The sequence below is a fragment of the Gouania willdenowi genome, chromosome 13, assembly GCF_900634775.1.
Source record: "Gouania willdenowi chromosome 13, fGouWil2.1, whole genome shotgun sequence".
Lineage (NCBI taxonomy): Eukaryota > Metazoa > Chordata > Actinopteri > Blenniiformes > Gobiesocidae > Gouania > Gouania willdenowi.
The window spans coordinates 41,736,423-41,808,511 of NC_041056.1; the positions used below are offsets into that span (position 1 = coordinate 41,736,423).

Here is a 72,089-nt window from a genome sequence, read left to right on the forward strand (position 1 = left end):
CTTTTGAATTATTTCAATTATTTTATATATATATATATATATATATATATATATATATATATATATATATATATATATATATATACACACACACATACATACATATTTAATTATTATTGTTTATATTTTTTTTTTTTTTAAATTTGTTTTTTTTTTTTTTTTTTTTTTTTTTTTTTTAAGTTTTGTTAACATACATATATATATAGATATACATACACATAGAGTACATATATATACACACACACACATACACATTTTACCTTTTAAATACCTGGAATTCTAAATGTCGCCGACATCATAACAAGAGGAAGCTCAACTGAGGAACTGAGGGAAGAATCAACTTGGCAAAGAGGTCCAGATTTTCTAAAATTGCCAGTGAAAGTGTGGCCCATAAAATCACCTGGGGAAGTTGCTTCTCATGCTGGTGGAAATGTTGACAAACTCCAAAGAAAGTCCTTTACAGCTGTTGGTACCAGGAGCCAGGCCCAGAAGGATGCACGGCAGACACCTCAGCAAGATGATGTAAAGCCAGAGGGTAAACCTACTTGGTCCGCTCCAGTTGGCTGGGTTGGGCGACTCATTGAGATGGAAAGGTTCAGCAGCTTGCAAAGGCTTGTTAATGTTGTTGCTTGGACCAGACGGGCTGCTCAAGCATGGCGGAAAAAGGGAGGAAGAAGTAGAGATGAAGATAACATTCCTACCTTACCTACCTTAACAGCTACTGAATGTCATGATGCCTTCAGAGATCTTCTTCTTGCAGCCCAAGAGGGTCAAACGTTTCCAGACACAGCACTCCAGAGGTTGGTTGTGTACCGAGACAGCGATGGACTCCTGATGTGTGGGGGACGCTTCCAATACTTTGCTGAAGAAAAAGCAACCGTTCCAATCCTCCCGTTTAAGCATTGGATCTCCACTCTGCTCGCCAGAGAAGCCCACAAAGCTAACCATGAGGGGATTGCTGGAACTCTCCTAAGAATGAGGAGCAAAGCGTGGGTAATCAAAGGCAGGAGACATGCTAAGCAAGTCGTGGACAGCTGCGTGATCTGCAGGAAGACTAAGGCAAAGACATGTCAACAGGTGATGAGCGACCTTCCTCCCGAAAGAGTGAACCCTGCCAATCCCTTTGAATACTCCACTGTCGACCTGTTTGGGCCATACATGGTAAAGGACGAAGTGAAGAAGAGAGTTAAACTCAAAGTGTGGGGAACTGTGTTCTGCTGCATGGCTTCAAGAGCAATACACACAGACATTGTCAGTGATCAATCTTCTGAAGGATTCCTTCTCGCCTATCAGCGATTCACAGCCCTGAGAGGACATCCGAAGAAGGTATGGTCTGACCCAGGTTCAAACTTTGTGGGAGCCAAACCAGCGCTGGCAGAGCTGTACAAGTACCTCAACAGTTTGGACATGACACAACTGGAAAACAATGCATCAAAACATGGAACAGAGTGGTCTTGGAAGATCCACCCAGCAGACTCACCCCACCGAAATGGCGCAGCTGAAGCAGCAGTCCGTCTGGTGAAGAGGGCCCTTAACAATCTGGCAGGTGATGGAGTTTATACCTGGAGTGAATTCCAGACAATCTTATTCACAGCATCCAACCTCGTGAACGAGAGACCAATAGATGCTAAAGTCCAAAGCAGAGAAGATTGCATTTGCTATGTCAGCCCAAACAGTCTCCTGCTTGGACGAGCCAACCCCAAAGGGGACTTTGCAAACTTCGACTTCAAAGGCTACCCCCACAAAAGACTGCAATGCATACAAGCAGAAGTCAATAAATTCTGGAAAAAGTGGTGCCAACTTGCAGGGCCAAATCTATTCATCAGGAGTAAGTGGCACACAAAAGAGCGAAATGTCGCTGTCGATGACATAGTTTGGGTGGCTGACCAAAATGCTCTTAGAAACCAATACAGACTTGGAAGGGTGGTCGAAGTCAATCAAGATGGAAAAGGAAATGTCAGAGATGCCAGCATAAGGGTGGTTCCAAGTTATCCGGTCCCAATAATCCCTGCGAAACATCAAACAGCAAAAATTCCAACTACCGTCCTACAAAGAGATGTGAGACGCCTTATTGTTCTGCTGCCGGTCGAGGAACAAACTGCTCAGACCCCAGAGATGGTGTGACCTCCTTCCCCAGGAGCTCAAGTGGGAGGTGGTTTGCCACAAATGAAGAGACAAACAAAGGCATCCAATACTCCGGGAGAAAACACCTTTCCCAACAATTTCAACCTTTCCTCCTTTCCAACCTGTTCTGTCCACTCCACTTTAGGTCAGATGTAGGGGTAGTTCTGCATCTAAACACTAGGGGAGCACCAGCATGAGGGTTGGCTCTAAGCTCCTCATGCTACAACCTGGGTGGTAATCAGTCACACCTTTGTTAGACACACAGACAATGCAGTGGAGGAGCTCAGGGATGTTGTTGGTGAGTGGCTTCAAGTTTATTGAATTTATATGGTTTATTTTTAAAGTTAAGCTACTAAAAGCAAGTATTTAAGTTGGATTATGTGTCATGTTAAAGAACACAGGCTGAGTGCTTGTTTGGATGTTATTTTGACCCAACTTTAAGTTAAATCTACATACTTAGTGTTTGGCCTTACCATGTGTTTACCAGAGGGGTCTTAGTCAAAGCACATTAGGTTTACAGTTGATTCAATTGATATAAATATATTCTGATTTCATAGTGTAATTTATGTTAAAACATCTCTAAAATATTAAGAGTAATAAATATTGGTTAAGAGTTTTAGATAAGTTTATATATAAAATAAAATGAATAAATAAGTTTATGGGTAAAATACATTGTTAAAAAGTTAGACTTTGATTAAAATGGTTAAAATAGGAATATCAATGTATGATTTAATTTTACAATTAAAACTAGTTACATATCTTAGGTTGAAACCATTAAATATTAAGTAGCAGAAAATTCATTTATTTAAAAGATACATTATTTAAAATATAAGGTCAGATTGTTCATTCATTGGAAAACATTTGAATAGAACTCATTCTTCCTTTCTCTCCTTTTCACCCCTTTTTTTTTTCTCAAGGTTTTCAACCTGCTGCTGCTGCTACAAACCTAAAACAAAACTGAATAAATGGTTAAAAGCTGAGTTGGCCTCACGTCTTACTTGTGCTCCATCCATGTCCTTTCAAGTTGGGCAAGCATTGTAAAAAATAGACTTGACAGTAGTAGTAGTAGTAGTAGTAGTAATAGTAATAGTAGTAGTAGTAGTAGTAGTAGTAGTAATAGTAATAGTTATAATAGTAGTAGTAGTAGTAGTAGTAGTAGTAGTAGTAATAGTAATAGTTATAGTAGTAGTAGTAATAGTAATAGTAATAGTTATAGTAGTAGTAGTAGTAGTAATAGTTATAGTAGTAGTAGTTGTAGTAGTAGAAGTAGTAGTAGTAGTAGTAGTAGTAATAGTAATAGTTATAGTAGTAGTAGTTGTAGTAGTAGTAGTAGTAGTAGTAATAGTAGTAGTAGTAGTAGTAGTAGTAGTAGTAATAATAGTAGTAGTAGTAATAGTAATAGTAGTAATATTAATAGTAATAGTAATAGTAGTAGTAGTAGTAGTAGTAGTAGTAGTAGTAGTAATAATAATAGTAGTAATAGTAATAGTAGTAATATTAATAGTAATAGTAATAGTAGCTCCAGGAGGAATGTGTTAAAATTTGAGCTGACAATTTTCAAGATTTGGTCAGTTTCCTATTAACACAAAATGGAGAGAATCTTGATACAAAATAACACAATAAAAAATAAAACATGCATCTCATTGATTTTTTTGATCAAGAGGCCAAATCAGAAGTTTGTGAAAAATTCCAAACATTTTTTACTTTTTTTCCCCCATAATGTCTTCACTCTGTAGGGATCGCCGACACGCCAATTTTTGTATTTTCACAGTGAGCTGGTTTAGGGCCGAGAGTTTAACAAATTATTCAAATTTGACACAAATCAAAGTTTGTATGTTCAAATGGGAGCATTTTCAAAAAAATTTAATTTTCAAAAGGTTTTGGCCAAAATACAAGTCATCAAAAATCCATCTATTACATTTGATGTCCCACTTTTCTAAATGATCACCCTAGGAGGAGTGCTTTGAGAGTTGTTTGTCCCACATTAAATTCTCTTCACTCTGTAGGGGGCGCTAACGCGCCAATGCCCATTTTTCCACATTGAGCTGGTTTAGGGCCGAGAGTTTAACAACTGAATCACATTTGATGTAAATCCAACTTCGTATGTGCAAATGGGAGCATTTAAAAAAAAAAAAAAAAAATTAGGCCAAGATATACGGCTCCACCATGCAAACACCGTAAGTTATCAAAAATCCATGGCTTTTTTTTTTTGTTTTTTTTTTTTTTTTGTCTGCACATGCTGTTGAAGGTTAACACTACAAGAAGTGCAATCTTTTAACAGCAATGCATATTTTATTATTGCAATTAAATAAATGAATTTATTTCATTGCATAATTGTGACCATCACCAGCCCTCCCTAGGGAAGGGTAAACACTTTATTAAAGGGAGGATGTAAAAGAGAGAGGGCAGTGTTACACCAGGGTGAGGGGGGTGGGGGGGGGGGGAGTTAACAGGGAGGAGGGATACAAGATAGGAAAACGAATGGGTGGGGAATAGTCAATAAGTTTCAAGTGATGCGATATGAAATTGTGGTTGTGTATATTGTGCTTATTGTTGTGTTATCAAGCCAGTCTGGTGACCAGTGTGCGGCTTAGGAATAATGGTGGTGGCTGTGAGCAGAGGAGGGAGTGAGTGGAAATTCCATAAAACAGGTATTTGGGAACAACGTGTCTATGGTTGAGCCCAGTATGAGTGTTATCCCACAGCCCGAGGCCAGTGCGTCCATGACAAATGTAATTCCAAGAACCGCTACTGCAAAACCCATGAGCCGCCCCCGGGCCCGAAGAAGCAGTCAGGCCAGCAGAAAGAGAGGGAAATCTAGGGGCCCCCGGCGACCACCCCACGGCCAAGCAGCCCCCTGAACGCCCCCAAGATCCCAGGCCGAGAGGCAGCCATTGCCCCCCCATACACACCCGAGAAGGCCCCAAGGAGCCAAGGAGCCACCTCAAAAATCCATGGCTAACTTAAACACATACTCATTTGGCCATAATTGACAGCTCTACTTAAGCTCCCACTATATGAATACATACTGTACTTCCGACAGGCACTGTACTAGTGCATTTTGATGTATAGATTATGAAAATAGGGCTATTCAATCAAAATCCAGATTAAATATAGTTTACAACTGTATCGAATGGCGGCCATCATGTAAAATTGTGGCCATTTTGTTTATTCAGGTGGAAAGCGTATTTTTTGAAAAGAGTAGGTCCTGCAGCATAGATATGCCAAATTTGGTGCTTGTATCACCAAGTGAAAGATTGTTCCAGCTATCTGCTGCACTAGCAGGGTGAAGCACATTCAGGCTTGTCATTGGCTTTAAAAAAAAAATATTACAACCAATCAGAGAGCTGGATTTGGTTCTAATCCCTCCTACTTCATTTGCATTAGATTCACTAGTACTACAAGTGAATCTTTTGGCTTTACTAGTACCAGTAGTGCAGTGGTTCTCTACTTTTTCACAATCTGTGATAACCACATTTATTTATTCATCTGAATTAAATCCACTGTTATGCAGGAAGTTTATTATTATTATAGTCATCTTAAAGATGGAAATCCATGTTTTAATCACAAATAAAATGATTCAAAGTGACCAAAAATGGCGGAAAAGGTGGTGAAATGGGATTTTGAAAACCACAGAAATTGGTTAAAAGTTGCAAAAATATGGTGAAAAGAGGTTAAAAGTGACAATAATGGGTCAACATATGTGACGTTAGATAGAAAAGTGGTGGAAAGGGTTTATAAGTGCTGGAAAAAATGTGCAGAAAAGGCATTGAAATGTGATGGAGAAGTGACAGAAATGGTAGTAATGTAGCAAAAAAGTATTAAAAGTAAATTTTTGTCAATTTTGTGAACTTTTCAAAATGTTGAACTATAGATCAGTGGTTCTAAACTCTCCACAGTCCCGTACCCCTTCAGATATTTAACCTGAACCCATGTACCCCCTACTCCTGCACAATTAAAAAACATAATAATGTTATGTCACATACAACGTAACCATAGAGGGAAATTTGTCCATGAATTATCCTGTTGAGGAATAATAATAATAATAATAATAATAATAATAATAATAATAAAAGTTTTTAAGTACACAAGAAAAAAATCTTAATCAGAATTATCACAGATTAATCCATGAGATTCATATTAAGTCTATGTGAGAGCAGGCCCATGTAATGAATATACTCACCACTAGAGGGCATTTATATTCTACTTTACAATGTTGTCACACTGTTTTTAACTTTTATTCATGTACCCCCTTTGACAATTTGTGTACCCCACTTTGGCTTCAGAGGTTTCCTGTACATTCGCAGCATCATCTCCAAAAGAGATCAAATCTTTTTTCTTCTCCTGGATTCCAACGTGGACTTTGTTTGACAGAATCCTGGCTCCATAGTAATATTCCAACAAATATGATTGACATTGCAGGTTAGCAATGTTTTAGAAAAGACAGAAATTCTGGGAAGGGAGGAGGTGTGTTCATTTACATTAAAGACTAATTTAAATGCATTTTAATTGAACTGGACACTTCCCTTGAATGTCTCGCACTGAACTTAATTCTGTCTCCAACAATGAATTTCAATGTTGTTGTACTCTATAACCTACTTTCTCATACCACTGCCTTATATGATAAATTTTGCCCAATAGTTATGTTGTGGTATGGTGACTTTAATATTAATTTGCCCAACAATAGCGCTAAGCAAAAATTAAAAACACTGATGGCAAAATGTAACTACCATCAAATGGTTAAAGGACCTACTAGGATCACCAGGCAGACACAGACTCTAATTGACTTGTTATTTACTAATAAACCAGAACGTATCACAAGGACTTATAATTTAATAACTGGACTTTCTGACCATAACATGACCCTGACAGTTAGAAAATTGACTAAAAATAGGCTAAATTACTTTGGCAAATCTGATAATAGTGATAATGTAAAACTGGTCATTCCCAAAGCCTTGCAGTTTGAAAGAGAATTAAATCATTTGGATTGAATGCAGATGATGACTCTAGAGAATGTATTGAGATGCCTGTAATTTTATGACTAAATCTATTATGGATTTGATGGCAAAATATATGCAGCAAAAAAAAAAAAAGACAAAATGATAATACCATACCATGGTTTAATATTGAATTAAGAAAACTGATGAAATGTTGAGGTCTAGCTCTGAAGAAATCCTTAAACACAAATCTCATGACTGACTATCTAATATACAAAAGTTTAAGAAATAAAGTGGTTAAAGAACTGATTAGAGATACTGATTCCCTCTGGAAACATTTAAACAATCTGACTAAAGTTAACACAATGAAATTAAAGAAATCACTATTAAAGGCAAAACTATTATTAACAACGCCACCATTGCCAATATATTGATCAGAAGTAGACCTCTTCCAAATTTCACAAAATGATGAGAAAACAGTCAAATCCTACAATACTGTAGTTTAAATCAGACACAATCTTTGGAATATAATTTAGCCAGTTGTTGGATTACTTCCTGTTTGATTTTATTCACAGTTTGAACACAGCGAACTCTGAATGATTGATCACGCTGCAGACGCCGGTAATAAAAATTGAACTTTATATCAGGAATAAGTTGATAATTGTGAAAGGTGGGAATGTTGCCTGTGAGTTTACATTTTCACTTCCTGTTCTCACATCTTCTGAAGGTGTTGGCACACATCTGCATGTGACTGTGGGATCAGTCTAACCCCTAATTTCCACTAACTGGATCTAATTTCACTGAACTGCTGCGTATCTGCTGAGTCATGGCAACGGAGCTGATAGGTTTACATTAAAGTCAATGGCTGTGTTGTAAATGTCTCACTCCGTACTATCCACCACAAACTCAATGAGTATATACTGTCTACTATATACTATATGTTACCGGCGCCAGCCCTAGGGGATAGCTGGGCGGTAGCAAGTGGCAACACAGCTAGCGTTAGACTGTGTAGCCTAATGGTAAGTGGCTGTGGAGAGACGCAGAGCACACGTTAGTCTGACCAAAGCCTGTTTAATTCTGAAAATCATTCACATAAGACATAATCAATGACATAAAACATAATCAAATGATAAAAGACAATAAAATAAAATACAATAAAGAAAAACATTACATCCATTTAATAAAATATATAAAAAGACAAAATAAAATATAATAAAAAAACATAACGTCTCTTAAATAAAATATATAAAAAGACAATAAAAAATATAATAAAGTGCATAATAAAATATGACTTCCAACATAAAACAATAAACATTCATTCTTCACTATTTCAAATATAATGTTACACAATAAGTGTATTAATTATACTAATTTACAAACTTTCACTCTCATACTGCTCTCTAACACACACACACACACACACACACACACACACACACACACACACACACACACACACACACACACACACACACACACACACACACACACACACACACACACACACACACACACACACACACACACACACACACACACACACACACACACACACACACACACACTAAAGGAAAAGTGCCTCTGAATGGCAGCAAACCCATACAAAAATACATAGAAATAGTTTTCTACTCGGCTCTAAACACATAAACTGTATAAAAGTCTCTTATAATCAATACCCATGACACTGGTTACGTTTCTTGTGAAAATATAGCTTATACTATGCTCCTCCACGGCTCAACACGAGGCTATAATGGCGTCCGTGGAGAGAACGTGACCACAGCAAACTTATACAAAACACTGCTTTACTTCGACAAAACTCTCAAAAATAAACACAGGTAGTTACACAGTCAGTGCGGATACCATTTAGACCAAGTTACAGTTACCAAAATGAACTTAAATGAGTTTACCTGTGGAGAGACGCAGAGCACACGTTAGTCTGACCAAAGCCTGTTTAATTCTGAGGCTGCGCCAGCGTAGCTCTTCTAGTCCCCACAGTGCGCTTACAGCGACATCTACTGGTGTGGAGGTACATGACAAATAAAACACTTAGTTCTAAAATATGAAAAATAAAATAGAGGGGGTGTCTGTTTCTAAATGAAAACTTAAAATATAGCATTTTTCAACCTACTACACTCTCCCCTGCTTTAAAAGATGACTCCGGCATCTTTCACTAAGTGTTTCAAGTCAGGTTACACACATTGAGTGTAAATACTTGTCAGAAATGTAAATGTTACACCAGTCCGTTCACATCTAACATGTCCAACCTGGTGTCTGGTAATAGTACATGTCAGGTTGTGTCAGGACTTGGGGCAAAGAATAAGGAACATAAGCAACCATCATGTTTGCCCCTGGTCCCCATGCTTGGTAAGAGGGTTGTCCAACGTGGTCGTAAGTGAACATTTGTCTTGGTCGAACTGTTCTAGTCGATCTGCGAATCGTTTCCTCACGTGCATTTGCATTAGGCACATTATTGGACAGTTGTTCCATTTCAAAATCTTCTGTGTCGTTGACATTGTCCATTGCGGGTATCTCCTCAGCTGGAACTGTGACAAGTGGCACTGGCCCTGGTGCTGATTCAGGTTCGACAGCTGGAAGTGACACATCAGGATTTTGTACTACAACTGGTGGTGTACTTTGCTCTTGCACTTGTTGAGTACATTGTCTTTCAGGTGAAAAAGCCGGTGCTGCGGGTCTGAGATTGTAACGTGATGGAGGTTGAGATTTGTTTTGACACACAGGGACATGTCGCCAGTGATATACATATTCTTCCTCTTCATCAGACTCTTCAGACTCGAGCTCAACAGCTTCCTGAGTTTGTCTTTGTTCTTTTCTGTTTCTGTCTTTTCCGGTTCACATTTCCACTTTGTTCCTGTTCCAGAGGTAAGTCATTTACTTGCATTAGGAGATTTCTGTGCAAAACTCTTGGATTTCGGTCACCTGTTTCAGCCTGTACTCTGTACACAGGTCCTTCTCCTATTTTCTCAACAACTCGGTGGACACACTTTTCCCAGTAAGCTCTTAATTTCCCAGGACCTCCTCGTTCCGAGAGATTCCTGACGAGTACTCGATCTCCAGGTTGTAATGAGATGCCTTTGGAATGCTGGTCATAGTACCGTTTCCCTTTCGCAGAGCTTTTCTGGCTATTTTCTGAGGCGATTTTGTACGCTTCTTGCATACGAGTTGCCCATTTGTCAGCATACTCTTGTTTCGTTTTACAGTCACTTTCAGGTTTTAGGTCAAACAGCAAGTCGACTGGTAGTCTCGGCATTCTACCAAACAAAAGAAAGAACGGTGAGTATCCTGTCGCATCATGTCTGGTACAATTATATGCGTGGAGGATGTGAGGTAAGTGATCTTTCCATTGTACTTTTTTCTCTTCCTGCAGAGTGCGTAACATTTGGAGAATCGTCCTGTTCAAACGCTCTACAGGATTCCCCTGAGGGTGATAGGGGGTAGTTCGAGAGTGAGTTATTCCAGCAAGCTGTTGGAGTCTCTGGAATAGGCTATTTTCAAACTCCCGGCCCTGATCATGGTGGAGTTTTTCAGGGTACCCAAACCTTGGGATAAAGTCATAAAATATTTTCTCCGCCGCAGTTTTGCCTGACTTATTCTTAGTCGGATAAGCTTGCGCAAAACGCGTGAAGTGGTCTACCAGGACTAATATATACTCGTAACCGCCTTTGCTCTGTTCGAAGTGAAGGTAGTCAACTGATACGAGTTCAAATGGGGCACTGGTTGTGATTGAACCCATTGGAGCTTTGTCTGGGACACATGGGCGTCTTTGTTTTAGGCATGCGCATTGGCGGATGACATAATCCTCTATGTCGCGCTGCATGAATGGCCAATAAAAACGTTCTCTTGCTAAGTGAATGACTTTATCTGCGCCTACGTGACCCATGTCATCACGCAAATATTTAAGAACAGTCTTTTTCAGTGAGTCTGGCAACACTAACTGTTTCCTTTTTCCTGTATATCTGTACAGCAGTCCTTTCTGAAGTTGTAGTCTGTTCCATTCATGTATGAGTCTTCTCGTTTCACGTGTCATTTGTTTCTTGTCCTTTTCATTTGGATTCCATCCTCTCCTTTTCAACTGTATCACCTCACAGATTGACTTGTCCTCTTTTTGAGCGGCTCTGAGGTCTTCAGGCGAGAATACAGGGATCCCTTCAGTATCTATGTCATTGGCGTTTGAGTTCAACTGCAAAGCTGCAACCCAGGGAACCTCTCTGTCTCTCATAGCTCTATCACCCTGCCAAATAGCAGATATGACTTCAGGTGGCATTGTCTCTGTGTACTCTGGCACGTGACTGGGCAATTTAACTGGATATCTGGACAGTGTGTCAGCATCAGCATTGGCTTTGCCAGGGCGGTATTTGATGGTAAAGTGAAAATCAGCCAGTTCACCCACCCAGCGATGTCCAACTGCATTTAACTTGGCTGTGCTCAAAACGTATGTGAGGGGATTATTGTCCGTGAATACTGTGAAAGTTGGAGCATAATACAGGTAATCCCTGAATTTGTCACAGATCGCCCACTTAAGTGCGAGAAACTCAAGTTTGCCAGAATGAAAGTGATAGTTTTTTTCAGCCGGCGTGAGCGTCCTGGAACCATAGGCAATGACACGCAGTTTGTTGTTCTGTTGCTGATAAAGTACAGCCCCTAGTCCTTCATTCGAAGCGTCAGTATGGAGGACGAAAGGTAAGTCAAAGTCTGGATAAGCTAAAATAGGTGGACTAGTTAGCATATCTACAAACCGTGACACGACTGCACTATGTTCCTGTGACCAGTTAACGGGTGTTTTGGATGAAAGCTGACCATTACTGTTTTTCTTTAACTTGTGAGTTCGGTTTTTTTTGGGTCTGTTCTCTACCTCACTGGAACTTTCTATAAGTTTAAACAATGGTCTGGCTAATCTGGAAAAGTCCTGAATAAATGTCCGATAGTAACCTAAGAAACCAAGGAGAGCTCTTACTTCTCCGACATTCTTTGGTTCTCTCTCTCTGAGCTGGTTTACTGCTTCTAGATCTTTAGGGTCTATCTGAACTCCTTCACTAGTTATAAGACGTCCTACATATCTGACTTGGCGTTTAAAAAGTTCGCACTTGCTAGGACGTAGCTTAACACCATGTTCTCTGAGTCTCTGTAGAACACGTCTTAAGTCATTTACATGGTCAGTGAAAGTCTTAGAAAAACATAAAACGTCATCTAAGTAGGGAGAACAGCACTCGTCTCTTAGACCTTCTAGAACACCTTCCATACATCTCTGAAAGGCCGCTGGGGCATTGGTTAGGCCAAAAGGCAACCGGTTCCACTCATAGAGTCCCCAAGGTGTGCTAAAGGCAGTTAGGTGTTTAGAGTCCTCTTCCACAAAGCCTTGGTGGTAAGCACTACCTTGGTCTAGTATTGAGAACCACGAGTAGCCCCCCAAGTTGTCCAGCAGATCTTGGATGCGTGGAAGTGGGTGACGATCAGGGATGGTTTTGCGATTTAACCCCCGAAAATCCACACACAACCGGAGTGACATGTCCTTTTTTCTCACGCAGACCACCGGTGAGGAATACGGAGAAGAGGATTTCCTTACCCAGCCATGGTCAAGCAGCTTTTGAACATAGTCCTTCACTTCCTTATACAAGGGCTTTGGAATGGAGTTGTATGATGTTTGGACTGGCACATTGTCTGTTAGATTGATTTTGAGTTGTAGAGTTGGAATACAGCCAATGTCTGATTCACTCTTCGCAAAAACATCAGATTCCTCAAACAACATTTCCAGTATTATTTTTTGTTCTTTATCCTTTAAATGTGACAAATCAACAGGCGGATGCCATTTTTCACTTTTAACTTGAGTGTCTTTTGTCGTTTGACATTTGTCACCAGTTTTCTGAACTGAACATGAGTTTACATTGTTTGAATCAACGTTACCCTGTCTCACTTCAGTCACTTCTTCTAAACTTCCCAAAATGGTTCTCTTTGGTAGATAAATGTCATGCTTAGTGATGTTCTGAATAGGGACTTTGACAATTTTTGTTAAACCACTAGGAACGGCTACTAATGCAGGGAACAAGTCTAAACCATCTGGAAAGTTGTCTTGTAAACTGGGCTGAAACAAAACTGCACCTCCTGCTGGCCACTCTCTGACTCTACACTTTATTTCACAGTATTGACCTGCAGGCAGCATTACACCTTTCTTACCATTTTTGACTGTGCATTCAATGTTATCAGCTTGAGTGAAAACTTCTAGTGCTGACACTAAAGCCTCAACTGTACTCTCATTAATGCTTAAAGCTTCTTTGAGTAGATCTGTGATATTAATATCAGTCTCTTTGTGGGCTTTAATCATCTCTGCAATAACATTACTGCCTAAAATGGGGTGATTAAGACAGTTTTGGGTGACTATAACTGGTACTTGAATAGTTACATGTCCATGGTTACCGTTTATCTCAAATGCCATGTCTGCCCATCCCTCAAATGGGACATCACTGCCATTTGCAGCAGAGATCTCAAAAGGCTGGTCTGGGAAGAGGGACGTGAGTGGGAGGATAGGAATGTTTGGTAATGTCTCTTGCATCCATGTTTTTCCCACCATAGTCACTTGAGCTCCTGAATCAAGTAGCATTTGGATTGGAGCACCATTGAGAGTACATGAAACCATACACCTTTTACCAATGAGTTGAGCAAGTCGTTTTCTTGGCTGTTGGAGATCTGGGACAATTGGGTTGTCTCGGTCACTGGCTGTCCCTCTCCCGTGACCGTGTCGCGTTTCCCGACACTTCGCGCTGAAGACAACCTATGGCTCGGTGTCCTGTCTGACCACACACAAAACAATGAGAGCAGGGGATTATGTTTTGTTGAACGCACGCTTTGCACCTTCCCCGCATTTCACTTCGTGCCTGTGAATATTGTCTCTGAGGGCTAGAGTCAACAGTCTTAGGGATTTCAGGTGGTTTAGTCATTTGGGCTAGATGTTTTGTCAGTGAGGACACCTGTGCTGTTAGTTCTCTAATAGCATCATTTTGAGTCTGTCGCTCTTTGTTATTATTTTTTTCACCACTGTCAAGTGTAGCGACAGTCACGGTTTTAGACTTAACACTTGTACCTAGTCTTTTCTGTCTTTCTGCCTCTTCACTCGTGGACTTAGTGATCTGTTCTAGTAAGAAGTCATCACTAACATGCACGTCGTTAAAGAAGGGCTTTAAATCACGTCTCACATAGTCATTTTTCTCATTTAACCCCTGATATAGAGTGTGGAGAAAAGTACTCTGTACAAGTTTAGCTTCATAGGTAAAACCAGTACTAGTTTGTTTTGACTCAAAAAGTACACGCTGTTTTAAACCCATTACTCTGTACAAAAACTGTTGTGCACTTTCTTTGTCTGACTGCTTAGTATTACTTAGCTCTTGAAAAAGCTCTGTGCTGTTTTTGTCACGAATGTGAGAGCGGAGAAACTTTTTAAGCTCATCAACATTCAAATCACCTTTGTTGAGTAACATATCTCTGAATGTACCAGGTTTTGTGATTTTAAGTACACTTCTGATAATCTCGCACTCAGAAAAACCTTCACGTAAACCATCATTAATTTGCTTACACAGGTTACTGTATGAAACATCTGAACCAGTATCTGAAATCTGTCCACCATGCAGCTTAAACTCTCTGCGTGGGAGCAGGCTTGCAACATCACTGATACTCAATACCTGGTTTCTAAAACTAGACGATGGACTAACCCCACTCAGAGAAGGGCCAACACTTCTGCTGGTTTGGCCTGGAGCAGCGGAACTTTTTGTTGGTGTGGCAAGGTCTCTGTCTTCTCCGGGTGAGTAGTCTGTTGGTAGAGGGTGGAGTTCGTTGATCTGCGGTGATGAGGGAGCAACGAGTTCTCCTGGTGTGATGACAGGCAGGACGTTGGGGTGCACAGGTGCTGGAGCAGGAACCAGGGTCTGGTCGTCCCTCTGTGGATGCTCAGGACCCTCGCCTCCAGGACCCGTGTCAGCTGTCGCTGTCAGTAGGTCGGTGACCAGGTCATCGAGGAGGAGGAGTTGTGACATGCCTTCATCCTCTAGCAACTTTAGCTGGTCACTTCTCAAGTGTTCAACGATCAACTCATACAGGTCTGTGTCACTTAACTCATCGATGGTGGCTGTGATACTGCCATCATCAATAGCACGAGTGAGGTCTTGTAGCTGGCTAGTGTTCAAACTGGATAGTTGTCTCTGGATCTTAACGAGCAGCGCCCGCCGTGGTGCATTAGTCGTCATGACGTTGATTGTCGTGGATACTCTCTGGATGACACGCGTACGAGCAGCCTTCCCTGCAGTTCCGGACACATCAAACGGTAGGTTCACTCTCTCACCAGGCAGTTGCCTCTCAAATCATCCCGGACGAGCCCCCAATTGTTACCGGCGCCAGCCCTAGGGGATAGCTGGGCGGTAGCAAGTGGCAACACAGCTAGCGTTAGACTGTGTAGCCTAATGGTAAGTGGCTGTGGAGAGACGCAGAGCACACGTTAGTCTGACCAAAGCCTGTTTAATTCTGAAAATCATTCACATAAGACATAATCAATGACATAAAACATAATCAAATGATAAAAGACAATAAAATAAAATACAAAAAAGAAAAACATTACATCCATTTAATAAAATATATAAAAAGACAAAATAAAATAATAAAAAAACATTACGTCTCTTAAATAAAATATATAAAAAGACAATAAAAAATATAATAAAGTGCATAATAAAATATTACTTCCAACATAAAAGAATAAACATTCATTCTTCACTATTTCAAATATAATGTTACACAATAAGTGTATTAATTATACTAATTTACAAACTTTCACTCTCATACTGCTCTCTAACACACACACACACACACACACACACACACACACACACACACACACACACACACACACACACACACTAAAGGAAAAGTGCCTCTGAATGGCAGCAAACCCACACAAAAATACATAGAAATAGTTTTCTACTCGGCTCTAAACACATTAACTGTATAAAAGTCTCTTATAATCAATACCCATGACACTGGTTACGTTTCTTGTGAAAATATAGCTTATACTATGCTCCTCCACGGCTCAACACGAGGCTATAATGGCGTCCGTGGAGAGAACGTGACCACAGCAAACTTATACAAAACACTGCTTTACTTCGACAAAACTCTCAAAAATAAACACAGGTAGTTACACAGTCAGTGCGGATACCATTTAGACCAAGTTACAGTTACCAAAATGAACTTAAATGAGTTTACCTGTGGAGAGACGCAGAGCACACGTTAGTCTGACCAAAGCCTGTTTAATTCTGAGGCTGCGCCAGCGTAGCTCTTCTAGTCCCCACAGTGCGCTTACAGCGACATCTACTGGTGTGGAGGTACATGACAAATAAAACACTTAGTTCTAAAATATGAAAAATAAAATAGAGGGGGTGTCTGTTTCTAAATGAAAACTTAAAATATAGCATTTTTCAACCTACTACATATAGTATGAGTAGGATGATGAGCATTCCCACTGAACTTTACTTCACAGTTTCCCAAAATGCATTTGGAACCGACAGCGTTAAAAACCTTGATCACACTGAGACTAAATATCTCTGTTGATTTTCTACCTTTACTTTGAAAGTTCTGAAAACATTTGAAGTGAGAAAGTGATCAACTAGAATATCAACATGTGCTCATTTGTGTGAGTAGTGCGTTAGTGTGAGTAGTACGTAAGTAAGAGTAGTACGTTAGTATGAGTAGTACGTAAGTATGAGTAGTACGTTAGTATGAGTAGTACGTAAGTATGAGTAGTACGTTAGGATGAGTAGTACGTAAGTATGAGTAGTACGTTAGTGTGAGTAGTACATAAGTATGAGTAGTACGTAGGTATGAGTAGTACGTTAGGATGAGTAGTACGTAAGTATGAGTAGTACGTTAGTGTGAGTAGTGTTTTAGTGTGAGTAGTACGTTAGTGTGAGTAGTACGTTAGTATGAGTAGTACGTTAGTATGAGTAATACATTAGTGTGAGTACTACGTTAGTATGAGTAGTACATTAGTATGAGTAGTACGTTAGGATGAGTAGTACGTAAGTATGAGTAGTATGTTAGTTTGAGTAGTACGTTAGTAGTAGTAGTAGTAGTAGTAATAGTAATAGTTATAGTAGTAGTAGTAGTAGTAATAGTAATAGTAATAGTAGTAGTAGTAGTAGTAGTAATAGTAATAGTTATAGTAGTAGTAGTAATAGTAATAGTAATAGTTATAGTAGTAGTAGTAGTAGTAGTAATAGTAATAGTTATAGTAGTAGTAGTTGTAGTAGTAGAAGTAGTAGTAGTAGTAATAGTAGTAGTAGTAGTAGTAGTAGTAGTAGTAGTAGTAGTAGTAGTAATAGTAATAGTTATAGTAGTAGTAGTTGTAGTAGTAGTAGTAGTAGTAGTAGTAGTAATAGTAATAGTAGTAGTAGTAGTAGTAGTAGTAGTAGTAGTAATAATAGTAGTAGTAGTAATAGTAATAGTAGTAATATTAATAGTAATAGTAATAGTAGTAGTAGTAGTAGTAGTAGTAGTAGTAGTAGTAGTAGTAATAATAATAGTAGTAATAGTAATAGTAGTAATATTAATAGTAATAGTAATAGTAGCTCCAGGAGGAATGTGTTAAAATTTGAGCTGACAATTTTCAAGATTTGGTCAGTTTCCTATTAACACAAAATGGAGAGATTCTTAATACAAAATAACACAATAAAAAATAAAACATGCATCTTATTGATTTTTTTGATCAAGAGGCCAAATCAGAAGTTTGTGAAAAATTCCAAACATTTTTTACTTTTTTTCCCCCATAATGTCTTCACTCTGTAGGGATCGCCGACGCGCCAATTTTTGTATTTTCACAGTGAGCTGGTTTAGGGCCGAGAGTTTAACAAATTATTCAAATTTGACACAAATCAAAGTTTGTATGTTCAAATGGGAGCATTTTCAAAAAATTTTAATTTTCAAAAGGTTTTGGCCAAAATACAAGTCATCAAAAATCCATCTATTACATTTGATGTCCCACTTTTCTAAATGATCACCCCAGGAGGAGTGCTTTGAGAGTTGTTTGTCCCACATTAAATTCTCTTCACTCTGTAGGGGGCGCTAACGCGCCAATGCCCATTTTTCCACATTGAGCTGGTTTAGGGCCGAGAGTTTAACAACTGAATCACATTTGATGTAAATCCAACTTCGTATGTGCAAATGGGAGCATTTAAAAAAAAAAAAAAAAAATTAGGCCAAGATATACGGCTCCACCATGCAAACACCGTAAGTTATCAAAAATCCATGGCTTTTTTTTTTAGTTTTTTTTTTTACCTTGTCTGCACATGCTGTTGAAGGTTAACACTACAAGAAGTGCAATCTTTTAACAGCAATGCATATTTTATTATTGCAATTAAATAAATGAATTTATTTCATTGCATAATTGTGACCATCACCAGCCCTCCCTAGGGAAGGGTAAACACTTTATTAAAGGGAGGATGTAAAAAAGAGAGGGCAGTGTTACACCAGGGTGAGGGGGGTGGGGGGGGGGGAGTTAACAGGGAGGAGGGATACAAGATAGGAAAACGAATGGGTGGGGAATAGTCAATAAGTTTCAAGTGATGCGATATGAAATTGTGGTTGTGTATATTGTGCTTATTGTTGTGTTATCAAGCCAGTCTGGTGACCAGTGTGCGGCTTAGGAATAATGGTGGTGGCTGTGAGCAGAGGAGGGAGTGAGTGGAAATTCCATAAAACAGGTATTTGGGAACAACGTGTCTATGGTTGAGCCCAGTATGAGTGTTATCCCACAGCCCGAGGCCAGTGCGTCCATGACAAATGTAATTCCAAGAACCGCTACTGCAAAACCCATGAGCCGCCCCCGGGCCCGAAGAAGCAGTCAGGCCAGCAGAAAGAGAGGGAAATCTAGGGGCCCCCGGCGACCACCCCACGGCCAAGCAGCCCCCTGAACGCCCCCAAGATCCCAGGCCGAGAGGCAGCCATTGCCCCCCCATACACACCCGAGAAGGCCCCAAGGAGCCAAGGACCCACCTCAAAAATCCATGGCTAACTTAAACACATACTCATTTGGCCATAATTGACAGCTCTACTTAAGCTCCCACTATATGAATACATACTGTACTTCCGACAGGCACTGTACTAGTGCATTTTGATGTATAGATTATGAAAATAGGGCTATTCAATCAAAATCCAGATTAAATATAGTTTACAACTGTATCGAATGGCGGCCATCATGTAAAATTGTGGCCATTTTGTTTATTCAGGTGGAAAGCGTATTTTTTGAAAAGAGTAGGTCCTGCAGCATAGATATGCCAAATTTGGTGCTTGTATCACCAAGTGAAAGATTGTTCCAGCTATCTGCTGCACTAGCAGGGTGAAGCACATTCAGGCTTGTCATTGGCTTTAAAAAAAAAATATTACAACCAATCAGAGAGCTGGATTTGGTTCTAATCCCTCCTACTTCATTTGCATTAGATTCACTAGTACTACAAGTGAATCTTTTGGCTTTACTAGTACCAGTAGTGCAGTGGTTCTCTACTTTTTCGCAATATGTGATAACCACATTTATTTATTCATCTGAATTAAATCCACTGTTATGCAGGAAGTTTATTATTATTATAGTCATCTTAAAGATGGAAATCCATGTTTTAATCACAAATAAAATGATTCAAAGTGACCAAAAATGGCGGAAAAGGTGGTGAAATGGGATTTTGAAAACCACAGAAATTGGTTAAAAGTTGCAAAAATATGGTGAAAAGAGGTTAAAAGTGACAATAATGGGTCAACACATGTGACGTTAGATAGAAAAGTGGTGGAAAGGGTTTATAAGTGCTGGAAAAAAAATTTCAGAAAAGGCATTGAAATGTGATGGAGAAGTGACAGAAATGGTAGTAATGTAGCAAAAAAGTATTAAAAGTAAATTTTTGTCAATTTTGTGAACTTTTCAAAATGTTGAACTATAGATCAGTGGTTCTAAACTCTCCACAGTCCCGTACCCCTTCAGATATTTAACCTGAACCCATGTACCCCCTACTCCTGCACAATTAAAAAACATAATAATGTTATGTCACATACAACGTAACCATAGAGGGAAATTTGTCCATGAATTATCCTGTTGAGGAATAATAATAATAATAATAATAATAATAATAATAATAATAATAATAATAATAATAATAATAATAATAATAATAAAAGTTTTTAAGTACACAAGAAAAAAATCTTAATCAGAATTATCACAGATTAATCCATGAGATTCATATTAAGTCTATGTGAGAGCAGGCCCATGTAATGAATATACTCACCACTAGAGGGCATTTATATTCTACTTTACAATGTTGTCACACTGTTTTTAACTTTTATTCATGTACCCCCTTTGACAATTTGTGTACCCCACTTTGGCTTCAGAGGTTTCCTGTACATTCGCAGCATCATCTCCAAAAGAGATCAAATCTTTTTTCTTCTCCTGGATTCCAACGTGGACTTTGTTTGACAGAATCCTGGCTCCATAGTAATATTCCAACAAATATGATTGACATTGCAGGTTAGCAATGTTTTAGAAAAGACAGAAATTCTGGGAAGGGAGGAGGTGTGTTCATTTACATTAAAGACTAATTTAAATGCATTTTAATTGAACTGGACACTTCCCTTGAATGTCTCGCACTGAACTTAATTCTGTCTCCAACAATGAATTTCAATGTTGTTGTACTCTATAACCTACTTTCTCATACCACTGCCTTATATGATAAATTTTGCCCAATAGTTATGTTGTGGTATGGTGACTTTAATATTAATTTGTCCAACAATAGCGCTAAGCAAAAATTAAAAACACTGATGGCAAAATGTAACTACCATCAAATGGTTAAAGGACCTACTAGGATCACCAGGCAGACACAGACTCTAATTGACTTGTTATTTACTAATAAACCAGAACGTATCACAAGGACTTATAATTTAATAACTGGACTTTCTGACCATAACATGACCCTGACAGTTAGAAAATTGACTAAAAATAGGCTAAATTACTTTGGCAAATCTGATAATAGTGATAATGTAAAACTGGTCATTCCCAAAGCCTTGCAGTTTGAAAGAGAATTAAATCATTTGGATTGAATGCAGATGATGACTCTAGATAATGTATTGAGATGCCTGTAATTTTATGACTAAATCTATTATGGATTTGATGGCAAAATATATGCAGCAAAAAAAAAAAAAGACAAAATGATAATACCATACCATGGTTTAATATTGAATTAAGAAAACTGATGAAATGTTGAGGTCTAGCTCTGAAGAAATCCTTAAACACAAATCTCATGACTGACTATCTAATATACAAAAGTTTAAGAAATAAAGTGGTTAAAGAACTGATTAGAGATACTGATTCCCTCTGGAAACATTTAAACAATCTGACTAAAGTTAACACAATGAAATTAAAGAAATCACTATTAAAGGCAAAACTATTATTAACAACGCCACCATTGCCAATATATTGAACATCAGAAGTAGACCTCTTCCAAATTTCACAAAATGATGAGAAAACAGTAGCAAAAATTGTAACAAAATTGTCAAATTCTAAATCTAATGACATATATAATATGAACACATGCTTCCTGAAAATGTGTCAGAGTGCATTAATTAAATTTAAATTCTCTGCTGCTTAAAAAAAAAGCTGTTATTGTCCCAATATTTAAATCAGGAGCCCATGACTGCATGACAAATTACAGGCCTATATCTATTTTACCTATACTGTCCAAAATAATCAGAAAAACTGTAGCCACACAGCTAACTGACCACCTGGAGGCCCACCAGCTTCTGCAGCCTCAGCAGTTTGGTTTTCGGGTGGGTTACTCTACCAAACTGCTGTTTTATAGAAAATCTGAAAAAGTCTCTGGACAGGGGAGAAGTGGTGGGGGAAGTGTTTTTAGATTTAAGGAAAAGCTTCCAAACTGTGAATCATGACTTGCTTCTGTCTAAAATGTCATCTTTGAACATCTCACCAGAAGCAACACAGTGGTTTACACTCCCTCCATTCCAGATCACAATGTGTGAAAATGGCTCAGGACATTTTGAAATAATCAAATAGGCGTCCCTCAGGGCTCTATCATTGGACCTTTGTTGCTTTGTCTCTTCATGAATGACCTGCCTTTGTCCTGTTCAGATGTCTTGTGTCAGCTTTATGCGTACGATGCAGTCTTTTATGCACCCACAAAGACGCCTGAAGAGGCTGCGTACAGACATGTTGTCTGTACGAATGGCTGCGTACAGACATGTTGTCTGTACGAATGGCTGCGTACAGACATGTTGTCTGTTTGTATGGCTGCGGTAAACCAGTGGCTCGAACAAAATCACTTAGTGCTAAATCTTACCAAGGCAGTGTCCATGTGTTTCTAAATCAAAAAAAAGAAACCCTAATTTCCAAATCATATTGCAAAATGAACAAATTGAAACTGTAACAGAATTCAAGTTCTAGGGATTGGTTCTAGACCCACAACTAACATTTGATAAACATATTGTGAAAATATCCAAAATGATTAAAAAAAATCTCAATTGTTTTGAATTAATTAGACACTACATCCCAAATAGAACAGCCCTGCTGTACCTGCATGTGATGATGTCCCACATACAGTATCATACATGATGACATCATGGAGCCAAGCAGCTCCCTCAGCTACAGAGGGCATTGGTTCATTTTACAACCAAGCAATAAAAATTATGGACAAAGAACCAATCTACTACCACCACTGTAATATACTCAAGAAATATAATTTGTTAAGTTTTGAAAGCTTCAATAAATTATATCTCTTAAACTAATATTCAAATGCATCAATAACCTTCCACCAGAGCCACTAAGTTCATGTTTACAGAGACAAAGCAGCACCAGTAGCACCTCCAGCAATAACTGGACGATCCCCAGCCGTAGAACACATTTAGTCAGTGTGCTTTTTCCATCAAACAGGCCAAACTGTAGAACTCACTGCCTACTGATCTCACATGCATCACACAGTTTAAATTGTTCACGTCCAGGCTCAAGTTGTGGCTTAAAACAAATCAAAGTTGTAAATAGTGCATGTGATGAGTTAGTGTGTTAGTGTGTGTATCTGTGTGAGCTGAATGTGGGAATGTATAAATGCAGGATCACTGTTGTAAATAAGTTAATATGTTTTTAACATTGTACTTTTATACATTTTGTATCTAGGGAAAAGCTCAACCAGGGACAGGAGTTGGCATTAGCATTATCTATACACTCTGTATGCGTCGCATCAGTTGCATCTTTTTTTTGTGCTGTAACTATGTCTGTCTGCATTGTCCCTGTCAAATAAAGAAATAAATAAGGTATGTGGGACGGAATTGGAGATTTGTGCAAAGTTTGGTGATTGTTCACGCATGGGAAACAGGATTTCCCCAGAAGAAGAAGAAGAACACGCAGAATTACAATATAACGATAAAATCTTCAAAACTTGCTTTATTTAAAATGTTATAATAGCAAAAAAAGAAGAAGTGAGGATGTTTATAGAAATGTTTAAGGTTAATGTGTTGGGTCTATAAACCAACCTAACGCTGTGCTCAGTAACAATGATTGTGATTGGTCTAGACGATGACGGAGGTCAGGCTGATGTCTCCGTCTACCTCCAGCGTGTTGACTTGTTGAAGGGAGGTGAACCTGTGCCTGAAGGAGTGTGATGTCATCCCGTTGACCACGATGGTGAAGCAGTGCTTCTCACAGGTTATGGTCAGCTAAAAGAGAGACCACCACCACGTTAGCATGTGATTGTAGCATCTATGAGCTAACCATTGTTTATGTACCGAGAAAGGCTGTCCACGGTGGAAAGGCATGGGCCCCCCTCGCTCCTCGCTCCCCCACTGACCAGACTGCTGTGTGTTCCTCACCACAGTGTTTTCATTAAAGCGAGGGTTGTAGTGCAGAGCCACGCCCGACTGATGGCTCAGATTTACATGAAACCTGCGAGGAAAAAAACTAGGCTTTTACAATTATTCATACAATCTGATAATATTTACAAGTATTTACAACATTTTTCATTCATAATATTTAAGGTTTGAATCATTGGATCATAATTTTAACAGAATTAAACAAACAAAAAAAGGATCCTCCACTGTTTTTACAAATGTGGCCTAAAACCTTTTAAATGTACTTAATAGTAGATCTACGTCTAACAAAACACATTATTATGCACCATATTTGTTTTATTAACTTTTAAAAATGGGACTACTTTACAGTATTAGAGCCTGTGTTCCTCCAGCCTAATTTTTAGATCACTTAGTAGATTTTTAGATCATTTAGTAGATTTTTAGGTCATTTAGCAGATTTTTAGGTCATTTAGCAGATTTTTCAGTCTAAATGACAACTTGTGCTGCTTTTGGTTGCTCTAAATAATCAGGAAAAGTTAACGATGTATCATAAAAACATCATAAAAATGTAAAATGTTCTTTACGGAATGAGGATAAAAACAGTTGTGACCCAAAAAACTCTGTGACCGCATGGAGCGACAGTTCCAACTCTGAGGTTTGGTAGTAGACAATGAAGCAGAGAGGAAAAGCTCTCCTAAGGGACCTTAACTCTCCCTAAAACAGTGCGCTGACACGTCCTGGTGACTGAAGTTAGCAAGTAAACTGCTTTTATCCTCTTTCGGTAAACAAAAAAGAGTTACATCAACATCTTTACGCGAAACATTTACACAGAGAAATAAAATAATATTGTTTTAAACTTTAAAAAAATCTATTACAGTTGTATGTGTAAATGTTAAAAGTGATAGTGCTTTTTACTACATTTTTGTACACTAACTTATATTCATTTATGAAAAATGTTACACCTTACACACTTTGATTTAGTTTTAAGCAGCTCTTCTTTTTTTATTCTTCTTTACACCATCTTTTAGCGGAGGTGGAGCCAGTGGTTCTCAAACAAAGGTTTCAAGTCCCACCTGCACCCTCCCCCCAAATAATCCTGACAAATAACACATTTTCTACTTTATTGATATTAATTTAATTGATCATATTTCAAAATAAATGGCAAAAACTAAACTAAACCAATTATCTGCATAAAAAAAACTATGTAAAAGTGCAGTCATTAAAAATATAGGAAATAAAGAAATATTGTTTACAATCTGTGACAAAAAGCAAAAGAAAACAAAAAAGAAAATAATTTTTTGGTGTCAGCTATTGAAAGTGTGTTTATTGTTCAGCTCCAGGTGAAGTACCAACCGATGTAAATAATTATTTTTACATCGTTACATTTAGTTACATTTAGTTCCCGGTCCATATCGAATGCAGTTAAAGCTCTTTTAATTTGTATTACATTTTTTGGCTCTTATTACTTTCTTCGTGTGTTTAGTGTTATTTTTTCTAATACTTTGTAAAGAGACTGTTTTAATCGACGTTTTGTTTATCAATGTTCAGCTAATCCTACAATACTGTAGTTTAAATCAGACACAATCTTTGGAATATAATTTAGCCAGTTGTTGGATTACTTCCTGTTTGATTTTATTCACAGTTTGAACACAGCGAACTCTGAATGATTGATCACGCTGCAGACGCCGGTAATAAAAATTGAACTTTATATCAGGAATAAGTTGATAATTGTGAAAGGTGGGAATGTTGCCTGTGAGTTTACATTTTCACTTCCTGTTCTCACATCTTCTGAAGGTGTTGGCACACATCTGCATGTGACTGTGGGATCAGTCTAACCCCTAATTTCCACTAACTGGATCTAATTTCACTGAACTGCTGCGTATCTGCTGAGTCATGGCAACGGAGCTGATAGGTTTACATTAAAGTCAATGGCTGTGTTGTAAATGTCTCACTCCGTACTATCCACCACAAACTCAATGAGTATATACTGTCTACTATATACTATAGTATGAGTAGGATGATGAGCATTCCCACTGAACTTTACTTCACAGTTTCCCAAAATGCATTTGGAACCGACAGCGTTAAAAACCTTGATCACACTGAGACTAAATATCTCTGTTGATTCTCTACCTTTACTTTGAAAGTTCTGAAAACATTTGAAGTGAGAAAGTGATCAACTAGAATATCAACATGTGCTCATTTGTGTGAGTAGTGCGTTAGTGTGAGTAGTACGTAAGTAAGAGTAGTACGTTAGTATGAGTAGTACGTAAGTATGAGTAGTACGTTAGTATGAGTAGTACGTAAGTATGAGTAGTACGTTAGGATGAGTAGTACGTAAGTATGAGTAGTACGTTAGTGTGAGTAGTACATAAGTATGAGTAGTACGTAGGTATGAGTAGTACGTTAGGATGAGTAGTACGTAAGTATGAGTAGTACATTAGTGTGAGTAGTGTTTTAGTGTGAGTAGTACGTTAGTGTGAGTAGTACGTTAGTATGAGTAGTACGTTAGTATGAGTAATACATTAGTGTGAGTACTACGTTAGTATGAGTAGTACATTAGTATGAGTAGTACGTTAGGATGAGTAGTACGTAAGTATGAGTAGTATGTTAGTTTGAGTAGTACGTTAGTATGAGTAGTACGTTAGTGTGAGTAGTACGTTAGGATGAGTAGTACGCAAGTATGAGTAGTACGGTAGTGTGAGTAGTACATAAGTAGGAGTAGTACGTAAGTATGAGTAGTATGTTAGGATGAGTGGTACGTAAGTATGAGAAGTATGTTAGTATGAGTAGTACTTTAGTGTGAGTAGTACGTTAGTTTGAGTAGTACGTTAGGAAGAGTAGTACGTAAGTATGAGTAGTACGTTAGTATGAGTAGTACTTTAGTGTGAGTGATACGTTAGTGTGAGTAGTACGTTAGTATGAGTAGTACGTTAGGATGAGTAGTACGTTAGGATGAGTAGTACGTAAGTATGAGTAGTACGTTAGTACGAGTAGTACGTTAGTATAAGTAGTACGTTAGGATGTGTAGTACGTAAGTATGAGTAGTACATTAGGAAGAATAGTACGTAAGTATGAGTAGTATGTTAGTATGAGTAGTACGTTAGTGTGAGTAGTACGTTAGTTTGAGGAATACGTTAGTATGAGTAGTACGTTAGTATGAGTAGTACGTTAGTACGAGTAGTACGCTAGGATGAGTAGTACATTAGTGTGAGTAGTACGTTAGTGTGAGTAGTATGTTAGTGTGAGTAGTACGTTAGTATGAGTATTACATAAGTATGAGTAGTACGTTAGGAAGAGTAGTACGTAAGTATGAGTAGTACGTTAAGATGAGTAGTACGTAAGTATGAGAAGTATGTTAGTATGAGTAGTACGTTAGTATGAGTAGTACGTTATGATGAGTAGTACATAAGTATGAGTAGTACGTTAGGAAGAGTAGTACGTAAGTATGAGTAGTATGTTAGTATGAATAGTACTTAGTATGAGTAGTACGTTAGTATGAGTAGTACATTAGTATGAGTAGCACGTTAGGAAGAGTAGTACGTAAGTATGAGTAGTGTTAGTATGAATAGTACGTTAGTGTGAGTAGTACGTTTGTTTGAGTAGTACGTTAGTATGAGTAGTACGTTAGGAAGAGTAGTACGTTAGTATGAGTAGTACGTTAGGAAGAGTAGTACGTAAGTATGAGTAGTACGTTAGTATGAGTAGTACGTTAGGATGAGTAGTACGTTAGTATGAGTAGTACGTTAGTGTGAGTAGTACGTTAGGAAGAGTAGTACGTAAGTATGAGTAGTACGTTAGTATGAGTAGTACGTTAGTGTGAGTAGTACGTTAGTTTGAGGAGTATGTTTGTATGAGTAGTATGTTAGTATGAGTAGTACGTTAGGAAGAGTAGTACGTAAGTATGAGTAGTACGTTAGTGTGAGTAGTACGTTAGGAAGAGTAGTACGTAAGTATGAGTAGTACGTTAGTATGAGTAGTACGTTAGTGTGAGTAGTACGTTACTTTGAGGAGTATGTTTGTATGAGTAGTATGTTAGTATGAGTAGTACGTTAGGAAGAGTAGTACGTAAGTATGAGTAGTACGTTAGTATGAGTAGTACGTTAGGATGAGTCGTACGTTAGTATGAGTAGTACGTTTGTGTGAGTAGTACGTTAGTTTGAGTAGTACGTTAGTGTGAGTAGTACGTTAGTTTGAGTAGTACGTTCGGATGAGTAGTACGTTAGTATGAGTAGTACGTTCGGATGAGTAGTACGTTAGTATGAGTAGTACGTTCGGATGAGTAGTACGTTAGTATGAGTAGTATGTTAGTGTGAGTAGTACGTTAGTTTGAGGAGTATGTTTGTATGAGTAGTATGTTAGTATGAATAGTACGTTAGTATGAGTAGTACGTTAGTTTGAGTAGTACGTTAGTATGAGTAGTACGTTAGTGTGAGTAGTACGTTAGGATGAGTAGTACGCAAGTATGAGTAGTTCGTTAGTGTGAGTAGCACATAAGTATGAGTAGTACATTAGTATGAGTAGTACGTTAGTGTGAGTAGTACGTTAGTATGAGTTGTACATTAGTTTGAGTAGTACGTTAGGAAGAGTAGTACGTAAGTATGAGTAGTATGTTAGTATGAATAGTACGTTAGTGTGAGTAGTACGTTAGTTTGAGTAGTACGTTAGTATGAGTAGTACGTTAGTGTGAGTAGTACGTTAGTATGAGTAGTACGTTAGGAAGAGTAGTACGTAAGTATGAGTAGTACGTTAGTATGAGTAGTACGTTAGGATGAGTAATATGTTAGTATGAGTAGTACGTTAGGAAGAGTAGTACGTAAGTATGAGTAGTACGTTAAGATGAGTAGTACGTAAGTATGAGAAGTATGTTAGTATGAGTAGTACGTTATGATGAGTAGTACATAAGTATGAGTAGTACGTTAGGAAGAGTAGTACGTAAGTATGAGTAGTATGTTAGTATGAATAGTACTTAGTATGAGTAGTACGTTAGTATGAGTAGTACGTAAGTATGAGTAGTACGTTAGTGTGAGTAGTACGTTAGTATGAGTAGTACATTAGTATGAGTAGCACGTTAGGAAGAGTAGTACGTAAGTATGAGTAGTGTTAGTATGAATAGTACGTTAGTGTGAGTAGTACGTTTGTTTGAGTAGTACGTTAGTATGAGTAGTACGTTAGGAAGAGTAGTACGTTAGTATGAGTAGTACGTTAGGAAGAGTAGTACGTAAGTATGAGTAGTATGTTTGTTTGAGTAGTACGTTAGGATGAGTAGTACGTTAGTATGAGTAGTACGTTAGTGTGAGTAGTACGTTAGGAAGAGTAGTACGTAAGTATGAGTAGTACGTTAGTATGAGTAGTACGTTAGTGTGAGTAGTACGTTAGTTTGAGGAGTATGTTTGTATGAGTAGTATGTTAGTATGAGTAGTACGTTAGGAAGAGTAGTACGTAAGTATGAGTAGTACGTTAGTGTGAGTAGTACGTTAGGAAGAGTAGTACGTAAGTATGAGTAGTACGTTAGTATGAGTAGTACGTTAGTTTGAGTAGTACGTTAGTTTGAGGAGTATGTTTGTATGAGTAGTATGTTAGTATGAGTAGTACGTTAGGAAGAGTAGTACGTAAGTATGAGTAGTACGTTAGTATGAGTAGTACGTTAGGATGAGTCGTACGTTAGTATGAGTAGTACGTTTGTGTGAGTAGTACGTTAGTTTGAGTAGTACGTTAGTGTGAGTAGTACGTTAGTTTGAGTAGTACGTTCGGATGAGTAGTACGTTAGTATGAGTAGTACGTTCGGATGAGTAGTACGTTAGTATGAGTAGTACGTTCGGATGAGTAGTACGTTAGTATGAGTAGTATGTTAGTGTGAGTAGTACGTTAGTTTGAGGAGTATGTTTGTATGAGTAGTATGTTAGTATGAGTAGTACGTTAGGAAGAGTAGTACGTAAGTATGAGTAGTACGTTAGTATGAGTAGTACGTTAGGATGAGTCGTACGTTAGTATGAGTAGTACGTTTGTGTGAGTAGTACGTTAGTTTGAGTAGTACGTTAGGATGAGTAGTACGTTAGTTTGAGTAGTACGTTAGTGTGAGTAGTACGTTAGTTTGAGTAGTACGTTTGGATGAGTAGTACGTTAGTATGAGTAGTACGTTCGGATGAGTAGTACGTTAGTATGAGTAGTATGTTAGTGTGAGTAGTACGTTAGGATGAGTAGTACGCAAGTATGAGTAGTTCGTAAGTGTGAGTAGTACATAAGTATGAGTAGTACGTTAGTATGAGTAGTATGTTAGTGTGAGTAGTACGTTAGTTTGAGGAGTATGTTTGTATGAGTAGTATGTTAGTATGAGTAGTACGTTAGGAAGAGTAGTACGTAAGTATGAGTAGTACGTTAGTATGAGTAGTACGTTAGGATGAGTCGTACGTTAGTTTGAGTAGTACGTTTGTGTGAGTAGTACGTTAGTTTGAGTAGTACGTTAGGATGAGTAGTACGTTAGTGTGAGTAGTACGTTAGTTTGAGGAGTATGTTTGTATGAGTAGTATGTTAGTATGAGTAGTACGTTAGGAAGAGTAGTACGTAAGTATGAGTAGTATGTTAGTATGAGTAGTACGTTAGGATGAGTCGTACGTTAGTTTGAGTAGTACGTTTGTGTGAGTAGTACGTTAGTTTGAGTAGTACGTTAGTTTGAGTAGTACGTTAGTGTGAGTAGTACGTTAGTTTGAGTAGTACGTTCGGATGAGTAGTACGTTAGTATGAGTAGTACGTTCGGATGAGTAGTTTGTTAGTATGAGTAGTATGTTAGTGTGAGTAGTACGTTAGGATGAGTAGTACGCAAGTATGAGTAGTTCGTTAGTGTGAGTAGTACATAAGTATGAGTAGTACGTTAGTATGAGTAGTACGTTAGTATGAGTAGTACGTTAGTATGAGTTGTACATTAGTTTGAGTAGTACGTTAGGAAGAGTAGTACGTAAGTATGAGGAGTATGTTAGTATGAATAGTACGTTAGTGTGAGTAGTACGTTATTTTGAGTAGTACGTTAGTATGAGTAGTACGTTAGTGTGAGTAGTACGTTAGTATGAGTAGTACGTTAGGAAGAGTAGTACGTAAGTATGAGTAGTACGTTAGTATGAGTAGTACGTTAGGATGAGTAATACGTTAGTATAAGTAGTACGTTAGGAAGAGTAGTACGTAAGTATGAGTAGTACGTTAAGATGAGTAGTACGTAAGTATGAGAAGTAAGTTAGTATGAGTAGTACGTTAGTATGAGTAGTACGTTAGTGTGAGTAGTACGTTAGTATGAGTAGTACGTTATGATGAGTAGTACATAAGTATGAGTAGTACGTTAGGAAGACTAGTACGTAAGTATGAGTAGTATGTTAGTATGAATAGTACGTTAGTGTGAGTAGTATGTTAGTGTGAGTAGTACGTTAGGATGAGTAGTACGTAAGTATGAGAAGTATGTTAGTATGAGTAGTACTTAGTATGAGTAGTACGTTAGTATGAGTAGTACGTTAGTATGAGTAGTACGTTAGTGTAAGTAGTGCGTTAGTATGAGTAGTACATTAGTATGAGTAGTACGTTAGGAAGAGTAATACGTAAGTATGAGTAGTGTTAGTATCAATAGTACGTTAGTGTGAGTAGTACGTTTGTTTGAGTAGTACGTTAGTATGAGTGGTACGTTAGTGTGAGTAGTACGTTAGTATGAGTAGTACGTTAGGAAGAGTAGTACGTAAGTATGAGTAGTAGGTTAGTATGAGTAGTACGTTAGGATGAGTAATACGTTAGTATGAGTAGTACGTTAGGAAGAGTAGTACGTAAGTATGAGTAGTACGTTAAGATGAGTAGTACGTAATTATGAGAAGTAAGTTAGTATGAGTAGTACGTTAGTATGAGTAGTACGTTAGTGTGAGTAGTACGTTAGTATGAGTAGTACGTTAGTGTGAGTAGTACGTTAGTATGAGTTGTACATTAGTTTGAGTAGTACGTTAGGAAGAGTAGTACGTAAGTATGAGTAGTACGTTAGTATGAATAGTACGTTAGTGTGAGTAGTACGTTAGTTTGAGTAGTACGTTAGTATGAGTAGTACGTTAGTGTGAGTAGTACGTTAGTATGAGTAGTACGTTAGGAAGAGTAGTACGTAAGTATGAGTAGTACGTTAGTATGAGTAGTACGTTAGGATGAGTAATACGTTAGTATGAGTAGTACGTTAGGAACAGTAGTAGGTAAGTATGAGTAGTACGTTAAGATGAGTAGTACGTTACTTTGAGGAGTATGTTTGTATGAGTAGTATGTTAGTATGAGTAGTACGTTAGGAAGGGTAGTACGTAAGTATGAGTAGTACGTTAGTATGAATAGTACGTTAGGATGAGTCGTACGTTAGTATGAGTAGTACGTTTGTGTGAGTAGTACGTTAGTTTGAGTAGTACGTTAGTGTGAGTAGTACGTTAGTTTGAGTAGTACGTTCGGATGAGTAGTACGTTAGTATGAGTAGTACGTTCGGATGAGTAGTACGTTAGTATGAGTAGTACGTTCGGATGAGTAGTACGTTAGTATGAGTAGTATGTTAGTGTGAGTAGTACGTTAGTTTGAGGAGTATGTTTGTATGAGTAGTATGTTAGTATGAATAGTACGTTAGTATGAGTAGTACGTTAGTTTGAGTAGTACGTTAGTATGAGTAGTACGTTAGTGTGAGTAGTACGTTAGGATGAGTAGTACGCAAGTATGAGTAGTTCGTTAGTGTGAGTAGCACATAAGTATGAGTAGTACATTAGTATGAGTAGTACGTTAGTGTGAGTAGTACGTTAGTATGAGTTGTACATTAGTTTGAGTAGTACGTTAGGAAGAGTAGTACGTAAGTATGAGTAGTATGTTAGTATGAATAGTACGTTAGTGTGAGTAGTACGTTAGTTTGAGTAGTACGTTAGTATGAGTAGTACGTTAGTGTGAGTAGTACGTTAGTATGAGTAGTACGTTAGGAAGAGTAGTACGTAAGTATGAGTAGTACGTTAGTATGAGTAGTACGTTAGGATGAGTAATACGTTAGTATGAGTAGTACGTTAGGAAGAGTAGTACGTAAGTATGAGTAGTACGTTAAGATGAGTAGTACGTAAGTATGAGAAGTATGTTAGTATGAGTAGTACGTTATGATGAGTAGTACATAAGTATGAGTAGTACGTTAGGAAGAGTAGTACGTAAGTATGAGTAGTATGTTAGTATGAATAGTACTTAGTATGAGTAGTACGTTAGTATGAGTAGTACGTTAGTGTGAGTAGTACGTTAGTATGAGTAGTACATTAGTATGAGTAGCACGTTAGGAAGAGTAGTACGTAAGTATGAGTAGTGTTAGTATGAATAGTACGTTAGTGTGAGTAGTACGTTTGTTTGAGTAGTACGTTAGTATGAGTAGTACGTTAGGAAGAGTAGTACGTTAGTATGAGTAGTACGTTAGGAAGAGTAGTACGTAAGTATGAGTAGTATGTTAGTTTGAGTAGTACGTTAGGATGAGTAGTACGTTAGTATGAGTAGTACGTTAGTGTGAGTAGTACGTTAGGAAGAGTAGTACGTAAGTATGAGTAGTACGTTAGTATGAGTAGTACGTTAGTGTGAGTAGTACGTTAGTTTGAGGAGTATGTTTGTATGAGTAGTATGTTAGTATGAGTAGTACGTTAGGAAGAGTAGTACGTAAGTATGAGTAGTACGTTAGTGTGAGTAGTACGTTAGGAAGAGTAGTACGTAAGTATGAGTAGTACGTTAGTATGAGTAGTACGTTAGTGTGAGTAGTACGTTAGTTTGAGGAGTATGTTTGTATGAGTAGTATGTTAGTATGAGTAGTACGTTAGGAAGAGTAGTACGTAAGTATGAGTAGTACGTTAGTATGAGTAGTACGTTAGGATGAGTCGTACGTTAGTATGAGTAGTACGTTTGTGTGAGTAGTACGTTAGTTTGAGTAGTACGTTAGTGTGAGTAGTACGTTAGTTTGAGTAGTACGTTCGGATGAGTAGTACGTTAGTATGAGTAGTACGTTCGGATGAGTAGTACGTTAGTATGAGTAGTACGTTCGGATGAGTAGTACGTTAGTATGAGTAGTATGTTAGTGTGAGTAGTACGTTAGTTTGAGGAGTATGTTTGTATGAGTAGTATGTTAGTATGAGTAGTACGTTAGGAAGAGTAGTACGTAAGTATGAGTAGTACGTTAGTATGAGTAGTACGTTAGGATGAGTCGTACGTTAGTATGAGTAGTACGTTTGTGTGAGTAGTACGTTAGTTTGAGTAGTACGTTAGGATGAGTAGTACGTTAGTTTGAGTAGTACGTTAGTGTGAGTAGTACGTTAGTTTGAGTAGTACGTTTGGATGAGTAGTACGTTAGTATGAGTAGTACGTTCGGATGAGTAGTACGTTAGTATGAGTAGTATGTTAGTGTGAGTAGTACGTTAGGATGAGTAGTACGCAAGTATGAGTAGTTCGTTAGTGTGAGTAGTACATAAGTATGAGTAGTACGTTAGTATGAGTAGTACGTTAGTGTGAGTAGTACGTTAGTATGAGTTGTACATTAGTTTGAGTAGTACGTTAGGAAGAGTAGTATGTAAGTATGAGTAGTATGTTAGTATGAATAGTACGTTAGTGTGAGTAGTACGTTAGTTTGAGTAGTACGTTAGTATGAGTAGTACGTTAGTGTGAGTAGTACGTTAGTATGAGTAGTACGTTAGGAAGAGTAGTACGTAAGTATGAGTAGTACGTTAGTATGAGTAGTAAGTTAGGATGAGTAATACGTTAGTATGAGTAGTACGTTAGGAAGAGTAGTACGTAAGTATGAGTAGTACGTTAAGATGAGTAGTACGTAAGTATGAGAAGTAAGTTAGTATGAGTAGTACGTTAGTATGAGTAGTACGTTAGGAAGAGTAGTACGTAAGTATGAGTAGTACGTTAAGATGAGTAGTACGTAAGTATGAGTAGTATGTTAGTATGAATAGTACGTTAGTGTGAGTAGTATGTTAGTTTGAGTAGTACGTTAGGATGAGTAGTACGTAAGTATGAGAAGTATGTTAGTATGAGTAGTACTTAGTATGAGTAGTACGTTAGTATGAGTAGTACGTTAGTATGAGTAGTACGTTAGTGTGAGTAGTGCGTTAGTATGAGTAGTACATTAGTATGAGTAGTACGTTAGGAAGAGTAGTACGTAAGTATGAGTAGTGTTAGTATGAATAGTACGTTAGTGTGAGTAGTACGTTTGTTTGAGTAGTACGTTAGTATGAGTAGTACGTTAGGAAGAGTAGTATGTATGAATAGTACGTTAGTGTGAGTAGTACGTTATTTTGAGTAGTACGTTAGTATGAGTAGTACGTTAGTGTGAGTAGTACGTTAGTATGAGTAGTACGTTAGGAAGAGTAGTACGTAAGTATGAGTAGTACGTTAGTATGAGTAGTACGTTAGGATGAGTAATACGTTAGTATGAGTAGTACGTTAGGAAGAGTAGTACGTAAGTATGAGTAGTACGTTAAGATGAGTAGTACGTAAGTATGAGAAGTAAGTTAGTATGAGTAGTACGTTAGTATGAGTAGTACGTTAGTGTGAGTAGTACGTTAGTATGAGTAATACGTTATGATGAGTAGTACATAAGTATGAGTAGTACGTTAGGAAGAGTAGTACGTAAGTATGAGTAGTATGTTAGTATGAATAGTACGTTAGTGTGAGTAGTATGTTAGTTTGAGTAGTACGTTAGGATGAGTAGTACGTAAGTATGAGAAGTATGTTAGTATGAGTAGTACTTAGTATGAGTAGTACGTTAGTATGAGTAGTACGTTAGTATGAGTAGTACGTTAGTGTGAGTAGTGCGTTAGTATGAGTAGTACATTAGTATGAGTAGTACGTTAGGAAGAGTAGTACGTAAGTATGAGTAGTGTTAGTATGAATAGTACGTTAGTGTGAGTAGTACGTTTGTTTGAGTAGTACGTTAGTATGAGTAGTACGTTAGGAAGAGTAGTACGTTAGTATGAGTAGTACGTTAGGAAGAGTAGTACGTAAGTATGAGTAGTACGTTAGTATGAGTAGTACGTTAGGATGAGTAGTACGTTAGTATGAGTAGTACGTTAGTGTGAGTAGTACGTTAGGAAGAGTAGTACGTAAGTATGAGTAGTACGTTAGTATGAGTAGTACGTTAGTGTGAGTAGTACGTTAGTTTGAGGAGTATGTTTGTATGAGTAGTATGTTAGTATGAGTAGTACGTTAGGAAGAGTAGTACGTAAGTATGAGTAGTACGTTAGTGTGAGTAGTACGTTAGGAAGAGTAGTACGTAAGTATGAGTAGTACGTTAGTATGAGTAGTACGTTAGTGTGAGTAGTACGTTAGTTTGAGGAGTATGTTTGTATGAGTAGTATGTTAGTATGAGTAGTACGTTAGGAAGAGTAGTACGTAAGTATGAGTAGTACGTTAGTATGAGTCGTACGTTAGGATGAGTCGTACGTTAGTATGAGTAGTACGTTTGTGTGAGTAGTACGTTAGTTTGAGTAGTACGTTAGTGTGAGTAGTACGTTAGTTTGAGTAGTACGTTCGGAAGAGTAGTACGTTAGTATGAGTAGTACGTTCGGATGAGTAGTACGTTAGTATGAGTAGTATGTTAGTGTGAGTAGTACGTTAGTGTTAGTATGAGTAGTACGTTAGTGTGAGTAGTACGTTAGTGTGAGTAGTACGTTAGTGTGAGTAGTACGTTAGTATGAGTAGTACATTAGTATGAGTAGTACGTTAGTTTGAGTAGTACGTTAGTGTGAGTAGTATGTTAGTATGAGTAGTACATTAGTATGAGTAGTACGTTAGGATGAGTAGTACGTAAGTATGAGTAGTACGTTAGTATGAGTAGTATGTTAGTATGAGTAATACATTAGTACTCTGGCGGCACCAGAGACATCAGTGCATCTATTTACATAAAGGATTGGTTCTTTTTGTTCGGTCGTGGTGCATTCTGGAAATCTGCTAAAGGCTACAGGACCAACAGAGGGGCTCAATGAGCCTGTTTTTTTCACACAAACTACTAGTTTCATGTAAAGCTCTCCTTACACAGTGACATCATTGTTTAAATGTATTTTGTATTACTGATATGCACTTGACCGTTATGCACTGATAACTTCTTTCCCATGGGTGATACAGGAGGGAGGAAGGGAGGGATGGGTGGGGGGAGGGGGGGCTTTGGGGGGAAAAACTAAAAACAAAAAGGAAGTTCTATTTTTCTGCATTATACTGTACTTTATTGTTACCTGTGAATTTGCTCCCATTAAAAAGGGTTATAAAACAAAATCCCACCTTGTGGCGTTGGGGTGCACAGTTCCCTGGATGACGATAGTCCTGCCTGCAGCGAGTCCTCCAAAGATGGAGTTCCTGTACGGCACAATCTTAACACAAACACACAACGTAGAGATGAAAATCACTGTCATTTTTAATACAGTCATAATAAAACACACACAGGAAAGAGTTATTTTCCTTTCCCTTTGAAAAAAATGTGTGATTGGGTCCATGGAGGGCAAATAAGTTCAAAACAAATTAGCAAAACTGATTTAGGAAAAGAATCAGTTCTCATTCTATTGATCTTAGAGCTGCATTTAACACTGAAGCAGAAAATGCGGTGTCATAGATCTTGCAAACGTGGGTTGGACTAAATGGAAAAGTTCTGCAATGGTTTAAGTTGTACTTGGAGGAGTGAAGTTATTTTGTATGCATTGGTAACTTCAATTGTGACAGATTACCAATGTCCTGTGGGGTTCCTCAGGGCTCTGTTCTTGGACCTCTTCTGTTTAGCCTTTATATGCTTCCTTTAGGACACATTTTACAGAACTGTGACTATATCTATTAAAGCTGCAATGATTAGTCGATATAATAGATGTCGACTACAAAAATTAGTCGACACGGATTTTGTGTCATCGACGCATCGTTTAATCTTGTAAATTAATGATAAAATCCAGCCTGCTTTCTTTCTGCTGCAGTACCTTACATTGACTGCCAGGGACAGTGTTGCGCCACCTACTTTGTGCAAGTAAACAGCGAAGAAGAAGGATGGAGAAAAGAGGAAAAAACTGAAGAAGCTCAACACGACCTAAACATTCTAAAGATTCAGAACTTTTCACCAAAAACATACGAGTGAAACACTTTAAGTGTAAACTCTGAAGTTCAGTTCTCAGTCATTAAAGGGGACATATTATGGTTTTAAATCCTTCCTTTTTACATATAAATCATACAGTTGTGGTCTATATAAAGCGCAACTGCAATGCTTGGGTCTGAATTCCTCATTATTATAGCTCCACCCCTTTTCTACCCTTTTCTGATGTGCTTCTGAGAGCAACTCACTTTGGTGTGGCCTCTTTAAATGCAAATGAGACACTTCATACCCCGCCCCCTCTCCAGGCTGCAGAGGTGACACTCAGTTCAACTCCACCCTGTTCGGCCATTTTTGTAGTTTGATAGAAGAGATACGGTTATGTAGCGGTGCAGAAACTTTTTATTCAGAGGTTATTTACAAAATGTCAACAACGTTAGACTTGTCCATCCAGCCTTACACGTTCCAGCCAGAGTCGGACCCGGTGGAGCGAGATGAAAATGAAGATGATGAACCTGCAGAACCCTAACAAGTGAGCTAACACAAGCACCGAGCTAACGCTAGCGCCAAGCTAACGTCATGAAATGCATTTTAATACAGTCTTTTCAAAGACAAAAATGGCAAAATGAAATGACTAATGAAAACTTTAGACTTAAATTAAATCACGTAGGCCATATCATCAAGGATCTAAAACGAGCACACAGCGCTAACATATGAAGACGGTACAACTGCTAATGCTAACAAAACAATGACAGGGACGTCTTATCATCACACTTTTTCGCGTTATTTACAGTTTACCGAAGTGCTCTGTTCATCGTCTCCAAAGATAGAAGGAATTGAACCCTCAATCAGACAAAGTCTTTCTGTAAATCCTTCTTTATACTGGTGGAGGTTGATGAAGCAGTCGTCCTTGAAGTGCTTCACGCACACAAAAATGACCTTACCCACAGATGTGGGTACATTTCTGTAAAAAATAAAACTCAACCAGGCACTTTGAAAAGGTTCTGATGCTGGGAGACGTTGTAATGAAGTGTGTGGGTTACTACATCCAACAACCGAACAGTTTGACTTATCCTCTCGTAACTTCTGCATCCTGGAGCTTGGACTACAAAATAAAAGCGAGAAATAAAAATGGCAGATTGCTCGAAGTGTTGGACCTGGAGTTGATGTCCTAATTTGGCAGTTCCGATGCAAATACTGTGACGTTATTGTTCAAAAAATGTTATAGAGAATAGAAAAATCGAAACAGATTGAAAAATATGACCAAAACAGAATATAAAGATATCTACGGAGCACCTGAAGAGACTAATTTAAACTTTTCTGTACTTCTAAACACTTTAAATATACAACAAAATGCATTTAAGGGCTAAAAATGTGTATTTAGCATGATATGTCCCCTTTAAAGCATGACGGAGATACACGGAGGGAGGGAGGGACCCCCCAAACAGAAACAGCTGAGTCTCGGTTTGTACACGGACAGAGAGAGGAGTGACATCACTACTGTATCGTAAGTCATTTCTCCCTGGGATAAATAAAGGACTATTGATTCTGATTTGCCCAGTCTTTTATTTCTAATCACATGCAAATGTGTTTGTTATCCAACAGTCTGTGATTCAAATAGGTATGAATTAATAATAGGTTGTAGGTTGAAAGCATGTTTATCACTGCACTCATCAGTGAGTTAGTGACGTACCAGCATTCAAATAGTTTTTTCTGCTGATACTAGTGTTTAGTCTGAACAGTAAACCTCTTTAATTTATTATTAAATATGTGATTAGGAAAACAAATTATAATTAAACATTTCTTAACCTTTTTTTTCAAACAAGATATTATTAATTCTTTTATTTTATGGACTTGATTTAAGTAAAAGGATGACTGTGATTGGTTTAAACCCCATTACCTCTACAACCTGCAGGTTAGCTATTACGACTTTGTTCAAGACCTTTTAAACAGAGCTGATCCTGGTAATCCCATAAGGGTTAAAAACAGGCGATCAACAATTACAATGTTTTAAAAGTGAGGTTAATACACATTCACATAGCCATACATTTGATTCTACTAATAATTTGCACAATAATGTCTTTCGTTTTTTGGCCTTTGTTTTTCGGTTTTGGCCAATAATTGTAGAAGAAAAAAAAATTAGTTGCAGCATTTAAGCCCTTCAAACCATCACAGATGTGGAAGCAGTTTATGCAAATACACCCAGACAGACACTCACTGTAGGAGGACATCCAGGTTGGGCCGGGAACCCTGGATGGGCCGGGAACCCTGGATGGGCCGGGAACCCTGGTTGGGCCGGGAACCCTGGTTGGGCCGGGAATGCAGGGTGAGGGGGAAAGCAGCTCTGGTTTGGGAATGCTATCTGTGGACACGTCGGCTGTATTAGAGAATAAACACCAAAGAGAAAAAAAGCAGGTTCATTAGTGCCACCGTAAGTGGGACACAGATTTTCCTCTTTGTGTTATTTTTCCTGTTACCACTGGATTGTTGAAGTAAATGTTGGAGACCTCAACTTTCCCTCCAACTGAGATGGTGTCCACTTGATGAAATGGGATTCGATGTCGATAATCCATGAAGTAGGATCCATTCACAGTCAGCTAAGGAGAGAAAAGATGGAGCTTCATCAACATTAATGGGTCTGTATTAATGCTCAATCTGAGCTTTAATCTGAGCATTAATACAGGAAACTACAATGGATTTGTGTGTGTTTGTTGCAATTTTGCTTTATTTCCGCATATTTTATTTCATTTTGTGTGTTGGTGTTTTATTTTTTTCTTGGAATCATTGTGTGTTTTTGTTGTCGAGAGTCATTTTGTGTATTTGTGTTGTCATTTTGTATATTTTTCTCTTATTTTCTATATTTTTTGCAGTTGTTTTGTACTTTTTCCATCAAGTTGTGCTTTTTTTTGTTGTCATATTGTATTTTTCTCACATTTTGTGTGTTTTTGCTGTTCTTTTGTATATATTTTTTCTTTCATTGTGTGTGGGTTTGTATCGTGTGAGCAATTTTGTGCATTTTTGTGGTCATACTGTGTTTTTGGAGTTATTTCTGTGTATTTTTGTTGTTGGAGTAATTTTGTGTATCTTTCTGGCATGTTGTGTATATACTCTTTTAACCTCTTTAGACCTAACAATAATTATATAGTTTCCCTTTTCTTGAATAAAATGGTGCTAAGTAACTTAATTCTAAAATGAGCTTTTAGCCTTTCATGTTGTTAGCCCATGCTAGCCACAGTTGCACCAAATATCATCTCTGTAATTTGTCAAGTTATTAGATTAAAATTTATCTCATAAACAAAGAAGCAACATGTTGATACCATTAAATGAACAGGATTTTTAAAATGCGTCGTTCCATTACCTGGTAGGTCTCACGGGAGACGGTGATGACCAGGCTGAAGGCGGAGCCTGGGTGGAAAGGTGAGTTGGTTTTCCTCTCCTCCTTGCCCCACCTGCCACGCTGGAAGCTGTTGGTCACCACATACGTGGAGCATTCATAGCGTGGATTGATATGAAGAGCGATGTCTGCGTTGGCTCTGGAGCCACACTGTAAATTCACATTAAACCTGGAGAAAGCAAAAAGAAAACATCAGCCATTAAAGTGACAAGGATCATCTTTAACTGATGTTATTTCACTGTAAAGTAAAGCTGGGACGGTTTTAAAGGGACCCTCCACTGTTTTTACAAATGTGCCCAAAAACTTTCTAAATGTCCTTATTAGTAGATTTATGCCTAACTTAACACATTATTATGCACCATATTTATTTGATTTCATTTTAAAATGGGACTACTTTATAGTTTTAGAACCTTTATTCCTCCTTGAAATCGTGCGATTGATGATGTCACAAGGCCCCAGTGCCTGTAAACATCCATTGTTTTCAATTGTAGTTTTTTGTTGCCATTGTAGTGATTCTGGAGTCATTTTGTGTATTTTGTATCTTTTTTTGTGTAGTTTTGAGTCATTTTCATATATGTGTTGTTTGGTGTATTTGTCTGTAATATATGTGTTTTTGGACCCTTTTTGTATATTTTTGTGCATTTCTGTTGTTGTTTTGTGTACTTTTTGTATAAATATTGTTTAGTTTTTTGTTTTATTTTACGAATTTAGTATATTTTTATTTGTTATTATAAACACTGTGTGTGTGTGTGTGTGTGTGTGTGTGGGGTGTGTGTGTGTGTGTGGGTTGTGTGTGTGTGTGTGTGTGGTGTGTGTGTGTGTGTGTGTGTGTGTGTGTGTGTGTGTGTGTGTGTGTGTGTGTGTGACAAAGTTTCAGGTCGAACTGATACCGCGTCGGGGAGATATTCGCTCCACACACACATACGCATGCACGCACAGGCTCGCAGACGTTTTTTGCTTTATAGATAGATTTAATAGCTTTTTCAGTCAAAATGACAACTTGTGCTGCTTTACGTTGCTCTAAAATAATCAGGAAAAGTTAAAGATGTCGATGTAAACCTCTTTTGTTTACAGACAGAGGAGAAAAACAGTTGTGGCCCAAAGAAAATCTGTGACTGCAGGGGGCGACAGTTTCAACTCTGTGGTTTGGTATTAGACAGTGAAGCAGAGAAGAAGAGCTCTCTTCAGGGATCTTTATGGTGCGTTCGATTGTACACCTGGATAAACCTGACAGAACAAAAAAGTGCAATAAAATAGCTCTTGAGCTCAGGATCCCGACTCTGTAATTCTGTTAGGATCCAAACAGCCCGAGTCGATCGGAATCACGTCTTATCAAAGGTACACCGTTAGATGTAAACAGTCACTTTCTTCTCAAATTTTACATTTATGCGTCGACTATTTTTTCATTTGTGTTACTAAAAGTGTAGAATAACTTTGTAATGGCATTTTCAAGGAGCCAATATACAGTATATTACCTCAGCAGGTATTTTTGCTCCTCCAAAAATATCAAAACAAACCTCAGCATACTGTGGGCAGTCATGTTTTTATGGCTCACTGAATGAAACGCATTTACCTTGATGACCCGGATCTTTCCGGGTTCCAAGTGCAATCAAACGCAGCATAACTCTCCTTTGAACAGTGCACAGCTGATGCTCTTGTGAAGACACACATCTTTAACGTTTTCCTGGTTGTTTAGAGCAACCAAAAGCAGCACAAGTTGTCATTTTGACTAAATGATCAAAAAATCAGGCTGAAAACAATAGGATGTTTACAGGCAGTGGGGCCTTGTGACATCATCAATCATGTGAGATGGAGGAACACAGGCTCTAAAACTGTGAACTAGTCCCATTTTAAGAAGTCCATTAATTGAATATGGTGCTTAATAAAGAGTTTTTTGGACATAGATCTACTAATAAGGACATTTATAAGTTTTTGGACACAATTGTAAAAACAGTGAAGGATCCCTTTAAAAACTTTGATATATATATTTTTTATTCTGCAGACACAGAACACAGAGAACAGACCTGTCAGCTCCAGGTAACACTCGTCCACTGATACTGATGCTCTTCCCCTCCAGCAGACCTCCATGGATGGATCCAGTGAAGGGAATTATCTGGAAAAAGTCAGGACTAATAATCATTCTGAGTGCTAATCAATAAACTGACTACCTGCAGCCAGGTGAGCATGTGGACAGTTTATGGAGCACTCACTCTGTTTTTAACATGTAATTATAACGACACATCGTAGCAGAGTGTGTGTCATTAATCAAAGTTCAATTTCACAATATTTCATGAGATGTCTATAGGATATGTCTACAATCCACAGAAGCACTCTATGTCACTATACCAATCCTGATTGGCTAGTGAGAGTCCTCCCAGCCGACTGTCACGCTTCACCGGCCAATCAGGATTGGCATAGTGAAATAGAGTGCTTCTGAGGATTGTAGACAGACGTCACATCCCATAGTGAGACATCTCACAAAATATTAGTCATAGAACCGAGGTTACGAGAGGAACCTAAGGTTCGTTCAGTTTCTTATTGTGACAAAACAATTAACAGAAGTTTTTTTAAACATGGCATCATTTGTATGAAGGACCAAACCTACCAAAATCAAAAATAAATAAATGTGAAAAATAACAAATATTAATATTAATTTCTTATTACTGTTGGCCTATTGGTGGATCCCCATGGAATGAATAAAAGTATCATATTTGTATTTCCTTTTTATTTCCACTTTTATTTATCAATACATATTACATTTTTAACAATATATTTAATTTTTGCATTTCTTTTGTATTCATTTATTTAATGACAAATTTATATTGTGTATTTAAATTTTTACTTCTGTATTTTTTCCCCACTTATATTTATTTATTTGTATTTAATTTTCAATTTTGCTTTATTTTCACGTTTATTTATTTATTCATTTAATTCTAATTTTGGCAGGTTTGGTCCTCCACACATTTGGCGTTCTATTTCAACAGGACAGATAATAAAAAGATAAAACTGAGCTTCATACATAATTTGTTAAAACAAACAGATAGTTTTACAAATTTAGGGCCACTGAAATGTCCATGAAAATACAAATGGGTAAAATCTGAAATGGAATCGGGTTCATTTGGAGACAATCAATCAAAGGACTGAAACTACTGTGCTTCACAAGAACAGGGGTGTACAACATTTGGCCCGCGGACAAAACCTGGCCTGCCAGGGTGTCCAAAGGAGCCCCAGGGTAACAGTAAAAATATCCGAGAACACAATTGGTCCAATTATACAAATTATTATTCTTAATTTGTATTTGTTAACTGAATATTTTAGGCTAAAAACCCGCCCTCTTTGCATTCTTTATTTATTTTTTAAAGTAATTAGAAAGTAAGTCCGATATATACATTTCCTAAACTAAAATGTCTCTAAAGCGTATTATTGCGTCAAATGTTTATTTTTATTTGGAATAGTTCAGTGATTATTACATTAAATTACTTTAAGCATCTAAAGATTTAATTATGACTAATTACTTAATCATTACTTTAGTAAGTATTTTATTTATTTATTTATAAAGCGCTTTTCGCAGATAAAATCACAAAGTGCTGTACACAGAAACAATAAACATACATTTACATCACATGTGTAGCATCATAAAAGGGCAGTAAAAATTGAAAATAAAATCTTGTTAACTAAAAGCATTTTTGAAAAGCGAAGTCTTCAAATGTTTTTTAAAAGTGTCCACGCAGTTCATCTCCCGGAGAGACTGGGGCAGACCATTCCAGAGTCTGGGGGCTGCAGCCTGGAACGCCACTTTAATAAAAACACACAGTGAAACACAACACACCCTGTGTCATAGCCACTTGTCTGAGTTTTGGTTATTTTTGTGTATTTCTGTTGTCGTTTGATACATGTTTCTGATGTTTTTATTGACTTTTGAGTATATTTTGGTATTTTTTAATGTTTTCTTTTTTTTTTGAGTGATTTGTTTGTTTACTTTGCGGGGGCTACTCAAAATTAGAACGAGGGCCACATGTGGCCCCCGCACCACCTGTTGCCCATTTCTGCATTTCGAAATTTAGAAAACATTCCCTTAAACATGTAGAAGCGCATTTTACACCTGAACTTTCTGCTACTTAAAGCATTAACGCTGTGTCATTCTTTATTAATTTGATTCTGCCAGTGACTGGAAAGCCTTAAATCTCTCTCTTTTCTGGTAGAGTTTGGCAGTAACGCTGTAGTAACGCTGTAGTAACACTGTAGTAACACTGTAGTAACGCTGTAGTAACACTGTAGTAACGCTGTAGTAACGATGTGTGTAACGCTGTAGTAACGATGTGTGTAACGCTGTAGTAACACTGTAGTAACGCTGTAGTAAAGCTGTAGTAACGCTGTAGTAACGCTGTAGTAACGATGTGTGTAACGCTGTAGTAACACTGTAGTAACACTGTAGTAACGCTGTAGTAAAGCTGTAGTAATGCTGTAGTAACGATGTGTGTAACGCTGTAGTAACACTGTAGTAACACTGTAGTAACGCTGTAGTAACGCTGTAGTAACGATGTGTGTAACGCTGTAGTAACACTGTAGAAACACTGTAGTAATGCTGTAGTAACGCTGTAGTAACGATGTGTGTAACGCTGTAATAACACTGTAGTAACACTGTCGTAACTCTGTAGTAAAGCTGTAGTAACGCTGTAGTAACGATGTGTGTAACGCTGTAGTAACACTGTAGTAACGCTGTAGTAAAGCTGTAGTAACGCTGTAGTAACGATGTGTGTAACGCTGTAGTAACACTGTAGTAACGCTGTAGTAAAGCTGTAGTAACGCTGTAGTAACGATGTGTGTAACGCTGTAGTAACACTGTAGTAACGCTGTAGTAAAGCTGTAGTAACGCTGTAGTAACGATGTGTGTAACGCTGTAGTAACGCTGTAGTAACGCTGTAGTAACGATGTGTGTAAAATGGTGTTTTAACGCGGGTAAACGGGTTTACATTTATTATTTTTAGAGAACCAACAGTTTGGCTTGCCAAGTCAGTCCTCAAATTTTATTTATATTTGTTTAAATTAATGTAGATACTAATACGGAAGAGGCCACTGTAAAAAAAAAAAAAAAAAAAAAAGAAGCCAAAGAATTCAAAAGAGTAAAAAAAAAGTCTGACTTATGAACTTAAAGTCAGAATTCTGACTTCCTGAATCCTGTTAACGGGGCAAGGCAATTTGAGGCACTTCCGAGGATTAAAAGATTAAAAAGAAGAAGATTTGAACTCACTTAGTTAATTAGTCAGAGACAACTCTGTGATACACGTTTAAAACTGTCTCATTATAAGAATTATACAACTGCAATGATTAACAATTTATCATCATCAACCACATCAACGCTGTGTCATGGTTTATGTAACACAATCATTTAATGTAATTCTGCCAGTGACTGGAAAGCCTTACATTTCTCAATTTTCCAGTGTGTGTAACGGTGTGTGTAACTTACCGGGTTGTAGAAAGGTGTCTGTGTGTTCAGAGCCATCATGATCAGTTATTATCGCTGACGATGTGGAAACTCTGACTTTATATCTGGTTTCAGTTTCCCAAAGTGGGCGGGACTTAAAAACAGCACCGTTTACAGAGAAACAGGGAAAAAACTGCAGCTTTGCGTTGCCAGGTTGGCTGAATCACCGCGCACAAAAGCGTATTTAAAAGCAGGTAAACGGGTTTACATTTGTATTTGCGTTATTCTAAGAGAACCAGCAGATTGACTCGATTCCTTCCTTTGCTTCTTATGTCAATCCACATATCTTATTAATTTTTGTTCAAATTAATTTTGGCACTAATACAGAAGAGGAGAACAAGGTCCAATTTATTATTATTATTATTATTATTATTATTATTATTATTATTATTATTATTATTATTATTATTATTATTATTATTATTATTGATGTTCTGAGAAAAAAGTGAGAATTATACATTTAGATTTAATATTCACCATTTACATTTCAGTTCAACATTGACATTATATTTTCATGAGAATAAACCATGTTTAAAAAACGTATGTGCATTTTTTTTTCATAGCTTTTGACCAGTTATACAGCCATGTTTGTGAAATTTGTGATTTTTTTTTCCTTTTAAAAACATAATGTCAATGTTAAATCTAAATGTTAAATAATAAATCTAAATCTATATGTTAAATGTTAAATATTGAATCAAATTGTTAAATATTAAATCTAAATCTAAATGTTTATTATTAAACATAAATCTAAATGTTAAATCTAAATGTTAAATCTAAATCTAAATGTTAAATCAAAATAATAAATGTTACATCAAAATCCATCTATACATCCATTTCATGACCCACTTGCTCCTTCTTTCAGGGTGGCGGGGGTCTGCTGGTGCCTATCTCCAGCTCTCAATGGGCGTGAGGCGGGGGTACACCCTGGACAGGGTGCCAGTCTATTGCAGGACAACACACAGACACAGACAACTTCTCACACTCACATTCACTTCTACGGGAAATATAGGAACTCCAATCTATCTAAAAGTCATGTTTTTGGATTGTTTTTGTTTTTGAAGCCGGGGTACCAAGAGGAAACCCACACAGCACAGAGATAGAACTTGCAAACTCCACACAGAAAGTAAAAAAGTCAAAATCTAAGTATTTAACTTTTAGACTTAATGTTTACATTGAGATTCACGTACAGTGGCTTAGTGGTTAGCATGTACGTCCGCCTCACAGCAAGAAGGTCTTGGGTTCAAGCTCTGGGGAGGAAACTTGGGTCCTTTCTGTGTGGAGTTTGCATGTTCTCCCCGTGCTGCGTGGGTTTCCTCAGGGTACTCCGCCTTCAAAAACAAAAAAATTCCAGAAACATGACTGATAGGTTGACTCTAGTCTCCAAATTGTCCATAGGAGTGAATATATGTGAATGGTTGTTAGTCTGTCTGTGTGTTGCCCTGTGATGGACCGGCGCCCTGTCCAGGGTGTACCCCTGCCAAGCGCCTAGTGTGAGCCGGATATACTGTAAGCACTGGTAGACTCCTGTGACCCTGAAAAACAGGAACAAGCGGGTCAGAAAATGGATGGATAGATGGATTTAGATTTAATATTTAAAATGTTAAATCTAATTTTTTTTAATCAAAATATTTAACGTTTTGATTTAATATTTAAAATGTTTAATCATAAATGTTAAATCTAAATATCTAACATTTAAATTTAACATTTAGATTTAGATTTCATATTTAAAAATGTTAAATCTTAAACGCTAATTGAAATATTTAACCTTTAGATTTAACGTTTAGATTTAGATTTAACAATTTGATTAAACATTTAGATTAAACTTTGACTTTACATTTTCTCGCGAGACAAATATCACAAACTTCACAAATATTGCTGTAAATCTGTTAAAAAAAACATTTAAATAAATGTTTTAAGCTTGTTTTTTTGCAAAAAATTTGCTGTTTATTTCAGCATGCGCAACTTCACAATCGGCGCCTCATAGTCAGGGACCTGCAAATGTGGGGAAACAAATGTTTTTCTCTCTGTCCAGGAGGCATTTTTAGTCTTTGATTCTTCATTTTTACTAGAATTCAGCTTTGTTTCCTGTTCTTTGAAATGCAGCAGAACCTTTGGCATCATGAGCGTTGTTTGGGGAACTTTGGCTTTGGCATTAATGTGTCACTTGTTCTTAAAGTGACAAACAAGACCAGAGGTTGATGAGTGATCGATCATGTGCTTTTATGGAGTGGGTAAACTAAAAAGGTCACATGTCGCATCACAACACTTCTCATCTTTGGACTCTGGACACTCATATCCGTTAACTGACATAAAATTATTTTAAAATCACAAAAACAACTTTCACCTAGTTTACAGCACTTTTTTAAAAGTCCTTACATCCTGCTTAATGTTGAACTAGTGTGTGTGTGTGTGTGTGTGTGTGTGTGTGTGTGTGTGTGTGTGTGTGTGTGTGTGTGTGTGTGTGTGTGTGTGAGAGGGAACTAACAGGTTCCACTCTAAACTCCCACACACAAAACCAGGGGGAAGTGACTCACACGTTTGCGTTGGTTGATCAGAACCAGAATGAAAATGATCAGAGGAACTAAGATGAATCTTCTATAATATGTGGGACAAAAGATTGAAGTAGACAAGCATAGAAACAGAGCAGAGATGGGCCATAGATGTTCACTCATGTCAGCATAGATAGATAGATAGATAGATAGATAGATAGATAGATAGATAGATTGATAGATTGATAGAATGATAGAAAGATAGACAGATAGACAGACAGACAGACAGACAGATAGATAGATAGATAGATAGATAGATAGATAGATAGATAGATAGATAGATAGACAGATAGATTAATAGATTGATTGATAGATAGATAGAAAGATAGACAGACAGACAGACAGACAGACAGACAGACAGACAGACAGACAGACAGACAGATAGATAGATAGATAGATAGATAGATAGATAGATAGATAGATAGATAGATAGATAGATAGATAGATAGATAGACAGATAGATTAATAGATTGATTGATAGATAGATAGATAGAAAGACAGACAGACAGACAGACAGACAGACAGACAGACAGACAGACAGACAGACAGACAGACAGACCGACAGACAGACAGACAGACAGACAGACAGACAGACAGACAGACAGATAGATAGATAGATAGATAGATAGATAGATAGATAGATAGATAGATAGATAGATAGATAGATTAATAGATTGATTGATAGATAGATAGAAAGACAGACAGACAGACAGACAGACAGACAGAAGACAGACAGACAGACAGACAGACAGACAGACAGACAGATAGATAGATAGATAGATAGATAGATAGATAGATAGATAGATAGATAGATAGATAATTATCTTATCTAACCCTAACCTTGGATTTTGTTGACCAGAAAGGAGAACTAGTTCTTGATGAGATTGGGTTGAAAGTGAAACCAAGGCCAACTGTAAAAAGAAGAACTCCTCCTGTTCCTACTCATGTAAATCCGTGGCCAGATTTGTGTCTTTGTGTTGATATGATTGTGTCACATGAGGTGTCTACTCCGATTTTGTGGGGTGACTTAAAGCCACCCCAACAGGGGGAATTAAAGGATATTTACTGGGATATTAGTTCTGAGAACTTGACTGTATCACATGAGAAATGTAACATTTCATTGTTCCTTTGTGTTGCTTTGGGGGGTTGCTGTATTGACACCCTAATTTACATGATGGTAAGCCAAAGTGCAAGTGTTAACATCAGCCAGCCAATGGCCAGCAACATGCTGAGGTTCAGGGGTTAAACCCAAGATGTTATCTGTACTGCTTGAAGTTGGTATTGAGTCTTAGAACCTGCTCACTGGCAGCATGGAGAGCAGCACGCTATCCTCAGCACAGAATACTCCCAGCTTTCTACTGCCTGTGTGTGTGTAGGTGCTGGTTGGTTGTAAGATTTTACTTGTGACCAAGTTAGAAAAAAAGATAATTATCAATACCCTTGTCATCTTTCGTTTAAAGGGGACATATCATGCTTTTAAATCCTTCCTTTTTACATATAAATCATACAGTTGTGGTCTTTATAAAGCAGAACTGCAATGCTTGGGTGTGAATTCCTCATTATTATAGCTCCACCCCTTTTCTGATGTGCTTCTGAGAGCAACTCGTTTTGGTGTGGCCTCTTTAAATGCAAATGAGACACTCCATACCCCGCCCCCTCTCCAGGTTGCAGAGGTGACACTCGATTCAACTCCACCCTGTTCGGCCATTTTTGTAGTTTGATAGAAGAGATACGATTATGTAGCGGTGCAGAAAATGTTTATTCACACGTTATTTACAAAATGTCAACAACAGAAGACTTGTCCATCCAGCTTTACATGTTCCAGCCAGAGTCGGACCCGGCGGAGCGAGATGAAAATGATGATGATGAACCTGCAGAACAACGTCATCATATGGTGTGTTACTGTATTTACACTAACTCTCCATCCATGCCCACTACTACTATACTGCCTGGCCTGTATTACAACGACTATTTAACACTCACAAAACAAAATAGAAGTTACATTATAAACAATTAAAGAAAAGCAGTAAAGTAATAGTGACCTTTTGTTTTACTTTATCGTGTAAAGTTTATATTACTAGTCCAGGGATCAAATTTTAGATGATTTTTTTATGTTTGTTCTGAACATGCTGAACACAATCTGTTAACAGTTCAATCAATATTGTAAAGTATAGGACTGTAGTGGAGATAATGATGCTAGCTCACGCTAGGCACTGGTTCTATGATAAGCACTAGGTTCACACCAGGGTGTCGGCCAGAACACAACTTAAGGCCACCATTCGAAGTATAATGGAGAAAAGAGCAGAGAGAGGTTTCAGGCTTAACTTCTTCTTTACTTGAACTTGCGTGTATGTGTGTGTGTGGTTTCTATAAAGACAGAATAACAAAATACAATTACAATAATAAAGAATAACAAACATAAATTGACTTCACCTATGTAAAGTAACAGGATCACCTTATATAAATTATACTCACACAGATAAAGTAATTCAATTGTTAGTATCACATTTCTCCTCATTCACACCATTATGAACTAACATACAAAACACAAATCACAGTTACTTAAACATACCAATCTTATCAAGTTACTGCTAACCAACTTTATGTAACATTTACAGTTTTATGAACCTCTTTAACTGCAGTAACTCACAGGCTGCTTTTATTATGAAATACCCAGCATGTTACTACATCCTGTCACTGAATTCACTTAACTGACCAGCAGCCTAATTAAACACACATCATTCACACTTACAACTTGGAACTACTGCTCAAACATAACCCATACTAACACTACGTTATAAGAGTACAAAGAAACATGCTCTCAATCAGACATAATACATGCAGAACAGACACACTGAGTCAGGTGTGCCCCCATAAACGCACCGCGCACACCGCGAGCACGCAGGCTCGTGCTTTCACTCACATTACCCAACCAAACTCACGTGAACACAGGTAAACACTAACAATATGACAACTATACAAGAGGTGGGTACTCACGCTTTCATTTACGCACACGACTCCTAGTTAACCTCCTCGCGCTAACAGCGGTGAAAACATCCTCCGCACACAAATATAAAGACCTCCACAAAAAACTGTACTCATTAACTTTGGAGCCTTTTCTACAGCCGCCCCCAAATGTGCAATACATTTGCCCCTCATTAAAGGCAACAAAGGGCTAAGGCGGAGTTGAGGTTGCTGGAGTGGAATGTTCCACATCTTCTCCCGAAGGAAGTGCGGGAAGCACCACCAGCCGGGCAACCGGCCGGGTGTAGACTCTCTTCTTCACCTTTATGTCAGCTGACCTGATGTGCCCGTCAGAGCTGGGATAAGTTTTGACCACCCTCCCGATCGGCCATAAGGCTCTGGGAAGATGCGGGTCCACGATCATCACCACACTGTCCAGTACGATGTCAGCTGGTGTAGCCTGCCACTTCTGGCGAGCTTGAAGACTTGGCAAGTAGAGGTGAATGAAACGAGCCCAGAAGTGGTCCGCCAAAACTTGCGAATGCTTCCAACGGCGGCGACTGAGGAGCTCGTTCTCGGGGTAGACTACTTGAGGTAGAGAGCCATCGGGCCGCCCCATCAGAAGAACGTTGGGAGTCACCGGATCTGGGTCGCTGGCATCCGAAGAAACGTAACCCATGGGCTTGCTGTTGAGAATCCCCTCCACTTCAATAAGCACAGTGTTAAGCACTTCTTCAGAGAGAGGCTGAGCACCCACTGTGGCATAAAGTGCACTCTTCACAGAGCGTATCTCCCGCTCCCACACCCCTCCAAAGTGGGGAGCTGCTGGGGGGTTGAATCGGAAGACAATCTTCTTTGGTGCAAGAAGCCTTTGTAACTCAGGGGAGATTCTCATGAAGGTCTCATGGAGTTCTCGCTCACCTCCCTTGAAGTTCGTCCCCTGGTCTGAGAACAGCTCTGCTGGCGTGCCTCGGCGGGCAATAAATCGGCGCAGGGCCATCAGGAAAGAGTCCGTATCAATGCTGGTGAGGAGGTCCAGGTGAACTGCCCTGATAGTGAGGCACTTGAAGATGATACCCCATCTCTTCTCCCGGCGCCTGCCCACCTTAACTTCAAATGGCCCGAAGCAGTCCATCCCCGTAGAGTAGAAAGCAGGCTTGAATAGGCGCAGACGTGCCGCTGGCAAGTCTGCCATCCTTGGTACAGTAGGTTTGGCCCTCCATCGCCGGCAGTCTGCACAGCTATACTGGTGGCGTCGAACAGCCTCACGCCCCCGCAGGATCCAGAAAGATCGTCGAAGCTCAGCGAACACCCGCTCTGGGCCTGGGTGGCCGAGGCTGCGGTCGAAATCTTCAATCAAGAGCTTGGTTACTTAATGACCTGGATCTAAGATGACTGGGTGAAGAGCTGCTAATTCAAGGTCTTCTGCTCTACGGAGTCGTCCTCCAACACGAATGAGCTCTTTATTCTCATCCAGCTCCGGAGACAGAGTGAGGAGTCGACTACTCCTAGGGATCGGTTTACCAGCTTTCAGTAAACTGTACTCCTGCTGGAAACTATCCGTCTGAGCCCTCTGGAAGATCGCCCGCTCTGCTTGTCGGTAATCTTCGGCAGTGGGGGGACCCTGGGAGTTGGCCGCCCCATGCAACTCTTTCACTGTCACTTCTACCAGCTCCCTCCAAGAGTTGAGGTGACTCAGGTCTGGAGTAGGCTGACTTGATGCATCTACGGTGATCCCACAGAAGGCAGACTTTCGTAACTCTGAGGTATCTTCGGCTTGGGGAACAGCGTGATCCTCCGGCCACGAGTCTTGACGTAGCAGGAGAAAGGAGGGTCCCTGACTCCATCTGTTGGACTCGACAAGCTCCCTCAGCGTTTTCCCGCGTGTCAAGTCATCAGCAGGGTTCCTTGCTGAGTCTACATATCTCCAGACGTGCCCGTCGGTCAACTCTTGGATCTCGGCCACGCGAGTGCCGACGAAGACTTTAAATCGGCAGGACTCAGACTTCAGCCATGTCAGCACTGTTGTAGAGTCAGACCACAGGATTGTCTGGTCGATGTTGATGGTAAGCTCCTTCTCGAGTACTCGTGAGAGTTGGGCACCAGTGAGCGCTGCACAGAGCTCCAATCGGGGTATGGAGTGAAGCCGCTTGGGGGAGACTCGAGAGCGGGCCATCAGGAATGACAGATACACTCCACCATGTCTGTCAGTAGTCCGGAGATACGCTACAGAACCATAAGCTTCTTCCGAGGCATCGCAGAATATATGTATCTCTCTGTGCAGACCTGCGATGTCGACCTCCTTTGGCAAGTATGGCCGGGGCAAGGTGACCTCAGGCAGGATTTGTAGTTCTTCCTCCCAGACCTCCCACTGCTGTAGAAGCTCTTGAGGTAGCAATGGGTCATCCCATCCTCGATGCTTGTCCCAAAGGTGCCTGACAAGTATCTTGGCCCTGGTAGTGTAGGGTAATATGAACCCCAGGGGATCATACTGGCTTGCCAACACTTTGTAAATATTACGCATAGTTGGTACACCATACTCTACATGACGATGCTTGTAGCCTAGGACATCAGCGTGAAAAAGCCAGCTTAGCCCTAAGGTGGATTCTGGGGCATCCGTCTTGTTCTGAGCCATCCATAACTCAACACTCGCAGATCGGCTCTCTTCTGGTAGGTGGCTTATCACATCTGGTTCATTGCTGGCCCACTGCCGCAGCTCAAAGCCTCCAGATGCTAGGAGGGCTCGTAGTTCGTTGACCAAGCACCTCGCCTCAGTGATGGTAGGAACACTCTGGAGGCAATTATCCACATAAAAACATTTCTCAACTGAGACCCTCACCTCGTCGTCTGGCTGGCTGTTGGCGGTGACATGGTGCTGCAGGGCAAACATGGCGCAACAGGGGCTACATGTCGTTCCAAACGGTAGCACCTGCCACTCATATACTGCAGGGGGCTCTCTTGAACCGACATCCCTCCAAACGAATCTGAGCAGGGCACGATCTTCTGGGAGGAGGCGAACCTGGTGGAACATACCTCTGATGTCTCCGCTGATTGCCACGATATGCTCCCGGAAGCGTAGCAGGACTCCCAAAAGTGATGCTCCCAAAGTTGGCCCAGGCAACAGGTAGTCATTCAGGTTCTGCCCTTGATGTTGATAAGAGCAGTTGAACACCAGCCTATTTTTTCCATTATGACTCACCATATGGTGTGGGATATACCACGTCTCTTGACCTTCTTCTACTGGTAATTCTGGGCCACACTTAATGACAGAGCCTGCCTTGATCAGCTTCTCCATCTCCACTCGGTAAGATTCAGCCTTTGCAGGATCTTTGGCCAGTCGCCTTTCTACACTTCGTAGACTGGGAATGACGGCTTCTTTAGCGGCCTGAAGGAGCGGCATGTCCTTTCGACGAAGCAGAGGGGTGGCATAACGTAGTATGCCGTCAACCTCTACTCTGGTGATTTTGGACTCAAGGATACTGATGGCATCTTGGTCCTGCTTTGAACGAGTAACCAGTTTTTCACTTCTGAATGGAACAGTATCAACCTGCCATAGTCTCTCGACGTTCTTCATCAACTCGTTCACCTGGGGGGCTACTGTGGTGAATAGACACTGATGTGGTCGGGTGAGGTCACAGACTACACTAGCTGGGCCCTGCAGTGTCCAGCCCAGTCTAGTGCGAATGGCAGCAGGCCCTCCTGGAGGTCCCAACCTGACAGGTTCAATGGGGGTGATGAGATGGGGGTGGTCACTCCCAATGAGAAGCAAGGGCTCCACCTTTGTGAGATTACGCAGGGGAAGGCCAATAAGGTGTTTGTACTTCTGCTGAAGTTGCTTGATGGGGTATGTATGGTCAGCTAACCCAATGCGAGCTGAAGTGAATGCCCCTGAAATCTTGAACCTTCTCTTTGGCTTTGTCGGGGAAGAAACGGTGAATGACACCGATGTGCCGCCGAGGGTCTGTATGTCCTGTCTGATTGTACGTAGGGGTAGGTCTTCTGGGGTCCCTTGGACACCTAACTTCTCCGCTGCTTCTGGCAACAGCATAGTTCTCTCTGAACCATCGTCCAGTATGGCAAAGGTGTCGAGTGTTCGGTCACCATGGTGAATGTGGACTCGGACTACTTTCAAAAGAACTCTGCTGCCTTCTCTTGGTCGGTCTAGGTATAGTACCTCAGTCGTGGCCCTTGTACCGTGGTTCTCCACCACAGATGCCTTAGGGGGTCTCACATTGATCTCGTGCAGAACCTGAAGATGTTTTCCCTGGCAGAGACTGCATGTCCTTTTCAAGTTGCATTGGGCTGCTTGGTGTGGCCGTGCACAGCGCCAACACCTCTTATTACTCCTTATCCACTCTGTCAGCTGCTCCTTATTCAGCTTGGATACTGCTATACACTGGCTGAGGTAGTGTTCATCATTGTTACAGAATGGACAGTATGGCCGGCTTTTGTTCTCTTTAAAGGAGCTCCCTGGCCCTGGAACTTCGGGTTTCCTAGCTTCTTCCTTCGCACCATGGAGGACAGTGATGGATCGTTTGCCATGTCGTCCTTCCGGCTTGGACACCGGCTTCTCTCTGGCCCATCTCCCCACTATCTGCCCTTCAGAGTCCTGGCACCAAGACTCATATTTCAGCCATTCTGAAAGGTCCGGTAATGCGTGGGTGCGTGTGCCCTGATGGAACATGCAGCGGCGAAACTCTGCTCTCTGTTCAGGTGGCAGCTTACTTAACAGACGAGCAACATGAGAGCCACACTGTAATTCAATTTCTCCTTCGGGCCCCAATGTTTTCAGCATTCCTACCAGTGATTGTATCTGGAGTGCAAACTTCTCGAATGCAGCCAGATCTCCACGCCTGACGTCCGGTGCATCCAACACAGCAGCTATACGCTTCAGAGCTATCTGATGTGGTTGGCCGTACTTGTCATTCAGGGCTACCATCGTGTCTGAGAAGGGCGTTGGAGAGTTGAGGTAGGCGTCGGCAATTAGCTTGGCCTCTTCTAGGTGCAGGTGATCGACCAACACCTGATACTTAAACAGCTCGCTTGCAGTCTGAGGTAAGAGGTTCTCCAGTGAGATCTTGAGCCGAGCAAACTCACTTGGGTCTCGACTTGAGAAGTTAGGGATTGTGGGGCGTGGCCCATGGTAACTTGGCTCTGAGATGAGGTGATTATTTCCCTGAGGCCGTCCAGCGGGCAGTTGTTGTGACTTTGACATTCTTGAGTGCTGCTGTGGAGGGGCCAAGTCATATCCGAGCTCACTCCTGTGACCACCATAAGCTGTGGGAAACTTGAATCCAGCTGCAGGACAACTGTTTGGCTGTGGCGGAGGCTGAATAGGCTTGAACCAGGGAGGCGAGTAACGGGTATTGTCGTCCAGTGGCCTCGTGGTAGGCAGGACCTTACGGAATGAGTGTGGAGTTTTTGATTGGCCCACAGAGTGATTACTAGTTGGGGTTGGCATGGCCTCCTCCTTAACACAGGGGAGCTCGTCTGCCCTTTTATTAAGATGATACGGCTGAGATGGATTGTTAGGCACTACTTTTACAGGGTCCGGCCATGGTGGTGGTGCAGGCCAGTCATCCTCTTCCCCATCACAGGATCCAAGTTCAATCGGTGACTGTGACGGCATCACTCTTGACTCTGAGTTGCGAGCTTGGAGCGAAGATGGCGTCTGCAAGTTACGGACAGCATCCACTAGTTGGCTCATCTCTGATCGCAGTGTTCTCAGCTCAGCTAGCTCTGATGACATATGCCTCTGTGTTTCCTGGATGATGCGTCTTTCACGACGAATGCCCTCTAACTCTGTTACACAATCCTCATATGGATGTCTGGGGTGTAGCGCGAGGGGTAGGGGAGTGAAGTGATCTGGTGATCGGTACCGAGTCTCTTCATCTGGGAATGTTGGGGAGGCAATCTTGTTCCCCTGAATGTACCGTTGACCCTCAGTCCCATAGCAAAACTCCATCTCTTGTGGCGTAGCACCCCGCTGCTGCATGCGGCTTGATGTGGCAGAATCATAAGGGTGGGTTAGTGAGGTCGTCCTGACCATATAATCCTCTTCTGGCGTCTTTATCTCCTCTCTGTATCTCTGGCTGCTATAGCCTCGATAATCCACTTCATAGTCGGCATAGCGCGCAGGGAGGCGGACGTCTCGTCTGGGGCGTGCACCATGGGCCTCATACTCCGATGATTGTTCCATCTCTGACGTAGACCCAGTGTTATCCGGCTCGAAGGACCATTAATGTAGTGGAGATAATGATGCTAGCTCACGCTAGGCACTGGTTCTATGATAAGCACTAGGTTCACACCAGGGTGTCGGCCAGAACACAACTTAAGGCCACCATTCGAAGTATAATGGAGAAAAGAGCAGAGAGAGGTTTCAGGCTTAACTTCTTCTTTACTTGAACTTGCGTGTATGTGTGTGTGTGGTTTCTATAAAGACAGAATAACAAAATACAATTACAATAATAAAGAATAACAAACATAAATTGACTTCACCTATGTAAAGTAACAGGATCACCTTATATAAATTATACTCACACAGATAAAGTAATTCAATTGTTAGTATCACATTTCTCCTCATTCACACCATTATGAACTAACATACAAAACACAAATCACAGTTACTTAAACATACCAATCTTATCAAGTTACTGCTAACCAACTTTATGTAACATTTACAGTTTTATGAACCTCTTTAACTGCAGTAACTCACAGGCTGCTTTTATTATGAAATACCCAGCATGTTACTACATCCTGTCACTGAATTCACTTAACTGACCAGCAGCCTAATTAAACACACATCATTCACACTTACAACTTGGAACTACTGCTCAAACATAACCCATACTAACACTACGTTATAAGAGTACAAAGAAACATGCTCTCAATCAGACATAATACATGCAGAACAGACACACTGAGTCAGGTGTGCCCCCATAAACGCACCGCGCACACCGCGAGCACGCAGGCTCGTGCTTTCACTCACATTACCCAACCAAACTCACGTGAACACAGGTAAACACTAACAATATGACAACTATACAAGAGGTGGGTACTCACGCTTTCATTTACGCACACGACTCCTAGTTAACTCGACACTTCACCAACGGAGACCACTGATCAACTTGTTAACCACTTATTACGTAACACCCGTTCTCCGAGTCTCGTGCTGATCACGTGAGTAAGTCCACCTCTCGCGCTAACAGCGGTGAAAACATCCTCCGCACACAAATATAAAGACCTCCACAAAAAACTGTACTCATTAACTTTGGAGCCTTTTCTACAAGGACTATACTGCTGTCTTGGCAAATGTTTCTAATGGGTGAACTGCACAAAAGTAGCATACAGAAATGTTTTTGAAGCTTAAATTAGGTGTTGACGTTCTTGTTGTGTAAAGTAGTAGTATCTATGCAATCTTCATTTTTCTAATGTGTTAATGCTAACTTCACATCAACATGTGGTTTATTTACTTGCTCCACAAAACTAATGTTTTTGGTTTTGTTTTTATCTTTATTCCAATCATGTGTTCAGGTGTTCTTGTGGTAACTGTGCAACTATGCCAACTGAAGTTGAAAATCGATGCTGTCGAGAAACTCCTAAGGTTAGTGTGCTTTGTTAGTACATATTGAGTATACACAATCCTCCATTATAAATTAAACATTTATTACAGGTCAGCTGTCCCATTGGTTTCATAGGCTTCCCCACATTGTTTAAAGACATAGTATTTCTTGTGTATGCAAACTTTTTCCCTGAAAAGAAAGTAATAAAAAATTCTCTAAGAAATTATCTCTCTCATTATTGTGGCATTTAGCAAAATTAAATCATTTTGGTAACCCTAACTGACCTGTAACAGGAGACGTTTAGTCTGATTTAACGTCAGACAGTGAGAAAACACAGTGTATGTAAACTTCTGGTTTCAACTGTAGTTATACAGCATATAGCGTGCAACACAGATTAAAATCAGGAAATGCCATTTGGTTATCTTCCTTTGTTATACAGGTTATAAAGCACTTTTTGCATGATTGTACCTGACATTGTATTGTTTTCCATACTTCGAGCACACATGAAGGAGCTTGGGCTGAAAATCACTCTATCATCAGCATACATGAGATGGTTTACCACTGTACCGCTAACCATACAGCCTGTTCTACATGAGTCTAGTTGTTTAGAGAGGTCATTCATGTAAAAATTAAACAGAATAGGAGATAAAATGCTCCCCTGTCTGACTCCATTACTGACCTGGAAAGAATCAATAACTGTTAAAAACTAATAGGACAGGATTCTGACCAAATATCATGACTTATATGGTTAAATGCTATAGTGGCACCTGAAAAACACATAAAAACTGAATTTTTCCTCTTATAGTTAGTTAAACATTCCTTAAGGACATACAGTATATACCAATAAAATAAAGATTAATGAGCTTTAAAATAAAGGGTTTGTGTGTTTTTGGAGTCATTTTGTGAAATGGTTTAAGTTATTTTTCTGTTATTTTGCTGTATTTTTAGTCAACCCTTGGACAATTTTGAGTTTCAAAAAGATCTGAGGCACTCAGAGAGCCTGTAGTTTAAAAGCCTAAGGCTTTTCTAACTCTAAGTTGGATCCCCAAACTGAAGAGCACCAGGGAGACACATTTTTTCAAGCAAGAAACCCATGCAGCACTCCATGCAACAGTTTTTTGACGTAGACGATTTTGCTTTACTACTAAGGGCCATACCTGTCAAATATCCCATAATGGCTGGGAAACTACCGTATTTTAGCCCTCTTTCCCGTCATCTTCCCGTATTAGCATTTTCCCGTAAATATCCCGTATTTTAATGTAATAATAATTAAAAGATGCCTTACTAAACTGAACACCGTCACTATCCTCGAGAGAACTTCCACCTGAAATGGCCTGAATGACAGTTCTCGTGAGATTAGTGCTGACAGCGGCAACAAATGAGGAAAAACAACTCAGAACAGAGATGATGAATGAAGACGTTCTTGTGAAAAAATATAAATATATATATATATATTATAGCTTATTATGTATCAAAATACTAGTTTTAGGAGTCGCTGCTTTTACTTCTCAGAACAACATGTAAAGCTCAGTTAGATGATTAATAAGTGTCACATATTGATCAGCTGTTTGTTAATAAATGTCCATGTGTGACATTTTACATCAGAAAATTTAACCCAGAATTGTTTTTCTGGTCAGACTTTATTTGATAAAATTATCTAGATTTATATCATATTTCACCATTTTGAGAAAATATATTGAGATATGAGTTTTGGTTCATATCACCAGCCCTAGTAGGAAAGTTCACAGCATTTTAATGTTAATAAAGGTCGACCTACCAGATTATAATCACATTATGTGTTTAGTAAGTGGTTGACAAGTGTGTATTGTACATTTCTTGTACATCTATATTAAAATATAAGATACTGGAGCTTGGTTGGGGTGGTGGGACGATTGGTAGTGGGCGCCAGAAAATTTCCCTTATTTTCAAATCCAAAACTTGACAGGTATGATCGGGGTAGTCACGCACTAGTGCGTCAAAAACCTTAACTAGTAAAACTAGATTTTTGTTTACTAGTACACTCAAAATGTCACTAGTAGTGCTAGTAGACCTATTGCACATGAAGTAGAAAGAATCATAACCAAATCCAGCTCCCTGATTGGTTGTAATATTTTTAAAAGCCAATGGTAAGCCTGATTTAGTTTTTTCCCTCGTCTTCTTTTTAGCATATATAAGGCCTACTAACTAGTCCTCGTGAACATTTTTAAGTCTAATAGTCACTGAAGTGTATTTACGCACTAGTAAACCAAAACTGATGTCCACATGTAGCTCATGTCATGTGAACACACCATTATAAAGAAATAAAATAAATGTGCTGTCCATTATAATGTATTTATGATTGTAAGGGTGTCATTTCTGTTGTCTAGTTTAGGCATTGTCAACCTGGGGCTAACCAGATCCCTTCTAGAAACTAGGAATATATTTGAACAATTTCAGCTCATTTTTGCTTATTTTGAACCTTTTTCTGCAACTAAACCAAACTTGCCATATTTTAACACATTTTCATCACTTTTTCTTGCCTTAATTTTGCTTCTTTTAATGTATTTTTGCTACATTACTCCCATTTCTGACACTTCTCAATCACATTTCAAAGCCTTTTCTCACATTCAGCACTTATAAACCCTTTCCACCACTTTTAATGTCTCACACGTTGACCCATTATTTTTTGCCAATTTAAACACATTCATCATTTGTCATGCCCATTATTTGCCAGTTTCAACTAATTGATCTAATATTGACACTTTGAACCCTTTTTACCACTTTTCTGTATGTTTTTATCCACTCTAATTTGCAACTTTTAACTAATTTTTGTGGTTTTTAAAATCCCATTTCACCACCTTTTTTGTTTTTTTTTATTTATTTTTTTTTTACCATTTTTGGTCACTTTGAACCCATTTTATTCATGATTACAGCAAGGATTTCCATCTTTAATATGACTGTGATAATAATAAACTTCCTGGATAACAGTGGATATTATTCAGATGAATAAAAAAATGTGGTTATCACAGATTAATGCAGGTAAACAGGCCATTTCCCCTTGAGGATGCGTTATTCCATGTTACTGTGTTGTGTACAGCGCCACCTGGTGGTCAAACTGTAGATTACTATTCACAGAAGAAACCCTATTTATTCTAATTTCATTTTGGTTTTCTTGCAGAATCACCCACAATAAAATAATAATGAATGTAAAGGCTTTGGAAACAAGACAAATAAAGATGGCCCAATATGTTAGTGAAGTATCTAATATGGAATAAATATAAATGAATATATGTTCAATTTCTGTAAACTTCATAATACTACTTCAAAGAATAACTTAGTGAGGTAAGAGTCCTTAGTACAAAAAAAGAAGAAGAAAGAAAGCATTTTATTTGATTTTATTATTATTTTTTTAAAGCACATCTATTGTTTATTTCCTTCATTATTGGTGGATGTGAGACAGATTATCATTCACACGTTCAGTGTGTTTGATCATGTGACTCCTAGAAAACCTTCAGCAAGAAGCATTTTTGCAATTAGTACATTTTAGTATTACATGAATATACATTATTATTACTCTAATGATTGTTTTTGCCTGGCGTTATTAAGAATAATGGGCAAACATATTGTCATCCTACGTGTATTTAAGCAGCTAAATGCAACACACATTAGTGTGATGTTATACCTATATGTTAGTGTGACTTTATAAAAAAATATGAATGCAAATAATTAAATAAATAAATAAATAAGTAAACAATTTATAAAATTATTAATAAAATACATTTTGAGGATATTTAATTTATATAACAAATACATATAATTAAATAATAAATACATTATTATTTTACATAATAAAATAAAATAGATATTTTTTATAAATAAATGTTTTTTATGATATTTATATATTCTTTTTATTTCATTTAATTAATTTGTTATTTGTGTTAAATACAAATTTATTTTACATAATAAAATTAAATAAATATTTATTAAGATAAAATAAAATAGATTTTTTTAATAAAATACATTTTATTTTTTATTTTGATACATTTTGTTTAATAATGTTTTACTTATGCGTTTATTTATTTTATTGATCTTATTTTATTTTAAATTCATTTTTTACATAATAAAATAAAAATGTATTTTATAAATAAATGTATTTTATTATATTTATTTGTTTAATCTAATTTAATTTTATATATAATATTACATTTAAAATAAATGGATTTTTTTTAATGAAATGAAATATTTTTTTTGATACATTTTGTATAATAATATTTTACTTATTCGTTTATTTTTTGGAGTTCTAGATGATTAAAGGAATACAAAAATAGCGGCGCGTGACTCCAGTTTTTTGGTCATACGCTATCCAATGGTATCAGTTGTTGACAACTACGTCACTGCGCTGTGATTGGCTGTTTTACACAACAGACTTCCGCACTCTCCTCTTGTGTGTTTATTCCAGTTATCATCAAACTGAGGCTCTTTTTCCAGCTTTAAGGTGCGTATTTGTTATTACTTAAATGTCTTAATGAAGCTAAATTCATGGCAAACTAACAAGTGTTCTCATAAAACCGAGCACGTAATGCTAACTGTTAGCTGTAATCTTCTTTACTTGATCGATATATTCCGTTTGCTGTGCTGTGCTCATATCTGCGTTATCTTTAATGCTGTTTCTCATTATGTGTGTCAGCCTGGGACAGATGTTAAACAAAGCTCACATGTAGACGGTAAATAAACCTCATTTGTTGAGTAATTGTTCAATTAATTTCAATTATTTTCAACTTTTATCACAAACGTGATTGAATGTGATCCGAGGGTCACATGATCAATATTAGTGTCAGCATTTAGAATAATGATCAATCTGAGCATTAACACTGGAAACAAAGAATATGTGTGTTTGTCCATGTTTTTTTCTCCTCATTTTTAATTTTTTGCTGTTATTTTGTGTGTAACTGTTTCCACTTTGTAAAATTTTTTCTACATTTTGCTGTATTTTTTAGTCATCTTGTGTTTTTGGAGCGTATTATAATTTTATTCTCATAATGTTACAAATTTTCCCTCCAATTAATATAACTTTGTTCTTGTATTAATACATGTTTTTTTTCTTGTTATATGAAATGTTTGTTTTCTTAATATTCAATATTTTCTCAAATTATTATGACTTTTTTCTTGTAATATTACAAGTTTATTTTTGTAATATTACACAATTTTCCTCACCATTTTCCAACTTATGATATTATACATTTATTCTCTTATTATTACAACATTATTCTTATAATATGTTTTTCCCTGAAATTCTTATGACTTTGTTCTTGTAATTTAAACGTTTTTTCCCCTTATCAGTTTTATACACATGTATTCTCATAATATTACAACATTATTCTCAGAATATTATATGTTTTTCTCCATAATATGACTTTGTTCATATAATATTTGAAGTTTTTCCTTAAATTATTACTTTGTTCTTATATTAAAACAAGTTTATTTTTGTAATATTCCAAGTTTTTTCCTCATCATTTTCCATTTTTATTCTCATGATATTACACATTTATTCTCGTAATATTATGAGATTAATCAAATAATATATGTTTTTTCCTCAAATTATTGTGACTTTGTTCTTGTAATATGACATTAAATTTGCTAATATTACACGTTTTTTCCCTCATTATTTTCCAACTTTATTCTCATAATATTAAAATTTTTTCCTCAAATTATTATGACTTTGTTCTTGTAGTGTTACATGTTTATTTTCTGTAATATTACAAGTATTTTTCCTCATCATTTTCTAACTTTATTCTGATATTTGCACATTCATTCTTGTAATAGTACAACATTATTCTCATGATATTATATGTTTTCTCTTATACTATTATGACTTTTTTTTCTCACAATATAACAAGTTTTTCCTGAAATTATTGTCTTTGTCCTTATAATATTATTAGTTTATATTTCTGATATCACAAGTTTTTTTCCCTCACCATTTTCTAACTTTATTCTTATATTCACACATTTATTCTCATAATATTACAAATTTTTTCCTCAAATTATTAGGACTTTGTCCTTGTAAAATTCCAAATGTATTTTTTTTAATATTACATTTTTTTTCCCTAATATTTTTCTAACTTTGTTCTTCTGAAATTACACGTTTATTCTCATAATATTATACGTTTTTTCCTCAAGATATTTTGACTTTTTTCTTATAATATATATAATATTACATGTTTATTTTTTGTAAAGTTTAATATTACTAATATGTTTCCTCATCATTTTCTAACTGTACTCTCATGATATCACACGTTTATTCTCATAATATTACAACATAATTCTCATAATATTATACATTTCTTCCTCATAATATTATGACTTTTTTCCACAAATTTTATACATTTGTTGTTGTAATTTTGTTGTACGTTTTTTCCCTCAAATAATTATGACTCTGTTCTTGTGATATATATTACAAGTATATTTTCGTAATATTACGAGATTAATCAAATAATATTATACGTTTTTCCGAAAAATTGTTAAGAGTTTATTCTTGTAATATTACATTTTTAGTTTTTCTCATCATTTTCTAACTTTATTCTCATGATATTTACATGTTTATTCTTGTAATATCACAAGTTTATTCTCATATTACAACATTATTATCATAATGTTGTACTTTGTTCCTCAAATTATTATGACTTTGTTCTTGTATTAATACAAGCTTATGTAATATTGCAAGTTTTTCCCCTCACCGTTTTTTTAATTTATTCTCATGATATAACAAGTTTATTCTCATAATATTATCACTTTGTTTTTGTAATATTACAAGTTTTTTTCCTGATGATTTTGTAACTTTATTCTTGTAATATTAAACGATTATTCTCATAATGTTATAAGTTTTATCTTCATAATATTCTGACTTTGTTCTAGAAGTGGTAGAGTTGAACACATCTGAGGATGTGTTGGTCACCTTGTTAAAATGTGTGTTTGTGCATTTTCAGGACTAAATTTATCGTGGGAAAAAATGGCAACAGACTCTCCACGGAGACCACGGCGCTGTGCTGGAGGCGTAGTAGTGAGAGCACAAGCTGCTATGTAAGAACGAAAGTCTTTTTTACGTTTTACATTGCACATCACTAATAGATATATTAGGGATGTAACGATTTACTCAACTCCTGATACGATTCGATTCACGATACTGGGTTCACGATACGATTCTCTCACGATTTATTTTACAAAATGGGATTGTAGACAAACGATGATATAAAATATTCCTTTTTTTTTTTCGGGAAAAAACTAGAAAATATTGTACTATTTTCCTTTCATTTTTCATTGTCAAAAGAATCCCTTGATAAACTATTCAAAACAATGCAATTTAACTAAAAATAAATCCTGAATAAAATAAATAAAGGAATAATACAAATGAAGAAGAAGCCAATTAATTTAAATTCTGGTTCTATAGTAAATAATGCAAAACTGCATAATAGTTATTTTTCTTTCTAAAAGTGCAACTGAAAATGTATTTTGTGCCTTAACAATTGAACTTTAAAAAAAAAAAGTTATTTGTTTGGACCAGCAGAGGGCGCTGGTAACCCAGTGGTTGGTTGGCATGCAGATATTCTGTGCAGTAAAGAATAGATGCTTTGCTAGCAGATAGAGCTAATAGAAAAACGTGACTTTTACAGATATTCACGTAATATTACAGATATTCTTTCGGTGCTAAAGGGGTAAGGAATAATTTATGAACATGTTTAAGAGCAGAAGGCGGCCAGAAAGAAAGTAGTAGGAGATTCCGCCTGCCACCTCCGCTTCTGGACAAGAGAAGGATAAATATATAGCGCCCTCTGCTGTTTAAAAAAAGTACTGCGATTCAGTTTTCACAGTATCGATATGAACCGTGATACCTATGAATCGATTTTTAACTGCCTTAAGATTAATCGTTACATCCCTAATATATATCATTTTTCACCTCATCATAAATACTGAAACTTGCTTTTTAAGTGACCTTGCAGGTTGAACCCCCTTTTTCATAACGTAATGCTATTATTGTATTTGGCAATTGAAAATTGCCAACATGTTTTCGTAGGAGTTTTTTATTTTTTTTTTCCGCAACTCCTTTGTCCTAGAACTCCTCCTAGGCTATTAATGCAGCACTAATGACACAAATGTCATCTCATAGGGACAATGTCAAGGATGTGCAGTCGACCTTTTTTTGGAGCCAAAATGTCAAGGTCAAGGTCTCGTCAAGTTAAAAAAAAAAAACAAAATTTTCCAAATCTCTACGATTATTTATTGTACAAGTTTGATGCTTACATTCATGAAAAGCTCATCTCAAGTGGAGTATTTTATTTCGTAGCTGTACGACCTACCAGTAAAAAGATCGGTAGGGGTCAAGGTTCATGAAATCACAAAAAAATATGTATTTATATGTATACTTTTTCCCCCATAACTTGGCCACTGGTACCATTGAACAACATTTCCTTTCAATGTGTGGCCTTGACCTTCACTCAAGGTCATATTTAAGGTCAAGAACGCCTCAGAAAAGTGAAGAAAGTGAGACCTCAACACTCTCAGGACGACGAAGCTCAGTCAAAACAAAAAAAAAAAAAAAAAACTTTTTTCCTATAACTTGGCCGCAAATTGAGATCCAGTGCTCAGACTGGTACCATTGAACAACATTTATTTTCAATGTGTGACCTTGACCTTCACTCAAGGTCACATTTAAGGTCAAGGTCAGTCTTCTGTTTTTCCTGCATTATTACTTTCAATTTAATTAGTAACAACAAACTTGTCAACAAATCCAGATACAGGTTGTCATTGTTGCTAATTTTTTCAATTTTCAGTTTCCAAATACGTATTTGCCTTGCGAATACAGGGCTTGCCTAGTTTTTATTATTTGTATTATATAAGCTAGTTTAGTGTATATAGATTCTGTTTTTCTTACCACGTCTTCCCACTTTGTCTCCATACTGTGTACAGGCCCATGTGTGTATATATCTTCTATTTTTTACTATGTTGTTTTATTTTATTTTATTTATCGGCTGCTGAGACTAACTCTGAATGTGTACTAACCACTACAATTAAAACATTGCAGTTAAATTAATGTTAATGCTTCAAAGAATAAATCAATTAAAAATATGAAATTCTTTATTTAGGACTGACATTCCAACAATGCACAATATAAAATAAAATAAAATAAATCAAATCAAAAGCTAAACTTGACCCCACTGATAGATTCAATAATATTGTACATACTTATAGGTGTGTATCACTGCACACACTGCACACAGGCCATTTTATGTTCCAAAAATTACAATTTTTTTTTAAAAAGAATCCTCACAAAATGTTTGTATTAAATAATCCTGAGTTGAACCTTTAGAATCCATCAGATGTAATGACAGAAGAATAAAAATTTAATGAAATAACAGGAATCACCAATAATCAAGTGTGTTTGAGTGATTCCAATGTTATTAAAACCGTAATATTGTTTAAAAAACAAGATAAGAGGGCGTTTGCATAAATCACATACATTCTTAAACACATGAAACTCTTTTGAATGTTAAATATTTGGAAAATGTTACATTTTTCATTTCTTCATTTGTCTTGCAGGGAGCAGTCTTATATGGAAAGTGTTGTAACATTCCTGCAGGACGTTGTTCCTCAGGTAATATTTACATTTCTCTGTGCTGGAATGTTCATCTCATGTTGATTTATGTTATTATTCTGAACCAAGTCTACGTTTGAGTTTTAAAATGATAATAGTTGAGAAATAACAAAGGTAGACTTTAGTTAGCTAAATTTCAAGTATTGTTTGCCCCTAAACATGGAAGTCAATGTAAAGAAAAGAAAGTTATTTTTCACAGATTTAATGATTAGAGAGTGACGGAGCATGCGCTGCAGCTTTTACGATGAATGAGAAGCCAATAGGAACCAATGCTGAGACCAACAGGATGTGACATCATCTGTTACTGAGCAGTGAAAATAAATGACGGACACGTTAAAAAAAAAATATATATATATTAAAAGGTTAAAGAAGGTGTTATTTAGTCCATTTATCATAGCAAATAACTGGTCATGTGATCACACACTGATCATGTGCGTTTTTTAACACCTGTCAGCGTTCAATAAAAGAGATAATGTAACTCACAGTTTCATAATATGTAACTTATGAGACTTGTGAGTGTTTGATGAATAGTTTGTTAAACTCAGCACAAAGGACTCTATTCTCCCATGTGTGTAAGTCCAAAAAGCCACACAGCAGGGCTGTTTCTGGCTGTATGCTATTCTCCACCTGTACTTAAGTCAGTCGCTGCACGCCTTCATCTCAGTTACGCACTGTGGGTGGAGCAGCCCTGAAATGTGGGAGTTCCCATTCAAATCTGCCTTTACGGGCATTCTCAGGTGTGCGTAAGTCCTTTTCCTCTTGTTCTTCTAACCCTGGAATAAGTGCAGCGCCCCCATAAGGTGAAACATTGTATTGCACTAGAAAAATGGACTTAGTTACATTTGAAGCCACACAGACTTGTGCGTCGTGCAGCAGCAGCTGTGATCACTCAGCTGCTGCTGTGTGATTAATTAAAACTCTTACAGACACAGACTTCTGTCCACGTTGGTCACAGTGATTCAACTATTTTCATACTATGTCCAACGTAAAGTCACAGTTTGATTCACTACAGAGTGAAACAAGCTGTCATATGCAGATGAGGATGGAACACAAACTGTTCCCACACATATTTTAATGAGGCTCAGCTCAGGTCACTCTAAACTATTGATATTTAAAACTGTGTATTATGGAAGTTAATAGTTCTGTTTCACTGTAAACATCCCTCTGTATTAAAGCAGGACGATCTGTGGACGCGTTATTTCATCATATCTACATCATCTAACTCTGTCACACTACAGTGATGATGATGATGATGATGATGATGATGATGATGATGATGATGATGATCAAGGAAAGAGATTTTAATTGTGACTCAATCACACAACAATAATCTGATCAATAACCTGATCAAATCAACCTGTTACATTGTTTTTCAATGAAGGCTTTTCAAATTAAAAGTGAACTTTATCATTTTCACGGATTTCAATGACATTTACAAGCGTTGAGAAAACTCTATGTTCTGTGATTTCTGGACAGCCCAAATAAATGACATCACCGACTCTTTTCCTTCAGTCCGCCTTTATTCACACACACTCGCTTTTTGTCTCCTTACGCGTGGTGGGCATGTTTGTTGCCTGGATCAGAGAATACGCGTAGGAGAGAAGTGCGTAACTGCAGGCGTGCAAAAAAAGCACTTATGTCAAGACGGGAGAATAGAACCCTAAATGAACAGCAGGAGCAGGCAGCGGAGCGGTGATGTTGGATGCTGCAGGTGACGCTGCAGGTGAACAGTGCACATCCCTTAGAGCGATAGTGTATCTTTGCACAGTGTATAATTTACACAATGATTCATGGTTTGTTGCTTTCAGCTGCGGGCCGAATTGGATGTAATGAAGGACCATATTTAAGTTTGACACGTGCTGTGTATGTTTTTCCCACTCAGGCATATCACGGGGCTCCACTTTCTGATGAAAAAGAGAAAATCCTCTGGGTTCGATTTGAGAAAGCTGATATTAATGGTACAGTATGTCTATATGTTGAACACAGTGATGTCACATCTAAACAAACCCTTGGATTGTAAAGTGGGACAATAAGTTTTTTTAATGTTTGACCATTTTTTAATAGTTTCTCTGGTTACTTGCATTACACAGCAAGAAAATATGTCAGAAACATTCACATTTTCTTATTCAAATAAAACTGTCTGAGAATGGGAGAACTGGGCATCCATTACATTATTTAATCACAATATATCATTGCAGTACTTTTGCCTTACAAATTACAAATTGTAACATTTTGAAGACAATTCTTAAATAATCTCATGATATTCTGCACAAATTATGTTGCACATAATTCATGAACTCATGCATTAAGATCTGTTAAAGATTGAATGCACATCAGAATTCCTTTATTAATCCCAGGGGGAAATTGTTTATGTTACAGCCACAGAAAATAATCACAAATAAAAGGATAAAAGGTTTAACAAAGACGAAAGAAAGAAAATATGTTAAATAAGTGTAAAATTAAGTGAAAGACTGTTAAATATAGTTATAAGATACACACACATTACAGT

General features: G+C 37.9%; 2 protein-coding genes across 4 annotated transcripts in view; one reads left to right on the forward strand and one right to left on the reverse strand.

Annotated features, from left to right (window-relative positions):
* Positions 1 to 23,514: 23,514 nt before the first annotated feature.
* LOC114474428 (galectin-9-like) lies at positions 23,515 to 46,980 on the reverse strand. Its single transcript, XM_028464742.1, has 8 exons — positions 46,863 to 46,980; positions 43,420 to 43,508; positions 41,360 to 41,564; positions 40,479 to 40,598; positions 40,220 to 40,378; positions 37,215 to 37,303; positions 23,874 to 24,030; positions 23,515 to 23,804 (listed from the first exon to the last, which is right to left on the reverse strand). The coding sequence occupies exons 1-8, from the start codon at positions 46,899 to 46,901 to the stop codon at positions 23,658 to 23,660; spliced, it is 1,005 nt and encodes a 334-aa protein (XP_028320543.1). The 5' UTR covers positions 46,902 to 46,980; the 3' UTR covers positions 23,515 to 23,657.
* Positions 46,981 to 64,341: 17,361 nt separating this feature from the next.
* bcas3 (BCAS3 microtubule associated cell migration factor) overlaps positions 64,342 to 72,089 on the forward strand; it is a 295,046-nt gene continuing 287,298 nt past the window's right edge. For all 3 annotated transcript variants that reach the window (XM_028465308.1, XM_028465307.1, XM_028465309.1), the window contains exons 1-4: positions 64,342 to 64,429; positions 66,918 to 67,011; positions 69,526 to 69,580; positions 71,463 to 71,538. In XM_028465308.1, the coding sequence (XP_028321109.1) occupies positions 66,941 to 67,011; positions 69,526 to 69,580; positions 71,463 to 71,538 (202 nt within the window). In that variant the 5' untranslated portion in view covers positions 64,342 to 64,429; positions 66,918 to 66,940. The remainder of the gene's footprint in view (positions 64,430 to 66,917; positions 67,012 to 69,525; positions 69,581 to 71,462; positions 71,539 to 72,089) is intronic.

Coding starts and splice junctions, on each gene's coding strand:
- LOC114474428 (XM_028464742.1), bottom strand. CDS start 46,901: ATGATGGCTCTGAACACACAGACACCTTTCTACAACCCG. Junction 37,304..40,219: donor AACCTGGATGTCCTCCTACA/GTGAGTGTCTGT, acceptor GTTTGTGTTAAG/ATTGTGCCGTACAGGAACTC. Junction 24,031..37,214: donor GTGCACCCCAACGCCACAAG/GTGGGATTTTGT, acceptor TTTTCCTCGCAG/GTTTCATGTAAATCTGAGCC.